We start from the raw sequence: 72,089 nt of genomic DNA on the forward strand, positions 1-72,089 counted from the left end.
AAAGAATATCTTTTTGGCGGTATTTTAATTTTAAATACACGTCAAAACTTATATCAAATTTTTAAGACAAAAGTGTTAAGAATGGGGTAGAAGGGATACTTTTGTGATTAGTTTATTGACATAATTTTTAAAAGCCCCAAAGTTCTCTTATTGATAAAACAGTCCCCCTCCTCCTCCACCCCCATTCCTCCTCCCACTCCTCACCTCCTCCTCATCCTCCTCCCCCTCCCGCCACTCCTCCTCCTCCCCTTGTTCCTCCATCTCGTAACGCTCCTCTCTTTCATTCCCTTGCTCCTCCATATCGCAATGCTCATCTCTATCCCCACTACTCCTAATCCTCAAACATTTAGGAAGATGTTTCAAATATCTAGAGAAATGTTTCAAACATCTACTAAGATGTTAACATCTGTGGAGATATTTGAAATATCTGTGGAAAAAAGATCAAACATCAAAAAGAAAGAAGCAGAAGAAATATCCCGAGGGATGTTTCAAAATGTCTCAAAATACCTTCGACCTATTTTGAGACATTCTCATAAATGAGTATTATGCAAAACATATCCTAGGATGTTACCAAAAAATGTGTCATAAATTGTTACACAAGACTTCAAAAGTCCTTTTTAGCTGATTCTTCCGGCAAACTTGTCACAAATGTCTGAAGATTGCTTGCACAAATAATATGCCAAACATCATACAAAATTTTATAGTTCCACAAACGAATTTTTGTAACTTCAGTTGACTTAAGGCTGAAGGTGATTTTAAAGCGGCTAAAATTTATAAGTTATGATTATTGAGGGGGCTATCTGCACTTCCCCTCAATACCTTGGGTTTCCTCTAGCATTCTCGGCGATAAGTGGCCCATCATAGCAACACATTATGTACGATCATCCAACTTATGAAATTATTGCAGAAAAATCATTAAACTTAATTGTGTGTTAATAAATACACTCAACTTTATCCACCTTTCACATAATATCATTTTGCCCAGTATTGTTACCATACCGCATCTGTTTTTCTGTTTTGTAAGCCACACTAAAATGCCAAGTGGCTTTTCCATATCAGCGTTAAGAATAAATTTTACCTAAATACTTATAAATTACCTCGGTTGAATTTGTTCCACCCCTTTGCAATGTATTAATAGTATACTCCGGTAATGTTGCCATAAAGCTATGCACATTGATCCTTCTGTATTGGTTCCTCCAACATTCTAAAAGAAATTCACATACAAGTATACAACAATTCCCAAAATAATTTTTGCACGTATAAATGTATAATAGATCATGTCTTCGGAATTCCGAAAAATCACCACCTTGATTGAATATCGCCTATGGTAAATTTGCTTCAGCTTCTCCACATAAGTGGGTACTACTATCATTTTTACCATAAACACACAATCAAATTAAGACAATGCTTGAAATTATATGTCATTAAAAGGAAAACTAAATAGGCCTAGAGGAAAATTTATTCCTCTTTAAACATTCAATCCACTTTTTTTCTTAAACCAAACAAAAGAAGGGTGATTAAAAAACAAACAAATGAAAGGAACATTCAGTAGTTTCTTATATGCCCTTTGTTTAGTTATGAAAGAACATTCAATAGTTTCTTAATATTTTGTGTTATTAAGTAATATTTTTACTCTGCAATTCGCATAGAAAATAAAACATTCTGCGTTTTTGTCAAAACTTTATTGTTATTTCTTTTGGTCTCTTCATGTTGATGCCAAACTTATTGACTTTCTGGAAATATGGTTCACAATCAGATGAAATATTCGAGGTGCCTCCGTTATTTTCTTTTGATCTTAAAATGTCTAACACATTAAAAAAGAATTCTCTAGTGAAAAATGATATTTAAACAGGACCATTTATATACTCATGAAACTTATAAATAGATAAAGAATCAACCCTTGAAAAGATCATGGAAGAAGGATCAATCCTAATTGTGACCTGTGAGGCATTATTGTTTGGAAACTTATCCATGAGTTAGTGGGGAGAAACTCTTAAGAAAAGACTTTGCAAGTAAAGATGATTTTTGATAAATTCTTTTAGTTTATAGTTTATACAATTGTTGTAGCTCGTCAATAATAAATTTGAGACTATTAAGCTTGAGTTAAGCAGGGTTAGTCAAACTCTTTTGTTCAAAGATAAAATTAAATATCATCTTTAAGATAAAATATCACAAAAAAAATTATCAATAGAAAGTTAAACTTTTATTTATGTACGAGTCGTATCATAGTTGGTAAAGGTGGACTTTGCGATGTTTTTCCATGTAAAATATCCGATGCTCATATAAGGGTACGATCAAAATACCCCCAATACATTATTATTCCTCCCACTTCACACCGTTACCACACACGAAAGTACATTTATCATTATTAATTTTAGCATACTCTTTAACTCTATCTTTGTTTTGATTCTTTCGTTTGATTTATTAAAATTACAACGGCTGGTGTTACGCTTAAACTGGAAATTTAATATGAAAAATAGTGTAATATGGGAAAACGATGTTGTCTTTCGTTTAAATTTCAAGTCAAACCATGACTATATGCGAAACCATAAATTAATGTAACATTTGGATTGGATTAGTTTAGTTCTAACGCATCAAATCATAATTTCACTTATCAATTAATCCTGTAAACCATTATTTGTTCTGCCCCTAAATTGTCAATGGAAATGAAAAGGTTTTACAACGTACCATAAGCATAAACAACAACAACAAACCCCGTGGAATCTGAGAGGATAGTGTGTATATAGACATTACCCCTATATTGTAAAGATAAAGATGTTTTGTTTTTGATAGAATATCGGCTCAAAGAAAGAAGCAATATCAACATAAAGATAATAAGAAAACTAAAGCAAAAAAAATAACATGTAGTGTATGCGGTAAAATTAGTTAGTGACGATTGGATGAATGAGAAGGCGACACGTGAATATGAAGACAAGTAAAATGTGAATCAGCAAGTAGTCGATACCGGTTGTAAGGATGTGATCGGTGCTGGGTGAATTCCGAAGGCAGGTTAACCGATAACAAAGATTTGAGAAGAAGAGATTTTTACATTGTTGGTCATTAATTAAGAATTATTTAAATAAATAACATTAATTTTAGTTTATTCCAGAAACAACAAATTAATTAACAATAATAGCATACTTCATATTTGTTTACGTACAAGCAAGTTTTAAAAAATAATTAATGACCCTTAAATTGAGGAACCAGTTTCGACCCTTATTTATCTATTCCCATTCTCTCTCAAAAGGTCATCCCTAATTCTACGGGTGTCAATGAATATTTAAAAACCGACTAAATCGATCGAACCAACTCGAACCGAACCAATTTTTAGGTTTCTTTTAATAAAACCTTGGGTTTTTATATAAATCTATAACAATGTCGATAATTAAGGTAAGTTTTTTATTGTATAAAAATAAATCGAAAAAATACCGAACCGTACCGAATAAATTTGAAAAATATATTTATATATTAAGTTTAAAAATAATAATGCATTAAAGTTTTTCTTGGGTCTTGAAATTATGAAAACAGTTACAAGCCAACAAGTAATTAAACTCAAAATCCTAATTCTCAAACCTATAATGTTAATCCTATTGAAACTAAATTATTTTCAGCATATTCACTAGCATGACATAAGGTATTGTAGCGATTATGAGTAGCAAACTACAATGTATTAAATATGTTTCCATTCGTATGATTTAGATTTATCTTTAGGAATATTTAATCTTTTATAAATTTTATTCTTGAGTCCAAGTACCAGCTTGGTTAATATCTTTTCACTCGTGTGATTTATATATTTTTATATTAATTTGCTTAATTTCTTTTACGTTGTTATAGAATAGTTCATGGATCTATACTTTAGTCTAGACATCTTACATATTTTCTTAATTCATCACCTTTTAAAATGTAAAAACGTCTAGAGAGTTTTGCTAAATCCTATAAAAGTACGTATGTTATTGCATTTTACTTATATTAGTGACTTTTACATGTTATTTAAAATAAAATACCGAAAATTAACCGAACCATACCGATACCGAAGAGAAACCGATATGATTGGAATGGTTTCAAAAAGTCTAATTTTGATTATATAAAATAGAATAACTGAAAAATTGATATGGTACAAATTTTACAAAATAACCCACCAAACCGAACCACACCCCTACCCAATTCCCTACTTCTTACTTATGCGCCAGAAAGTAGAAACGACTTCGATGAGATCGGAAGAAGAGTAATTATAGGAACTTAAATATTATTCTCACAATAATCAGATTTATTACCATGAATGAATCAGTTATATACTCAAAAATGAACATGTAATATATCAAAAAAAATTCCAAATTATACATTTTATATTATATACCTACAATATTTTCTAAAAAATATACACAGATGCATATATATTATACCATTATATTGTCATTTATATAACTAGATATTGCTAATCAAGTATGAAATATACCAGAATTATTTCGTAAATCTATCAACAATATTAAGTGCCGATGCTTATATATTATACCATTATATAGTCATTTATTACTACTATTGTAGAAGCGGTAAGGAGAGGAGCTTGGTGTAGTAAGGGTATTTTGGAAATAATATTTTTTGTCTTTTTCGACGCGTGCTATATCTGATTTTCCGATCTCTGCCACGTTTTAGCATAGGTATAACTGCCGCTATGTGAAGCCCAAAGCCACATAATTCCGAAGAAGGTCCATACTACTACTTTTTCTAGATATTGCTGATCAAGTATGAAATATACCAGAATTATTTCGTAAATATACCAACAATATCAAGTGCCACTTTGATTTTTTATGTATATATTTTGTGTATTTTAATGTCTAGTGCCATCTTAATTTAAAATATATTTTTAATGTATATATTTTATATGCCAAGTGCAATCTTAATTTATGACGTACTTTTATATATACTTTTTATATACATATACGTCATCTCTAATATAAGATGTATTTTAATATATATATATATATATATATATATATATATATATATATATATATATATATATATATATATATATATATATATTGTATATTTTCTATATATTAATTCAAGGTGTATTTTATATGTATACCTTTTGTATATATTGATGTAAATTAATATCAAAAGAAGCAACAACAATAATAACAACAAACCCAGTCTAATAATATCGAAAGCAAGACCTATAATTTTTGAAAAGGAAGAAAGAAGGAAAAGAAAAACTTTAGAAAAGTCAATTAAGAAAATAAACGAACGGGACAAATTTAGAAGATCTTTTGGCTTCAGAAAACAAAATTAAGAAGGGGAAAAAATGTAAAAAAAAGGAAGGTTGAAGAAAGAGAAAAAAAAGAAAGGAAAAACTAATAGATGAAGAGAACAAAAAGGCGTGATTTTTGTACAAAGGATTTATTCACTTTTCATTCAGTTTGCTTATTTTTATAAATTAATAATTAATATCCTATTTGAATGGAAATGTGTGCTATAAATATAAATATCTTCCTGCCACAACTGTAATACCAGAATTCATGCTAAAAATTTAGAATATATATTTTAAAATATAATAGTTATGTAAAGTTCCCGAAGAAGAATTGATATTTGATAACATTCAATGATCAACCGTTACAGGGGATATCTGTATTTATAGTCAACCGTTATACAACCATCAATTACGGTTTTATTCTCATTCAAGAGGATCTTGATTTGGGGATCTTATCTCCCTGATTAGAATTATAAATAGGAGAATTAATATCCATTATCGGGGAGGAACCATTATGTACGCAAAAGCTTAAATCATCTCTCATCTTATAAGACTATTATTTATCTTTATTCCTAAGATTGTTCTTGCTTCTGTTACGAGAGAGACTAAGTTCATAATCGGACTTGTATTTCCTTTAAATTTATTTCATAATCTTATTTATGTTCTTGTTTATTTCATATTTCTGGATCAAATTAATTCACGTATCTATAAATCACGTTACAAATTCAACTATACTGTTTTACGGGTAAACAAGTAATAATATACACCAAAAAATAAGCAAATACAAAAAATATTATTAATACTAGTCTATATTATTATAAAATCATGAATACAATGTTGCTTTACAAAAATAACCTTATAATATTAAACATAATAACTTACAATTAAATGACATAATCGGAATTCTAGACATTAGCCTTGTAATACTATTAGTTTTAGGACTTAATACTACATATTAGGAATCCTACATAATATGTTAGTATGTAAACATAAAACATCTAGGAACACGTTAGGTATTGTATTAATATAATTACTTTCGAGATAGAAACATATTTTTAGTCATGTAATACTAATTGCTTTTAGGATATATTTCTTAAAACTTTTCTATTACTAATTTAATTTGAAAATGTATTATATTGTCCTATTACTAATTTAATTTGGGTATGTATTATAGTATCCAAATTTATTTAGAAAAGGTGAGCCAATATTATTATAGTTGAATATTTATTATTGCATACGACCGTTTAATATCTCTATTGAGGTGTGTTTTGGACGTGATAATTTTTTGGCGCCATTGCCAGTGAGTTAAAAATAGTGCTAGTTATATATTTAGGTGTGTTTTTGGAATATCTTCTTTTTGTTCCGTGTTACTAACTTGTTTGAGAAATCGTAGGTACAACCATGGCGAACAATGAGCTCGAAAATTTGCCTTTGGGGGATGTGAACATCGAGAATGACCAAGTTGATGAGGTTCCTGTTGAAGCTCAAGCCAATAGAAGAGGCCAAGTGCCTCATGAAAATGTCCCCAGTCCACCTCCACCTCCACCACGAGCGGCTTCACACAAGGTGTTACCTAATGAAGGATATGCTAGTGCAATAGTCCCTCCCCGTATTAGGGCGGGCAACTTTTAAATCACCTATGTGATGCTCACTTTGCTAGAGCAACGAGGTTCTTCACCGGTGCTCCAAGTCAAAATGCATACAAACATTTGAAGGGGTTTATGGACACTTGTTGGGGGAGCAAGCAAACAAATGTCTCAGAGGATGTATTGAGGTTATGGCTTTTTTCCTTCTCTCTACGAGGGAAAGCTTTAGATTTATTGGAACATTTGCCGAACCATTCCATTCACACTTGGGATGAGTTGGCGAAAAAGTTTATTTCTAAGTTCTTCTCTCCAGGGCACATGGCTACACTTCGGGATGAGATTTTGGCATTCAAGCAAGAGCCAAATGAACCACTACATGAGATATGAGAACATTGTAGAACAATGGTTAAGGAATGTCCCAACAACGATATGACGGAGAATATGATTCAACGAACTTTCTATCGTGGGATTAATACAACTAACTAATGTGTAGTGAATAAATTTGCCAGTGGGAACTTCATGACTAAGCCTTATGTGGAGGCGTGTTAGATTTTAGAGGAAATGGCGGAAACATCATCAGCGTGGAAATCCCGGGCTAATATTCCAGAAGGTGATTCGAACGGGATCCACCTTCACAATGAGTTGCTTGACCATGGGCAAGCCATTGCCGAATTGAGTACCACCATGAATCAATTAGCAAAGGCTCAACTTCAACAAGTGCAAAATTCTAAGAAAGTCAATACCATGGAGGGAGTGAATATGATGGTGAACAGAAGAAAGACCAAGGGTCCACAAGTGCAACATCGAGTGGAGAATTATGTGCAAGAAGATTGTGGTTTTGATCAAGATGATTCTTAAAATGAACAAGAAGATTAGGTGCAATATGTGAACAACTTCCAAGGGCAACGAAACAACTTCCAAGGCTTAAACCAACAACAATGGCGACCTCAAAACAATCAAGGCAATTGGAATTCTAATAACTAAGGAAATTGGAGTGATGGCAACAATCAAGAAAATTGGAGTGGCCATAATCAAGGAAATTGGAGGGGGTAACAATCAAGGCGGATGGAACAATAATCAAGGAAATCGGGTTCGGGTTTTCAAAGGCCCTCGATATATCAATAACCGAGCAACCCGACTCCTTATCCTTCTCATGGTCCAAGTTCTTCAAATAATGAGATGAGGCGTATTAAAAACATGTTCAAACAAATGATGGAAAAGAATGCCAATTCGGATGCCCAACTTGCCTCACACACCACAACGATCAGCAACTTAGAAGTTCAAATGGGGTAAATCTCTCAAGCTCTAAATTCTCGTCCTAAGGGGACACTGCCAAGTGACACGGTAGTAAACCCAAAGGGTGTAAACAACACGAGACATGCCATGGCCGTTACTACAAGAAGTGGAAGAGGTGGAAATGCACCCACCTCAAGTCAAAAGCAACTTGTGGATGATGAGCAAGTGGTACAAGAAGAAGATGTCCCGAACAATGTGGTGCAACGAAGTTCGGATTGATATTGATGATAGTGTGGAAGAGACTCAAGAGGAGGTGAACCCTTCTAGGGATTACATTATTTACATATTGGAGCCGGTAGTGCAAAAGGCTAAGGCACCATTGCCCAAGACTCCACCTTCATACCCTCAAAGACTGGTCAAGCAAAATGGCGAGAATCAATTCAAGAAGTTCGTTCAAATGATGAAGAGTCTCTCAATCAATGTGCCATTAGTTGAAGCTTTGGAGCAAATGCCTAGTTATGCAAAGTTTATGAAGGACCTCGTGACAAAGAAGCGGTCAATGAATTTTGAAACTATCAAAGTCACTCATCAAGTGAGTGCAATTGTGCATTCAATGGCTCCTAAGTTAGAGGATCCCGGTGCTTTCACGATTCCTTGTACAATTGGAAGTGCCGGGTTTTCTAAAGCTCTTTGTGATATTGGGGCGAGTATCAATTTGATGCCCTATTCGATTTTCAAGACCTTGGGAATTGGGTAACCAAGACCCACCTCTATGAGATTGCAAATGGCCGATCGTACTATGAACAGACTTTTGGGAGTGATTGAAGATGCATTGGTTCGTGTTGATAAATTCATTCTTCCAGCGAATTTTGTCATTCTAGATTGTGAAGTTGATAATGAGCTGCCGATTATTCTTGGAAGACCTTTCCTTGATACGAGGAAGGCTCTTTGTGATGTTGAAGCCGGAGAACTCACTTTCCAGGTTGGTGATGAAAAAGTGGTGTTCCATGTGTGTAAGTCCATGCGGCAACCAAATAGCAATGAGGTGTGCTCTTTTGTGGACTTGGTGAGCGATGTTACTGTTGATGACACAAGTGCTATAATCAATGTTGGTGATATGTTGGAGGTTATCTTGCTCAACTTTGATGATGACGAGATGGATAACTTCAAGGAATGTGTGAACTCTTTGCAAGGAATGGGGTCATACAATTATGCACCCCAGAAATTATCTTTGGACCTTGAAAATAGGACAACTCCTCCAACAAAGCCTTCCATTGAATAACCTCCTACCTTTGAGTTGAAGACATTGCCTCCACATCTTAGGTATGAATTTATTGGCCCTTGCTCTACTTTATCAATTATTCTTTCCTCTTGTTTGACTAACGTGCAGGTAGATTCTACATTGGCGGTGCTACAAAAGAGGAAGAAGGCTATTGGGTGTACATTGGAGGATATTTGAGAAATAAGGCCCGCCTTTTGCATGCATAAGATCAAATTGGAGGAAGGTGCCAAGCCATCTATTGAACATCAAAGGAGACTCAATGAGGCTATGCAAGAAGTTTTCAAAAAGAAGATTATCAAGTGGTTGGATGCTGGGGTTGTCTACCCCTCCTCCGATAGTTCGTGGACTTCTACGGTTCAATGTGTCCCGAAGAAGGGGGCATGACGGTGGTCACCAATGACAACAATGAGCTGATTCCTACAAGAATAGTGACTGGATGGAGGGTGTGTATGGACTATCGCAAGCTCAACAAAGTCACAAGAAAGGATCATTTTTCACTTCCTTTCTTAGATCAAATGCTTGATAGATTGGCCGGATGTGCTTTCTATTGCTTTCTTGATGGATATTCGGGATACAACCAAATTCTTATTGCTCTGGAGGATCAAAAGAAAATAACCTTTACATGTCCTTATGGTACTTTCGCCTTCAAGCGGATGCCATTTGTTTTGTACAATGCACCGGCGACTTTTCAAAGGTGTATGATGGCTATCTTCACGGACATGGTGGCGGACTACCTCGAAGTGTTGGGATTATCTTGAAAACTTGGATAAAGTGTTGGGAAGATGTAAAGAAACAAATTTGGTGCTCAATTAGGAGAAGTGTCATTTCATGGTCGAGGAAGGCATTGTCCTTGGCCATAAAATCTTAAAGAATGGAATTGAAGTTGACAAGGCAAAGATTGGAGTGATTTCTAAACTTCTACCTCCATCTTCAGTGTAGGGTATGCGGAGTTTCTTATGCCACGCGGGGTTTTACTGGCGTTTCATCAAAGATTTCTCTATGGTGGTAAACTCGTTGCATAGGCTTCTTGAGAATGATGCTAAGTTCAACTTCGATGATGATTGCATGAGAGCTTTTGAAATGTTAAAGTTCAAGTTGACAACTACTCCCATCATCACCACTCCAAATTGGAATATCCCTTTTGAACTCATGTGTGATGTAAGTGACGTAGCGGTTGGGGCTGTTTTGGGAAAACGTATCAATAGGACTTTTCACCCGGTCTACTATGCTAGTAAGAATACAAAAAGTGCTCAAGTAAACTACACAGTTACGGAGAAAGAGCTCTTTTCCATTGTGTTTGCAATTGAGAAGTTCTGCCCGTACTTGATGGGTGCAAAGATCATTGTCCACACAGATCATGCAGCACTTCGTTATCTTATGAGCAAGAAAGATTCCAAAGCTCGGTTGTTGAGATGGGTGCTTTTATTGCAAGAGTTTGATATTGATAACCAAGATAGAAAAGGGAGTGAAAACCAAGTGGCGGACCACTTGTCTCGTTTGGAGGAGGAGGGGAGGCCGCATGATGTCCTTGAAATTAATGACTCCTCCCACGATGAGCAAATCTTGGTTATTTCAATGAAAGAGGTGCCATGGTTCGCGGATCTAGCAAAGTTCCTTGTATGTGGAATCGTCCCGGATGAGTTCTCTTCAAACCAAATGAAGAAGTGCAAACGGGATTGTCAAGAATATTATTGGGATAGAATATACCTTTTCTGGATTTGTACGGATGGGATGATTAGAAGATATGTACCGGAAGAAGAGAAAGGTGAAATTCTTGGGGCTTGTCATTCTTCACCATATGGTGGTCATTATAGTGGAGTGTCACGACCCAAAACTCCCTCCGAAAAACGTCGTGACGACACCTAGTCTCTACGACTAGGTAAGCTTATCAAATTGCAGAAATAACAAAAATGGAAGTAAATTTTAACAACAAACTGCAACATATAACCAAATAGATGGTAACAATGCCGCTCGGCATGTACAATAACCAACGCTCTATAAATACACAGTATTCCCAAATCCCGGAACATCATAAGTCACAAGCTACAGAAGGAAACTAGTATCTTTATACACCAGAGCCCAATAAAAGAAGTACATAAGATAATTGACATTGGGGAGAATAGAGGGGGACTTCGAGGTCTGCGGACACGACAGATCTACCTTGAAGTCTCCAACTGTCACTGCTCACTGATGACGTGGCTGATAATGAGCACCTGGATCTGTACACAAAACATGTGCAGGAGAGTAGCATGAGTACACCACAACGGTACCCAGTAATTGCCAAGCCTAACCTCGGTCGAGTAGTGACGAGATCAGGTCAGGCCCACTGGTATATAATAAATAAAGCAGGGGGAATATAATAGTATATAAAGAGACTGGAATTTAACAGAAGGAAAATACAGCAAAAATAGTAGTACAACACACAGGGGTAAACAACAGGGGATCTCCCAAGATAACGTCTTGTAGTCCCAAAGTAATTAAGCAAAGAGATCTCCCGAGGTACCACCTTGTAGTCTCAAAAGTAAATGTGCAGGGAGAACTCCCGAGGTACCACCTCGTAGTCTCAAAAGTAAATATACAGGGAAAACTCCCGAGGAACTGCCTCATAGTCTCAAAAGTAAACACACAACTCAAACCGATAAATACAACAGTTAACAACAAGAATCCTACAGTTAAGGCTGATAAAGAACAAGAAAAAGCAGGAAATCAAATAGGCGTGCTGCACAAAGTTCACATAAGCAGTTAAAGCACGTAGACATGCGATATTAGACTAAACAGGATAACTATACATATTGGTATAACTCAATTAAGAATGGAAACATGTTACTACTCAGTAAAAATTGGGTTTTTCAACAATAGCCCGTGTACGCACTCATCACCCCGCGTACACGCCGCTCACATATCACAACAGTACCAAATCCTAAGGGAATTTCCCCCACACAAGGTTAGGGCAAGCCACTTAACTCGAACCAAGCTCAATCAATCCGTAAGAATGCCTTTTCCTCGATTATCTAACTTCGAATGGCCCAAATCTATCCAAACATAATAACATATCATAAATACAACTATAATATACTAATCTAATTAATGAAATCAAGACTTTAACAAAAAATTTGAAAATTGCCCTAAAAAGCCTCCCCGGGCCCACGACTCGAAATTGGATAAAAGTTATAAAATATGAACACCCATTCACTCACGAGTTCACTCGTACTAAAATTATCCAAATTCGATATCAAAATCCCAATCAAAACTCAAAACCTTAGTTGAAGAACTTATCCCATTTTCCCCCAAATTCCTTAATTAGATGATGAAATCAACTATAGATTAGTGAAATATAACCATAAATGAATTAAGAATCATTATCCCAAAGCTCTCTCTGAAAAATCCTTGAATTATCGCCTTAATCGGAGCTCTCAAAGTCCCAAAATTGAAAATGGGATAAAACCCTCGAACTTGGTCCTTTTCTTCCCAGCGATTTCGCATATGCGGGCTTCCAGTCACACCTGCGACGCCGCACCTGTGACGCCGCACCTGCAGAAATTACATCGCATGTACGAATAGGAATTAAGGTATCTGGGACCGCTTCTACGATCAGGTGGCCGCACCTGCGGACAATGGTCCGCTTTTGCGGTCTTCCACCGTGCATGCGGTTCCTCTAGCGCATCTGCGGACATCGCAGATGTGGCATTTTCCTCGCACCTGCGACCCCTGACCAAACCTCCCAACTCCGCTTCTGTGCTTCTCGATTCGCCCATGCGTGTCCGCATCTGTGACCAACCCCACTGCAGGTGCGATGATACCAGAAGTTGAAAAACTTTAGCAGTTACACAAGTCTAATTTTTAGACCCGTTAAGCATCCATGCGGTTCCTCTAGCGCATCTGCGTGCATCGCAGATGTGGCATTTTCCTCGCACCTGCAACCCCTGACCAAACCTCCCAACTCCGCTTATGTGCTTCTCGATTCGCCCATGCGTGTCTGCAACTGCGACCAACCCCACTATAGGTGCGATGATACCAGAAGTTGAAAAACTTCAGCAGTTACACAAGTCTAATTTTTAGACCCGTTAAGCATCTGAAACATACCCGAGGCCCCCAGGACCTCAATCAAACATACCAACAAGTCCTAAAACATCATACGAACTTAGTGAACTTTGAAACTTCAAACTTCTACAACCGATATCGAAACCTATCAAACCACGTCCGATTGACCTCAAATTTTTCACACAAGTCATAACTGACATTACGTACCTACTCCAACTTTCGAAATCGGAATCCAACCCCGATATCAAAAAGTCCACTCCCGGTCAAACTTCCCAAAAATTTAGCTTTCGCCATTTCAAGCCTAATTTAACTACGGACCTCCAAAACACAATCCGGACACGCTCCTAAGTCCATAATCACCCAACAGAGCTAGCAGAATTGACGAAACTCCATTTCGGAGTCGTCTTCACACAGCTCTAACTACAGTCAAAATCCTAGAACATAAGCTTTTGTTTTAGGGACTAAGTGTCCCAAAACACTCTAAAACCACGAACAAAACCTCTCGACAGGTCACATAAGCAGAAAAAGATACGGGGGAAGCAGTAAAAAGGGGGGTCGGGGCTATTACTCTAAAACGACCGACCGAGTCATTACATCCTCCACATTTTAAAACAACTGTTTGTCCTCGAACGAGTATAGAAACATACTTGGAGTGTTGAAAAGATGAGGATAACGGATATGCTTATCATGCTCGGTCTCCCCAGTCGCCTCCTCAACCGGCTGACCACTCACTCCACTGAACCTTTACGGAAATAATGTTCTATGACCTCAGATTTCGAACCTGCCTATTCAAAATAGCCACCGAATCCTCAATATAAGATAAATCCTTGTCCAACTGGACTGAGCTGAAATCCAACACATAAGACGGATCGTCGTGATACTTCCGGAGCATCAAAATGTGGAATACTAGATGAGCTCCTGGCAGACTGGGAGGCAAGGCAAGCTCATAAGCAACCTCCCAAACTCGCCGTAACACCTCGAACGGGCCAATAAACCTTGGGCTCAGCTTTCCCTTCTTCCCAAACCTTATGACACACTTCATAGGCGAAACCGGGAGCAAGAACCACTCTCCAACCATGAATGCAACCTCGCGAACCTTCGGATCCGCATAACTCTTCTGTCTGGACTGGGCTGTGCGAAGTCGATACTGAATCACCTTAACATTCTCCAAAGCATCCTGAACCAAGTCTGTACCAAATAGCCTAGCCTCACCTGGCTCGAACTAACCCACTGGAGACCGACACCGCCTACCATACAAAGCCTCATATGGTGCCATCTGAATGCTCGACCAATAACTGTTGTTGTAGGCAAACTCCGTAAGTGGAAAGAACTGATCACAAGAACCCACAAACTCAATCATACATGCCCGGAGCATATCCTCTAGTATCTGAATAGTGCGCTTGGACTGCCTGTCCATCTGAGGGTGAAATGTTGTGCTCAACACAACCCGAGTACCCAACTTATGTTGTACGACTCTCCAAAACTGCGATGTGAATTGCGTACCCCGATCAGAGATGATAGATATCGGTACGCCATGAAGTCTGACAATCTCGCGAATATAAATTCGAGCCAACTACTCTGAAGAATAGGTAGTCATCATAGGAATGAAATGAGCTGACTTGGTCAGTCTATCCACAATCATCCAAACTGCATCAAACTTTCGCGGAGTTCGTGGTAGCCCAACAATGAAATCCATAGTGATATGCTCCCATTTCCACTCTATGCTCCCATTTCCACTCTAGAATCTCTAACTTCTAAAGCAATATGCCTGGCCGCTGATGCTCATACTTCACCTGCGGGCAATGTAGACACTGAGCTACATACTTCACTATGTCCTTCTTCATTCTCCTCCACCAGAAATGTTGTCTCAAGTCTTGATACATCTCCGCGGCACCCGGGTGAATGGAGTACCGCGAACTGTGAGCCTCCTGGAGAATCAACTCATGCAGACCATCTACATTGGGCACACATAGCCTGCCATGCATCCTCAGTGCACCATCATCTCCAATAGTGACCTCCGTAGCATCACTGTGCTGAACCGTGTCCTTAAGGACAAGCAGATGGGGGTCATCATACTAACGTTCCCTGATACAGTCATAAATAGAAGACCGAGAGACCACACAAGACGATACTTGACTCGACTCTGAAATATCCAATCTAACAAACTGGTTGGCTAAGGCCTGAACATCCAACGCCAATGGCCTCTCTGTTGCTGGTAGATATGCTAAGCTCCCCAAATTCTCCGCCCGGCGACTCAAGGCATCGGCTACCACATTGGCCTTCCCGGGATGGTACAAAATGGTGATATCATAATCCTTAAGCAGCTCCAACCACCTCCGTTGACGCAAGTTAAGATCCTTCTATTTGAACAGATACTGCAAACTCCGGTGATCGTTGTAGATCTCACAAGGGACACCGTACAAATAGTGCTGCCAAATCTTCAAGGCATGAACAATAGCTGTTAACACAAGGTCGTGGACAGGATAGTTCTTTTCATGCACCTTCAGCTGTCTTGATGTGTAGGCAATCACCCTACCGTCCTGCATCAACACTGTGCCGAGACCAATCCGCGACGCATCACAATATACAGTATAAGACCTCAAACCTGTAGGCAATACTAATACTAGGGATGTAGTCAAAGTTGTCTTGAGCTTCTGAAAGATCTCTTCACACTCCTCTGTCCACCTGAACGGAGCACCCTTCTGAGTCATCATGGTCATAGGTGCTGCAATAGATGAGAAACCCTCTACAAATCGACGGTAATACCCAGCCAAACCAAGAAATCTCCGGATCTCCGTACCTGAGGACGATCTAGGCCAACTCTGCACTGCTTCCACCTTCATCGTATCCACCTTGATCCCATCACTCGATACTACATGACCCAAGAATGCCACTGAGTCTAGCCAAAACTCGCACTTTGAAAATTTTGCATATAACTTCTTTTCTCTTAGGGTCTGAAGCACAATCATCAGGTACTGCTCTTGATCCTCCCGAGTCCGGGAGTACACCAGAATGTAGTCAATAAACACAATGATGAATGAGTCAAGATAGGGCTGGAACACACTGTGCATCAAGTGCATAAAAATTGTTGGGGCATTGGTCAGCCTAAATGGCATCACAAGGAACTCGTAGTGACCATACCGAGTCCTGAAAGCAGTCTTCGGGATATCAGGCTCCTGAATATTCAACTGATGGTAGCCTGAATGTAAGTCAATCTTGGAAAACACTTTGTCATCCTGTAAATGATCAAATAGGTCATCAATACGAGGCAATGGATACATGTTTTTCACTGTGACTTTGTTCAACCGGAGGTAATCAACACACATCCGTATAGAACCATCCTTCTTCTTTACAAATAAGACAGGAGCACACCCAATGTGACACACTGGGCCGAATGAAGCCATTATGAAGCAACTCCTATAACGGCTCCTTCAACTCCTTCAACTCAGGATGAGCCATAAGATATGGAGGAATAGAGATGGGCTGAGTGCCCAGCAACAAATCAATGCCAAAGTCAATATCTCTATCTGGCGGCATGATCGGAAGATCGACTGGAAATACATCTGAAAAATCCCTTACTACTGAGACTGACTCAACTGTAGGGGTATCAATACTGACATCTATCACATAAGCTAGATACGCATCACACCCCTTCTCAACAATTCGTTGAGCTTTAAGAAATAAAATAACTTTGCTGGGAGTACACTCTAAGGTACCTCTCCACTCTAATCGAGGTAATCCTAACATAGCTAGCATCACGGTTTTGGCGTGACAATCAAGAATAGCATAATGGGGCAAAATCCACTCCATGCCCAAAATGATATCAAAGTATACCATGCTGAGCAATAATAAATCGGCTCTGGTCTCAAAACCACTAAGAACAAATAAACACGACTGATACACATGGTCAACAACAATAGAATCTCCCACGGGTGTAGATACATAAACAGGAGAACTCAAAGAATCACGGGATACTCCCAAATACAGAGCAAAATTATAGGACACATAGGAATAAGTGGAGCCTGGATCAAATAAAACTGACACATCTCAATTATAATAGACTAATCTAATTAATTAAATCAAGACTTTAACAAAAAAATCGAAAATCACCCTAAAAGGCCTCCCTGGGCCCACGACTCAGAATCGAGTAAAAGTCACAAAATATGAACCCCCATTCACTCACGAGTTCACTTGTACCAAAATTATCCAAATTCGATATCAAAATCCCAATCAAAACTCTAAAACTTAGTTGAAGAACTTCTCCCATTTTTTCCCGACAGAATTTTCACGAAATACGAATACCCAATTAGATACGAGTTCAACCATACCAATTTTATCAAATTCCTATAACGAATCGATCTCCAAATCTAAAAAATTTGTTTTTGAAAGATTTTGCAAAAATCTCAATTTCTTCCATCAAAACTCGAATTAAACAATGAATATAACCATAGATTCATGAAATATAATCACAAGGGAGTCATGAACACTTACCCCAAGTTGTGTGGTGAAATTTACCTCTGCAAATCGCCCAAACCGAGCTCCCCAAGTCTATTTTTGTCAAAAAAAAAAAAGGTAGAAAACCCCTGTTTATAGAGCCTCTGATGTTTGTAGCGATACATGTGGTGTGGGGCGCTACTTGTGGCACCGTTTCCAGAACTCCATGTGGGCTCTAAAGAAATTGAATCTCGATTGGGATGTAGCCGCTAACTTGAGGGTTGCACATTTAAATGAATTGGATGAGTCCCGGTACCATGCTTATGCAAGTTCATCCCTGTATAAAGAAAAGATAAAATATCTTCATGACAAATACATTTGGAACAAAGAGTTCAATGTGGGTGATCTTGTATTGTTACTTAACTCCAGGTTGAGGATGTTTCCCAGGAAGCTAAAGTCTAAATAGAGCGGTCCTTTTGAAATTGTGGGTGTGACACCTTTTGGTGCATTGGACTTGAAGAACAAAAACAATGAAGTATTCTGAGTCAATGGTCACCGGGTGAAATACTATTTGAAAAAAGTTGGAGATAGCCACGTCGTGGCGGTCATTCATTTCAATTGATGGTATTCTGCATCGTGTCGCGGCGACGCTTCTTAGGAGGCAACCCATGTTTCCTTTCCTCTTTTGTAGCTAGATGCTATTTTTGTGCTAACTTGATTTGAAGTGTGCTACAGGGCTGAGTGTGACTTATAAGAACTGTGGACAAAAATATGAATAAGTGTTGAAAGAATTGCGGCCCGCAGTTGATTTGTGTGGACCGCACATTTATGGTTGTTGCAGCAAAAAATGTACTGCGGTCGCACAATTAGCTTGCGGACCGCAAAAATTAAAGATGAAAAATGTCAACTCTCTGAAGTATAGTGTGTTAGAGAAAAGGCCGATGTGCGACCACAAAAGGAAATCTGTGGCCGAGTTCAGGCCACCGGGTAACAGAGTGCGGACCGCAAATGAATTGTGCGACCGCACTCGACCTTCCTTACCTTAGAAATACCAAGTAGTATAATGTCACGAACCAAAATCCCACCACAGGCATCATGATGGCACTTAGTTGTTAAAACTAGGTAAGCCGATTATAATAACAATTCAAGCCATTTGTTTTTCATAACATATAAATAATCGAAAACAAACAACAGAAACAAATATTCAAACAACCTCCCAAGACTGTTAATACTGAGTCACGAACTCTAACTGAATACATGAAATTATCTCGAGGGTCGAATATACAATAATGTTCAAATAAGAAATTAACAGTACAATAAAATGAAATGGCTCCAAGGGACTGCGACGACCAAGAAGTCCTACCTTGAATCCTTTCGATGATACTCTAATCTCTGTCCGAATCCGAATTCTCCAATACCTGGCTCTGCACAAAAATATGCAGAAGTGTAGTATGAGTACACCACTGTCGGTACCCAGTAAGCATCAAGACTAACCTCGATGGAGTAGTAACGAGGTACAGTCAAGACACTCACTAGTCTAATAACCTGTGCAATATAGTATACAAAAATAATAGGAAATAAATAGCAGTGATAGCAGCCATAATCAACTAGTGATGTAAACAGCAAGGCAACAAGAACACCATAAATATTGCTCAAACGAATAATAAACACAAGTACATCCAATTAATCAAATCCTTCAAAATATACATCTTTTATCTATAAGTTTTTCAAATAAAAATCTTTAAAATGTAATTTGTACAATTAAATGTACCCCCAATATACTTCCTTCAAATAAATATCATACGAATATAATTCTTTCAAATAAATATCTTTCAAATATAATTCTTTCAAGTAAATATCTTTCGAATATAATTCTTTCAAGTAAATACCATTCAAATATAATTCTTTCAAGTAAATATATTTCGAATATAATTCTTTCAAGTAAATACCTTTCGAATATAATTCTTTCAAGTAAAAGTCACCATGTGAGACCTCATTTAACTTTCCTGGTGTGAGAAATATATTCAACATATCACATCAAATGGCACGGCAATACCTTCATGCACTTGTCTCATTCTCATATATGTGTGTATATTCAACATATCACATCAAATGGCACGGTAATACCTTCGTGAACTTGTCTCATTCTCACCCGATATATATATATATATATATGTAGATCAAATCAATTAGCACGATAACACCCTTCATGTATTTATCTCTTTCTCACCGAGCATACATATAACAGTACCAACTAGGTGGGAAAAATGCAAACAACAATAAAAGAAATAAAGTGGGAGGCACATAGGAAGCAACAACGACTACAAGTCACATAGAAAACATAGGTGCACAATAACATCTCAAGATAAAGGCATGAATGCATACAGAACGAAAAGATATCATAATATAATTATGTCTCTTATCCTTGCCTGCACGGAAACACACTTCGTGCCATGAACATATGATAATATAAAAATAATGGCACGACATCACCCTTCGTGCTTTACGCTCTTCCTTACCAAGCACATGCATATCATTAACAAGCAAGGTAGGAAGCATAAATAGACAACACAATACAATAATTCATATCACAATTTGCACACTGACCACAACCATATTCCAAAGATGTAGCAAAATCAATAAATTTCTCAACAAATAGCCCAAGGCTCCACACAACGTATATAAAACCTCAAAAACAACAATAGAGATGGAAAAGAAACTCAGCGTAGGACAACACCTTCTTTAATCCAAATTTTTGATAAATATATTAACGCCTCAATTTAAACTTGTTTAATTAATTATTTGCAGATGGAAAATCCATAATGAAATTATTTGGAAACACTATTTGAAAAAAGTTGGAGATAGCCACGACGTGGCGGTCATTCATTTCAATTGATGGTATTCTGTGTCGTATCGCGGCGGCGCTTCTTAAGAGGCAACCAATGTTTCCTTTCCTCTTTTGTAGCTAGATGTTATTTTTGTGCTAACTTGATTTGAAGTGTGCTACAGGGCTGAGTGTGACTTACAAGAACTGTGGACAAAAATGTGGTTAAGTGTTGAAAGAATTGCAGCCCGCAGTTGATTTGTGCGGACCGCATATTTATGGTTGTTACAACAAAAGTGTACTGTAGCCGCACAATTAGCTTGCGGACGGCAAAAATTAAAGATGGAAAATGTCAACTCTCTGAAATTTAGTCTGTTAGAGAAAAGGCTGATGTGCGACCACAAAAGGAAATTTGTGGACGCAACATGAAATTTGCGGCTGCAAACACAATTGTGCGGACCGCAGATGAGGTGCCGAGTTCAGGCCACCGGGTAACAGAATGCGGATCACACATGGATTGTGCGGTCTCACTCGACCTTCCTTACCTTAGCAATACCAAGTAGAATAATGTCACAAAACAAATTCCCACCACATGCGTCGTGATGTCACTTAGTCTCTAAGACTAGGTAAGCCGATTATAACTCGAATTAAACGATAAATATAATCATAGATTCATGAAATATAATAACAAGGGAGTCAAGAAACTTACCCCAAGTTGTGTGGTGAAATTTGTCTATGAAAAATAGCCCAAACTGGGCTCCCCAAGTCTATTTTTGTCAAAAAGAAAAGGCAGAAAACCCCTGTTTATAGAGTCTCTGATGTTTGTAGCGCCACATGTGGCGTGGGGCGCTGCCTGTGGCACCGTTTTCAGTACTCCAGAAGTCCCAGCGGCAGGGATAGTGCCCCACGCTACCCTGGACGCTGACGACGACAGGAAATATTTCCCGACACTGAAATAGGCATAACTCTCTCATACGATGTCCGAATTCGATGATTATTTTTGCTATGGCTCTGAAATTTCAATACGGATCTAATTCTTCAATAAAAACCAAATTTGGAGCCCATTTTCTTAATGATATACCACTTATTCTTGAAGAAACGACGTCGAAACATCCTAGAAATATCCAAATTAAATTCTGTTAACCATCCGAAATCCACCCGAGGCCCTCGGGACCTCAACCAAATATACCAACAAGTCCTAAAACATCATACGAACTTAGTCGATGCCTCAAATCACATCAAACAACGCTAAAAACACGTATCATACCCAAATTCAATCTTAAATAAAACTATCAAATTCCAACTTCTACATCTGATGCCAAAACCTATCAAATCAAGTCTGATTGACTTCAAAATTTTGCACACAAGTCATAAATGACATAGTAGACATGTTCAAATTTCCGGAATCAAATTTCGGCCTCGATATCAATAAAATCAATTCCCTATCAAACTTTCTAAAAATCTTCCATTTTCCAACTTTCGCCAAAATGCGTCAAATTGCCCTACGGACTTACAAATCCAAATCCGGACATACTCCTAAGTCCGAAATCACCATACGAAGCTATTGACATCATCAAAATCCCATTCCGGAGTCGTTTGCTCAAAAGTCAAATTTTGGTCAACTCTTTTCATTTAAGCTTGTTAAATAAGAATTTTCCTTCCAATTTAATCTCGTATCATCCGAAAATCAAACTCGACCATACACGCAAGTCATAATGCACATTACAAAGCTTCTCGAGACCTTAACGTGCTGAAAGGGACGTCAATTCTCAAAATGACTAGTCTGGTCGTTACATTCTCCCCCTCTTAAACAAACGTTCGTCCTCGAACGTGCCAAGAATCTTTCCGAGGACATTAAATTACTAAGTGTATTATTACACACACACTCATAGTTGATTCTACGTCATCGTAAATTTAACATGGATCCGACAACGCCATCTCAATAGAAGATTATTTCTTCCATCCATACTTATAAACTTTAAAACCAAATTTCTTACACTCCAACCATTTTAAAAAGGCCTGATTTTCACATCAATACATCGTATTAGTCTCAACCGGATGTAGCAACTCGTGCCTACGCACATATCATATGTATGCCCATAACCACATCTCTGGTCATAATTGTTCTTCATAATCAATTTCAGCATCGTCAATTAACCTCATATTAACCAAAACCTCGTTTCGAATTTTCACAACACTGACAGCAAAACGTGAGGCATGAAGACCTCATAATTATTTACCTGACTTAATGAGTCACATTTAACACCCCCTTGGCACTCACCTCGTGGCTTAAAACTCAATAATTACAACACGAAATGGCTAAATATGCACAGAAAAATACATACAAGAATGATCAAATAAGCCTAACAGTCATGACTCCTTATTAGTATTATAGTACAAATTAAATTTCACAAAAGGGGAATTTAAAACACATGAGTTTAACCACAAGGATCTCATCCTGATATAACTTCCACCGCGGTATGTAGCCCGGGTTAAACATATCAAATCACAATAAACCGCGAGGATCCCATCCTCAATTCTGAATCACGAGTACTTTGCACATTGTGCCAACTGAAATTTTCTATTTCTTTTCTTTCTTTCTTCTTTTTTTTAATAAATTTCGTGAAACAATTTCACAACACCCCCATACCGGTAGGGCATATAATTCATAAAATTTTAATCATTTATCCCTAAATTACATCAAAACCCACTGTAGTGAGTAGCAAAATGTCACTTTTGGACTCATATCCCCAATAGTGATCAAAACAGAATGACAGACACTGATATCGCCATAGAATCTCCCAACAGGGGTAAACACAAAAGTAGATTACAGAATTACGAAGCTCGCCTATAAGTGGAGCATGATAGGAGGACTCATCTCGATACATAGAATCGAATCAAATTAAGGAAAATATTCCTTTATAACAAATCAAGATCGTACAAGTAACGACAACATCTGGTGTATCGGCCTCAACCAATTCATAGAAATTATATCAACGGATTGGACCTCCCCCTCTAGGCGTCCTCTACCCGCCTGTCCTCCACCCCTAACTGGTTGTGCACGTGGAATATTAACTGGAATAAAAGCCTGTAGCCTGAGTGTTCTGACGAAATCCACCTCTCCCAAGTCTGGGACAATCTCTTATGATGTAACTAGTATCACCACACTCATAACAACCCCTATGAGGGCACGACTGCTTATACTGAGTTTGTGCCAGATAACTGGAATAACCACTATAAGAACCCTGTGCCAGTGGTGCACTAAAAGTATAAACTGGAGCACTACGAGTACTCTGAATTGCGTACTGGGCTAACGGACTGCCCGAGCTTCCGCCATGATGAGTCATAGTTGCAGAGTAGAATCCACTGAATCCACCAGAGTTCCGAGACCTTTTGGTCTCCTTAGACTCCTTTAACTCACTTCGAACACGTTCTAACATTCTGGAAATTTCTACTACTTGCTGAAATGGAATGCCAGCCTACAACTCTCAAGCCATACATATTTTAAAATCATAATCGAGCCCTTCAATAAATCTGCGGACTCGCTCTCTAACTGTAGGAACCAAGATAGGTGCATGACGGACTAACTCACTGAACCTGATAGCATATTCTGACACCGTCATGGTGCCCTGACGCAACCATTCAAACTCTGTGTGCCACGCATCCTGGAGAGTCTGGGGAACAAACTCTTTCAAAAACATCTCTGCAAATTGAGCCCAAGTTGGTAGTACTGCAGCGGCTAATCTACTCTCTTCATAAACTTCCCACCATTGATACGTTGCTCCTGCCAACTGAAATGTAGTAAAGGAAACTACACTCACTTTCATAATACCTATGGTGCGAAGAATATGGTGACACTTTTCTAGAAATCCATGTGCATCCTCGGTAGCTGTGCCACTGAAGGTAGGTGGACTATACCTCTTAAATCTCTCAAGTCTCTTTTGTTCTTCTTTTGGTGCCTCTCGCCTGACCTCAGGTTGAACCGGAATAACAGGTTGTACCTGTACTATACCTGGAACCTGACCAATGTAAACCTATTGCTTTGGAGTACAGGAGGTAGGAGTCTGAGCTCCTCTCCCTATCTGTGAAATGTTTGGTGAAACGGAGATCAATCCTGACTGAGTTAATGTACCAAACATGTTTAGGAACTGTGGTAAAGTCTCCTGAAGTCCAGGGGTAATAATAGGTGCTTCCGGTACCTGTCCCCCAACCGGAGCTACTAGCGGCTCCTCAATTGTTACTCTGACATGTGCTCTAGCTGCGGCACGTGCCCTTCCTCGGCCTGTACCTCAGCCTCTACTTTGGCCCCGGCCTCTTGCGGCCCTAGCAGAATACGCAGGTGTTTGCTCAGCTAACCCGGTAGCGCGTCTCCTCACCATCCGTGAGAGAATAAAGATACAAAGGCTCAAACTCTAAAATTAACAAATACCGCACGAAAGGAATAAAAGAAGTGGAAATTTCCTAACTGTTTTGAAGCCTCTCCAAGATAAGTACAGACGTCTCCGTACTGATCAGCAAGACACTACTAGACTCGTTCGTGACTCGTAGAACCTATGAACCTAGAGCTCTGATACCAACTTATCACGACCCAAAATTCCACCACAGGCGTCGTGATGGCACTTAGTCTTTAAGACTAGGTAAGCCGATTATAATAATAATTCAAGCCATTTTTTTTTCATAACATATAAATAATCAAAACCAACAGCAGAAACAAATATTCAAACAACCTCCCAAAACTGATAATACTGAGTTACGAACTCTAACTGAATACATAAAATTATCACAAGAGTCGAATATACAATACTGTTCGAATAAGAAATTGACAGTACAATAAAATGGAAAGACTCTAAGGGATTGCGACGATCAAGCAGTCCTATATTGAATCCTTGCGATCATACTCTAATCTCTGTGCAAATCTGATATCTCCAATACGTGGCTCTGCATAAAAATATGCATAAGTGTAGTATGAGTACACCACGGTCGGTACCCAGTAAGTATCAAGACTAACCTTGGTGGAGTAGTGACGAGGTACAGTCAAGACACTCACTAGTCTAATAACCTGTGCAATATAGTATACAAAAATAATAAAAAACAAATAGCAGTGATAGCAACCATAATCAACTAGTGATGTAAACAACAAGGCAACAAGAACATCATAAATATTGCTCAAACGAATAATAAATACAAGTACATCTAATTAATCAAGTCCTTCAAAATATACATCTTTTATCTATAAGTTTTTCAAATAAAAATCTTTTGAATGTAATGCGTACAATTAAATGTACCCCGGATATACTTTCTTCAAATAAATATCTTACGAATATAATTCTTTCAAATAAATATCTTTCAAATATAATTCTTTCAAGTAAATATCTTTCGAATATAGTTCTTTCAAGTAAATACCTTTCGAATATAATTCTTTCAAGTAAATATATTTCGAATATAATTCTTTCAAGTAAATACCTTTCGAATATAATCCTTTCAAGGAAAAGTCACCATGTGACATCTCATTTAACTTTCCTGGTGTGAGAAATATATTCAACATATCACATCAAATGGCAAGGTAATACCTTCATGTACTTGTCTCATTCTCACCTGATACATATATATATATATATATATATATATATATATATATATATATATATAGTATGTATGTATATATATATATATATATATATATATATATGTATGTATGTATGTATGTATATTTATGATATCACATCAAATGGCACGGTAATACCTTCATGCACTTGTCTCATTCTCACCCGATATATATATATATATATATATATATATATATATATATATATGTAGATCAAATCAATTGGCACGACAACACCCTTCGTGCATTTATTTCTTTCTCAACGAGAATACATATAACAGTACCAACTAGGTGGGAGAAATACAAATAACAATAAAAGAATTAAAGTGGGAGGCACATAGGAAGCAACAACGACTACAAGTCACATAGAAAACATAGGTGCACAATAACATCTCAAGATAAAGGCATGGATGCATACACAACGAAAAGATATCACAATATAATGTATGTCTCTTATCCTTGCCTGCACGGAAACACCCTTCGTGCCATGAACATATGAAAATATAAAAGTAATGGCAGGACATCACCCTTCGTACTTTTACTATCATCCTCATAGGATAATATAATTGAAATGGCACGGCATCACCCTTCGTGCTTTACACTCTCAAATGGCACGGCATCACCCTTCGTGCTTTACAAAGCTGCTCGGGACCTTAAGGTGCTGAAGGGGACGTCAATTTTCAAAACGACTAGTCGGGTCGTTACATATAAATAGAGGAATAGAGGCTACTCTACAATATTTTACTTTCCCTCTTCAAGCACAAAAACAATACTCTCGGGCAATTTCATGGTGAATCTATCTGTCCACACACACACAACATTTTTGATCAGTCACTCATCAAACTTATTCATCTGGTATGCTTCAATTTCTTGTTAATCCTTTTCTTTTAATTTGTAAACCTTTAGTCATTTTTAGTCCATTTGTCAATAGAATTCAATTGTGCATTTATGTAGGGGTAAATATGTAGTGGGTTAACTAATACATGTTCTATGGGGACCGGGTCAACATATTTTCATGCCTCTATATTGTTGCCATGTCAAAATTTGCACAAAATTACAAAACCTAGATAAAAACTAATTGTTTGCAGTTTTTGACTTCTGCGGACGCACCTGAAATTGTGCAGTCCTACAGATAGTGTTTTTAGAACAACATAGTGAAAGAAGGGATCTGCGGCCACTATATAAAACGTGCAAACAACAGATTTCCATCGCGGCCGCAAGACAGCCCTTTTACTGTCATCAGAGAGTCAACACTTTTTGACGCAATTGTGCGGCCGCATGTTTAATTGTGCGAATCACAGAAAATAGGTTGCGGTCGCACATCAGCCAATTCTCTGTCATCAGAGAGTTGGCACCTTTTGGGATTCAAATGTGCGGCCGCAAAACAAATTTTTGCAGTCCGCAAGGCCTCATTTATGGTCGCAAAAAAATTTTGCGGACCACATATCCTTCTGCTTCAAGCATGCTTTAACTATTAACCTCACTATATTTCTTGGTGTATACTTGCATATCTACTTGTACGTGTGAACATTGAATTGTAACTAACAATCGCCTTTGCTTGATACAGATAATGGTTCGATCTATTCTAAAAGGAGGGGTGAACCTTCTAGGGGTCGAGGCAAGAGTACCTTACCCCTCAGTCAACAAATAATAATAACAAAGAAAGCGACAACCAGCAGAGGGAGAGGTGCAGATCTCTCCGAGACGAGCTCTTATGTCCCGTCTAGGGAAGCATCAGAGGGCAACTCAACCTCTATTCAAGAGCAGATGACCGTACACTCAAGGCCATAAGGAAGATACCAACTCAGGGACAAGTCATCCTCATCACACAGCACTTCTGAGGTATAGGAAAGTGCTATTCAGGCTTCTAAGCCATCGGCTACACCTGTTCCTGAGGCACAAGATACACCAGTTCAACATATCCCCGATGATGGTAGAGGGGGTGATGCTACATTTGTTGGCCTTGAAAGGTCAAAGAAGAAAGAAGTCTGGGAGGACCGTTTTGTCAGCTTGGCCACCTTCACCAACTTTCGTACATGGTGGCCAGTGAGGTCGCTTACTCTTGACCAACAGTTTTAGCTGAAAGATTTGGAGAGGTACAACCCGGTAGTGTTGAGACAGTTCAAGGAACACAAGGGGTGGATGTGGTTCACTCAGAATGTCGTGGATGCCAAATAGTACCTTGTCCATAAATTCTACGCCAATATGGCGCATATCAAGAAGGGGACAAAGGTCACCAAAGTGTGTAACCTCAAAGTGAGATTTGATCAGCATATACTCAACACATACTTGGGTTTTGAAGATGTTGATCCAAAGGAATATTTGGAGAAGCTTGAGATAGGAGATGAAGTATAGCCTTGGTTAGTAGAGATTCTAGCAGCATCAGGGCCACCACCACCATGGATTACCGGTCGGGTTCCTATCCACAGGAGCACGTTGAGTTTTGAGGCGAAAGGGTGGCAAACCTTTGTCTGCAGCAGACTGGACCCATCTCAGAATAAGACTTACCTTCTGATTCCTCGGGCAGTCTTAGTTGCTTCTATTATGGCTAGGTACCCTATCAATGTGAGGGCCGTGATGTCGTCCAGCATCTCAGTGATTGCTCGACAAGATGACTCGTCCTATCCATATCCCAACAATATCACAGAATACCTCACAAATGCAAGGGTAGAGCCAAAGGATTATGACACAAAGGTGAGGCCGAAGAAGCCTTTTACTTGGTATTCACTGATGGATGCGAATAACCCGACGAAGAAAGTTTAGCCTCCTACCACTGCAGGACAATATGATTTGCCAGCCATGGTAGATGTTGATGCAGTTGTTGTTCCATCCACTTCGGTCGAGCCTAACTCCAGTGCCGCAGTTATGCCTTCGCAATCATCCACAGCCCCTTCAGCAGCTCCTGCTACAACTTCCATTTCGGCTTTAAAGTCGGTGCCCATGCCTATTGCCCCACTTTCTGTGCTGTGAGTCTCCCATACATTGGTAAGCCTCAACAACTAGATACAGACAACAACTGCAAAACTGTCTGACTTATCCAGTATTATTGCAGCACAGTCTACCACTCAGGCACCTCAGTTTCCCCTGACAGTTAAGGAGACATTGAAGAAGATTCAGTTGGATGAGATCGGGGGCGACCTTGGTGCAACACGGGTCAGTGATTGAAGAGCTGGGGATAAAAGTAAAGAAGATGAGAAAGTCCCAGGCTAGCAAGAAATCAGTGGACAAGCTTCGAAGACGGGTGATCAGGCTTGCTACATCTGGAGATCTACCATTTTACATACTGATTGACCCACACCATTCAGGCACAGATCCTACAACACCAACAGCACCGGTGGCGCCAACTGTCCAGTTTGAGGAGCCAGACCTTGCTGTCGACACTGCCGAGGCAGTGCACCGGATATTCACCAACCCAGACACACCCGGAGTTGAGGATGATGAGATTCAGTTGGATGAGACTGAGGGTGGTGACATTGCTGGGGACACAGAGATGTCCAAGGAGACATAGGGAGTTTTCTTCACTCTTTCCCCCTCTTTTAATCTTATTTTGTTAAGTATTGGGGACAATGCTTATCTTTATTCGGGTGGGGTGGAGTTTATTGATCATATTTGATGCATTGTGAGACAATTGGCCTATTGGAAACAATCTCTCTATCCTCATAAGGTAGGGGTAAGGTCTGCGTACACACTACCCTCCCCAGACCCTACGATATGGGATAATACTGGGTATGTTGTTGTTGTTGTCTGAGACAATTGGCCTATAATAACTTGATATTATTCTCTTTTTCTTATTATGTATATATTCTCTCTCTTTCTCTCATTATGTATATTCATTCTATCTTCAGTAGTTTTTGCTTAGTAGCTTCTTTATTTTTTGTTTCTTTATTTGTTCTTTATTTGATTTAGTAGCTTCTTTGTTTGATTTAGTAAGCTTCATGTTTTAGTAGATAATAAGCCTTTGGTTTTCTTAATACCACGGTTCTTTCCAAAGGTAGTTGTTGTGTGAACCGGGTGACCCGTCCCAATGACGGATGGCGTAACAACCTTCTTAAGGGAATGAGTCTGTTTTTGGTGTTTAGGTAATAATAATAGTAGTAATAAATAAAAAGACCTAATTAAGTCATGCTTGAAGAGTCAAACATGCTTCAATTGGTACCAACACACTTAACTATGTGCTTATGGTTAGAAACAAAGTTTCTAAAAGAAATAGCTCTAGTTAGTGACTTTGTGACTCTTGTGTTGACTTTGGCAATCATCGAATGGTTTAATTAGACCATAATGATTTTTCAAACTTGAATGTGGTCGTTGTGGGCCCTTGACTCTGTCCTCTTTAACAATTCGGTTGCGTGAGGGGTGAGATGAATTGTTGCTAGTCCAAGTATCCGTGCGAAGGGTCTAGAACTTGCCCCGAATATGTTTCAAGGCGAAATCCTAAGTTTGCTTGGTTTGAAAAATGATTGTATGCCCTCCTTGGCCCGTTTGAGTTTTTTATTGCTAACCAATGTCATTATCCCTAGTCAACCCCTTTGAGCCTCTAGCCTTTCTTGTTTGATAACCATGTTACAAGCCTTTACATATTTTGTCGTGACCCTCTCTTGGCACCCGAGCTTTCCTTAGCACTCTTTTATAACAAATGGCTAAAAACATAAGTTTGGGGGAGAGACGAAGAACTTGAAAGAGAAATCAAGGCACAAAAATAGAAAAGAAATTATGAAAAGGAAAGGCAAGAAAAGAACAAAAAGAAAAATACAAAAACAAAAGTGAATAGGGGGAAGAGTTGAAAGGATTCAAAGACAGGTAATGATCCCAAACATGAAAAAAATCAAAGATGGAGAAAACGAATGTAAGGATTAAGAAAGAGTGAAGTTAAGTCTCTCTAATCCCCCAAGGAAAAGAAAGTGCCTCAAAGAATTGTCAAAGTGTGAGCCGAGAAGTAGAAAATGGAGTGCTTAAGGAAAGGTGTAATCACTCACCCATATTGTATCCAATCCTAATCCAAAAGCCTTCATTACATCCCGAAAGAAGTCCTACTTGATTTTAAGGCGGGTGAGCTTATATTAGTGATGATCTACATGTGGGGCAAGCCTATGGTACTTGAAGTCGTACTTGTGACATTCTTTTGAGAGAGATGAGTGAACCTTTCATAAATCTTCGAATTGAATACTAAATTTCTTAAGTGAGCTAGGCAATTGGAAAGTAAAGGAGGAAGAGTTTGAGTCCACCATGACCTACATGATAGAGCAAGAGTCATTGATGAGTACAGTCAATTCTTGAAGCTCAAATATCACATTAGAACTATACGTGCATGAATGTTTAACTTGTCTCCTTGTTGATAATAGATGAGTAGAGAAGGTAATTGTTGGTCCTAATTGATGTGTGGATGGCTCACATTTAACTCGCTGAAATGACCCTTAACTTTTGAATGTGGGAATTAATTTATTTGCTTGAGGACAAGCAAAGACTTAAGTTAGGGGGAGTTGATAAGTGTGGATTTTGATTGCTTATTAGCGCCTTTTAGCTTCTGTTTTAGTCCAAAAGCGTTGAACTATGTTCCCGAAACTAATGAAATTGTACAAAATTACAGAAAAGCTGGAAGTTTAGTCCCCCGAGATGAAATCTGACTCAAAAAGGTGTATTTTGAGGTACAGGGCAATAAAGGGCGCAGAAGTACAAATATACGGTCCGCATAAGGAATTCTACGGCCGCAAAAAAAATTGCGGACCGCAGAATTTCACCTGCGGTCGCAAACCAAGGAGAGAAGTTTAGTAGAACTTTGCGCAAAGTGCGGACCGCACATGAGTTATGCGGCTGAAAAACTGGTCTAAGAGTCAAAGATCATAGAGTATCCAAAAAGACAAAGTGTATAAGCCTCTGTGAATTGCGGATCGCACAAGAATTGTACGGCCGCAGAAGAGTTGCCTTACGGCCGCAGCCCAGAAATGTGTGTTCGCGGAAGATTGCTTCGCGACCGCAGTTCAAAAAATGCAGCCGCATAACTCCATTTCCTACCAGATGAAGAAATCTTTGGACCGCACATGGAATTGTGCGGCCGCAGAACCTCCCGATGGATATTTTTGTTTGAGATTTTCAGCCTTGTATAAATAGATGAGTTTCACAAAATTAGGTCAAGTTTGAACATATGAAGCTGTTGTAGCCGTTTTTCTTTACTACTTTAGGAAGTTTTACATTACTTTGGTGTATTTACATTAGATTTAATCATTTCAAGCTTTCATTATGAGTTTAATTAGTTTTTCTTCCTTATTTTCTTCAAAACTCATTATGAGTAGCTAGACCTTTACTAGGGTTGTGACCTAACTCTAGTGTGTAAACTTTATGGGTATCCCATTTAAATCTTGTTTACGATTGAGTGTTGATTATTTAGCTTGGTTCATGCTTTAATTATAGAATTAATGATTGCAAACATTAGTTCTTGCCTATTTGACTTAGTCTCTACTTGAGAAAGAGGGACCTAATCTAGTATAACTTAGCTAACAAGGAATTGGGTCAATTGAGAGATTGATTAACTAAATTAAAGGGTTCAACCTAGAGATAGTAATAACCTGACTTGAGCTATTATCAATTGTTTTGGGATGATACCCATTTGGTCTTGAGAAAGCCAAATTGCACAAAACCACTCTCTGATCGAGAGATATTAAGTGGGTAATGTCGAGTTGAGAGTTATAATACACCCCAATCAACAAAACAAACATTAACATTTTTATCCCATTAGGCAAATACATGGGTTATGGTCACAGCCCTAGGCCTTTTACCCATTTGGAAAAACCTTAAAAATAATTATCTCTAGTCTATTTTATTTATTTTGCTATTATTAGATTAACCGTATAATTATAAAATAAATCCTTGTTGTGAAAGTGCAATCTAGATACTCCAATTGCTCATTTGAAATATATACCCCTAACTCTCATCTTAGCTCCCAGAGGATTCGACCCCGACTCCTAGTTGGGTATTTAGTATTGCATACGACTGTTTCATATCTCTATTGAGGTGTGCTTTGGACATGATCAATATAGCGAGATTATCCTTTGTAGATGCATCTGGCGGAATCAAAATAATATTTCCTATGTCATACATTATTTGCAAATGTTAGATCAAAAGGTATGATACTGTTTTCAAGAATAACAAGTGGTGTACCAGCAACAATTTTATTACGAGGTCATACAACTCATTTTAGATTTGATATACCTTTTCAAACAACTAAAATAACCATTACAAATATATCAAACCAGAGCAATTGTGCTAAATTTATAAAAAAAAACATCAAAATTGATAATATGTGATGAAGCGCTTATGGCTAAGCGTCAAATGCTTGAAACAATTGACCGGAGTTTTAGAGATACGTTGGATATCAATGAACCATTTGATGAAAAAGTAATGATTTGGGAGGTGATTTCTATCAAGTACAACCAGTAGTTCCAAAATCGACGAAAGCCGAGACCGTAAAAGCTAGCTTGACAAAAATATACTTATGGTCTCAAATGGAAAAGATTCAACTAACAAGAAATATAAAAATAAGAAAAGATCCAGCATTAAGTGACTTCCTACTTCGTGTCGGAAATGAAAAAGAACATCCTATAAAAATGATTTGGTTCTTCCAAAATATTTGGTTATCAACCTCAACACTAATAGTAATGCATTTAATAAAGAAAATATTTCCAACATTAGATTAAAATGTAATTTGTGCAAACTGTATTAGAGAAATTAAAGGGTTATATTAGCTAGCAGAAATGAATATGTCAATCAACTACATAAAAGATTAATTGCTAAGTTTTATGGTAAAAATAAAATATTTTTTAATTTTTGACTCAACAAAAGATGATACCAATAATTACTACCAAGAAAAATACTTAAATATTTTAATACCAAATGGTAGATGTTGTCAAGTTCATTATTTTTTACAAATGTTAGTGTCACCGTATATATACTAGACTAAGTTAAAAATTGATCTTTCATTGCATATAGGTTGATTTTGAAGAAAAATATGCATGCCATGCTACTGAAAAACTTAAAGTTGCCGAATAGCTTATGTAATAGTACACAGATGGTATATAGAAGTTTTGACAATAACGTTATATATACATGCAAGGATTATAATACTGGTCAATATACTTTTAAGTATGTGTTTATCCCCGAATTTAACTTTCGTCTTCTGGAGCTAAAGAATGTCCTTTTAAATTTGTGTGAAAATAATTTCAGTACATTTTCATTTATAATAAATAAAGCACACGGATAAATATCCTAAATATTGGAATATATTTATCACAGTATATTTTCTTACACGAACAACTATATGTTACACTTTCAAGAAAGATATCAATATCGACAACAATAGTTCTCATTATGGCAAAGCAACCAAAACATTAGAAGAAAACATACATGAAAAAATATTGTCTACAAAAAAATATCCGATAAGATATCATCACATTAAATTCTTTTAAACTACAATACATAATTATCTAACTAATATGACTAATTGATCATTTGTGTAAGTTCTGATAATGTTCTTTTATTTTGAATTCATTTATTATGCTAATATAATAATATTTTTCGATATTTAGATGATTGTTGTTTTATTATACACAAAAAAATTTCATTAATTAAATTTTATTATTCATTCATATAAATAAATATTTAAACCATCACGTGTCATTAAGTGGTACGCACTATTCATATATACTAGTCTAGTATAAAACAAAACATTCGATTACCAACTATCTTTATCTCTGGACCTTCACCCCTTATGTCAACTAACCATATTGACCCTTACAGACTAATTTCTTTCATACAAATTTAAAATTCTGAGAATCTGGACGTATGAAAAGTCGACAACAAATCGACACGTGGCAAAACATTTACCTTGTAAACGATTTCATTTACCTTAGCACATAATTAATCCAAAGCTACGCTGTCCAAGATGTGATTTGAGGTGGGGCCCACATAGCACCCAACCAATTCAAATTTCTCTCCAGTACTTCGTTTCAGGCGCATTTCACGTGGCCCCACGACTCCACGTCAACAAATCAGAATCTTCCTCCAACTCTAAATCTCCACGTCAACAAAAAATATCCTGTACAAACCAAAGGAAACATCTCTTCCCGAGCCACAAGAAAAAAGCTTTTGTTCCCTTACGTACCTACCACCTGTCACTCCTTCTCACCATTCACCTCTCCCCCTTACGCTGTCGTTTTATATACATACATACACATCCCGCATCCCTAGGTCTTCCTCGTATCACATATTCTTTACATTTATACCCCTCGCCGTAGTTTCTAAGAAAAAATTTGGTGTTTCTGTGGTTTTTGTTTAAAGTAAAGGTGGTTTCAGTTTCCATCTGCAATTGGCTTCCTCTTTTTCTCTCCCCTAAATTCTCTGTCTGATTTCTTTGTCTAAGAGAATATAGAAAAGGATGAAAAACTGTGAGCTTTGTAAGGGATTGGCTAGGATGTACTGTGAATCGGACAACGCGAGTTTGTGTTGGGACTGTGATGCGAAGGTTCACTCGGCTAATTTTCTGGCGGCGAGGCATTCTAGGTCTTTGCTCTGCCACGTGTGTCAATCGCCGACGGCTTGGTCGGCGGACGGGCCGAAACTTGGACCGACGGTTTCCGTATGTGAGAGGTGCGTAGATGGATACTACCACAGGGACGAGGTAGAGGAGAGTGAAAGCGTGAACGATGAAGGAAGTACCACGGAGGATGAAGAAAATGATGATGAAGAGGATGAAGATGAGGAAATTGACGATGAAGAGGATATTGATCAAGTTGTGCCGTGGTCATCTACGCCGCCTCCACCGCCGGCTAGTTCATCCAGCAGCGAAGATTCATCTAAAGGCCGTCGGAATGTTTCGTTGAAGCGAATGCGTGAATATGATGCGGATCTTCATTCAGATGTATGAGATTTTTCTAGCTTTTGTTATTTCAGTTTTTTATATTCATTTTTCGTGAGGTTGAATACTTAAAAACTTAGTGTTTATGGTTATAGGACGATAACGGAAGCTCATTATGTAGCCAGAAAATCCACACAACGCCGTCGGTGGCGGTACACAGCGGGGACGAGGTAGCTGCCGTTGTTGTATCAACGAAAATGAGAACGCCGGCTAAGATACAGAGAACGGAAGCGAACCGAACGGATCGGCTGACGGCGCCTGGATGCACGGCGATAATGGAGTATATCAGGAGAAATAATCGGCAGAGGATAAGCTCCAGTACGGCGATCGTCGAGCTCTGTAGACTCAGTGATGACTCAAGGACCGTTGATCTGGAAAGCTCGGAGACGTCGTAACCGTCGGATTGACCATTCGTTTCAGTTACATTACGTCATTTCTACTTTTGTTACTTACCCTTTACCCAAATCTTGTAGTCGGTGGATTTCAGATGATAGTTATAGGATAAGAGTGGATTTGTTCTATGTACTAATCTTTTCAGAGTTAGGACCATTTGCTAGTATATGCTATTTTTATTTACTGTATGTAATTTATTTAGGATAATAACTACTAATATTAAGAAGAGGAATGCTTTTAAACACATTTCTAACATATCTTGCCACAATGCATTACTTCTTTTTCTTCCTTTCTCTTTGAGTTATTGTTTAGTTTACTAACGAAATAACCCTGCACATATACTGCCATTTGGTCCCAGCGTTCTCTCAATACTACAACGAATTCAAGATTTTAAATCAATTAGTACAAGTTAGCGAACATCTTTACTCTTTTGCAATTTATGCAAGGGTTTCATTTATATTCTTTAATAGTAAGTAATTTTTACACTATCTGATTAATATAACTTGTTTGAACAAATTATGTGTCCTTTTTTTAGATTTTTGTTATCTTTTATTATTGTTTGCTGCTACTAATTTTTTTTTTTTTTTTGTTTTCTTTAATCGATAGTTTATCTAAAATAATTTTTCTATCTTTTTAAGGTGGGATGAGGTAGGCATATAACTATCCTCCTCAGATTTCGCTCTTTGTTTTTTTTTTTCCTCCTCAATTTCACTCGTGAAATTATAATTAATTTGCTGTTATTTTCGTGAAATAACCAGCCGAATGTAATGATTTCTAAGGAACCTTTAGCCTCTCACAAGAAACCCATGGTGAGTGGTTTGTTAGAGATGTTAGTTGCACCGCTCGTTTTTAGCACCTCTAATTTTAGAAATGGTAGAAAGCTGCAGACTACAACAATTTGAGGTCATTTTAAGTGTGGAAAATTGTATGGAGTGGTTCAAATTCGACAAGATAGACGAACGGCCGAAAACTTTAGCTATTAAACAGAATATATATGTATATATTCAAATTTGTCTGCGTTTGCCAAACACCACTCATTCTTTACTTTTCTTTTGCTTTTATTATAAATCACAATTCACACACAATGATGACTCGTTTTCACGAGATTAGTGAACCTAATTTGTTCTCCCTTTATTTTGTCTATTATTTTTATTCGAGGCATCTGTTCAGCAGATATTTTCAGGTTAATTTAATATATTTTGTAAATATCTTGAGGTTGATAAGACTTTGATAGTGGCCATAAATTGAGGATTAGTGTCCCACCTCTCATCCTTTTGAATTATTAAGCAAACTATATTTGAGGCCGGCAATCACATCAACTTTGACAAAGCTTTTTCTGTAGGCATCACCCCATCAAATTTGAAGAAAACTGCTAAGAAAGATTATAGAACAAAGCCCACGGTTTTCATATATCGACTAATTTATGCAATTTTTTCCTAATTTACACTACTACTATTACTTTCATATTTCTATCTTGCCACCTCCTCACGTCTCTGTCTGTAAATCATTTTTCTTTTGAGTTTAACTTCTATATCATAATAATGAAAATGTTAATACATTTATATTATCATATCATTCACGGATAACTATTTTTAAAGGTGAGATTAGTAAGTTAAAACCAAAGCACATTATCTTTTACGATAAGTTAAGATACACACTGATAATGAAAATTATATTTTACAGTAACAATATCAATTTTTTTGTATAGTTTTCTCATGAACTACCGGTCATCTCGTACTATTGGGTCAAAGCAATAGAAATAAGAGATGAAACCTCTGTGGGAGAGAGGGATTAGATCGCAAAATATAAATATAGTACTTGGCTTAGAGAAATTCTACTTCAATTTATACTTGTCCATTAACTTGTGGTCTAGCGATGTCTTGCTTATACATTGAGTGTCCAGTAGGTTAGAAGTCACAAATTGGAATCTTGAGAGAGAAGTGTCCGTTTATATCCAAAATTAAGAATTTTTGGAATCATCATGTTTTAAATTGGTGTTAACTGTTATTTTTATTACTATTTCAACTTGGACTTAGTTTTTTTTTTTTCTTCCGAAAAACCACCTAGTTCCGATTGGATTATAGGTGAGCTTTATTATTAAAACTTCAAAAGCTATCAACAAAAAGACATGGCATCTACCTCATCTTTCAACCATGTCGTGTTAGAAATAAAAACTAGCTTAATTGTTTCCTGCAGATATAAAATTCTCTGTTTCTTTTTCTTTTTTAAGATCTTTCTTTTTGCATAAACATTTCCTTTTTCAGACGCTTGACACGCCGATTGAATCTGCATAACTTACTAGATAAATTGACAATAAATTTGGGGTTGGGGGGGGAAGGGGGAAGCTACTTTGAATACTAAAATAAACTATTGATCACACGACAATATAATAATGTTATGTATTCATTGGCAAAAACAAGTTAATTTTAAACCTTTTATTTTATCCTTAATAAAATAATTTTATAGTCACACAAATATTATGACCTATTTAAGACTATAAATTTCAAAATTTTATTTATTTCATAAACTTTGTATTCACGTCAAACATATTGACATACAATGTAACAAAGATAGTACGAAATTTGTCAATTATATGGGGGAACATTGTTTGAATTTGTAAATCATTTAATTGTGACTAGTTTAGTACTAAACCAAGAATAAATATAACGGTTTCGAGTTTTTAAACCTAGACGCAATTGTGAAATATGAAAATAAAGCCATTCCAACAAGAAGAATAAATAAAGACCACTTGTAGGATATAGTAAAATAGTTTGATTAATTCAGAAGAAAAGAAAAAGGAGAATCAGGTAGACTTCTTCTATCTTGTGGTATAGAGTTCAATAGACACATAAAAAAAAATATTTGAAATGGCTTTTACAATATGTGGCTATGGTTTTAATTACTGTACAAGATATTATGAGGGGTTGCCTTGTAAATCTATCTTTAAATTGTGACCATCATTTATATTTTATGTTGGAGTCTTTGGACCTACTCCTCTTTAATTATTACTATTTGTTTTTCATTTTGTCGTTCACAATAACACCACTTGGTTCAAGTCCAGTCCCTGTATATACGATTCACTTGTTTTAATAATGCCTTCAATTTCTACAACATGTCCATTTAATACTCTTAAATCTCCTGCCTCCCTTTTTTTTTTTTTTTTTTTTTTTTTTAATGTCCAAAGTTTGATCCAACACCATAACTTTTAAGTTCTCTTTGTATCTTCTTCAATTGGGCACAGTTTCACCTAATTCAATTGAGCTAATACAAGATAATACTCCCCTTCCCAGTCATTTTTCCACGTAGTTGATAAGCAGAGTTAAAAAAAATGACCTAGCTTAACCCCAAAAGCTAATTAATAAAGAAAGAGATAAGGATTGTCCTATATCTTATAAGGATACAATAACTCTGAAACCTTAAAAGTTAGCTCATAAACTGCTCAATATCATATATAGATACAATTTCTTCTTGGAAAAAAAATCAAACATAGCATGATTTACAACTACTAATTGAAAAATAGTCATAGGTTCAAAAGTAATCGAAATTTAACCATTTTTCACGTAAAAATAAAATATGAACAAAATCCTCCTTAAAATTCAGGAAAACTTTCGGCATAATATGCTTGTGAATACCTAGTTTTTGCACGCTTTTTTCAAAAAATAATAATAATAATAATAATAATAATAATAATAATAATAATAATAATAACTTTTGGATTATTTTAGCTATTTTTAGTTGTTTTCCTTTGAATTTATTTGCGCATTTTTATGTGAGTTTAAATAAAAAGTACTAAAATATTTTTACTTTTTATTTGTATATTTTAGTTTGCATCTTTAAAGGATTTTCTTTTTACTAGTATATGTTTTTTAGATTAAATAAGCTATAATTTCATTATAAAGACAAGAGATTGGGCTAGTGTATTTTAATTGAAATTGAACCGAAATTGGCCCAAATTTTGAGCCCAATTCGGTCATACCTAGTCCAAAATGACTGGCCAAGACTTGGTCCAAAACGGCGTCGTTTCATTAAGTGAATCAAGATTAAATCTCATCCATTCATCTCTCGCTCATCCAATGGTCCACAATCAATCTCCCAACTAGGTATTTAAGACTTAGAAATGCTGAAATTTTGCCCCCATTTCCCCCATAATTCTTTTCTTCTTCCTCTCTAGCCGTCGCCGCCGGTAATCGCCCACCGGCGACGGACCACCTCCAAATACCCCCAAATTCGCACCATATATTCTCCACAACCTCCTCTTTCCATATCTCCAAACCAAATCTTTCAATTCCACCAAATCTTTCTAAACCTTCTCAAACTCCTTGAATCTTAGATCTAGGAAACTTTAACTGCCACTTTTTTGCCCAAATTCTTGAAACTCCGGCCACTATCACCCCACAATACCTACATCAACGGATAGAGCTACATCAACGGATAGAACTCCTCAATACCTATCTATTGATGTCAATTCCACCCCGAAAATCCGGCGACCAAAAATGCGGCCAAATTCCTGCGACCACCTCGAACGCCCTCCCCTATTCTCGTTTTCTTTTTCTATTTTTTCTAATTGTATTGTAGTTAGTTTATGTCTAGCATAATTTTTGATTTTTTTATTATTTGTATTATTATTATTTAGTATTTATATTTTATTATTAGTTGTGTTTAATGTGTGTTAGCTTAGTCGTTCATAGTTACTAATCACTGATAATTAGTTATTCATTAGCTTTGAAATAACTATTCGCTTAGTCATGATAGTTAATAATAAAAGCTTCAAGTGCTTAGTGAAATTGTTTATATTGGATTTGAGTATTTGAGTTTTGTGTTGTTAAAAGCTGAAATTAAAGAAGGAATAATACAAGCTTGGTTGTTTTTACTGTTCAAAGACCTTTGCTCCGTAGGAGACGCACTTCATAGTTTGAGTCTTTCAACCTCATTCGTAGGAGACGCACTTCCTAGTTTGAGTCATTCTAATAGGAGACACACTTCTTAATCCAAACCACCAATCCTAGGAGACGCACTTCCTAGTCCAAGTCCTTCAACCTCATTCGTAGGAGACACACTTCCTATTTTAAGTCATTCCAATAGGAGACACACTTCCTAATCCAAACCACCAATCCTAGGAGACGCACTTCCTAGTTCGAGTCCTTCAACCTCACTCGTAGGAGACACACTTCCTAGTTTGAGTCATTCCAATAGGAGACGCACTTCATAGTCTGAGTCTTTCAAGCTCATTCGTAGGAGACACACTTCCTAGTTTGAGTCATTCCAATAGGAGACACACTTCTTAATCTAAACCACCAACCCTAGGAGACGCACTTCTTAGTCCAAGTCCTTCAACCTCATTCGTAGGAGACACACTTCCTATTTTAAGTCATTCCAATAGGAGACGCACTTCCTAATCCAAACCACCAATCCTAGGAGACGCACTTTGGGGTCATCATTAAATTTAATAATTATTTTTGTATTTTAAGACCTCAAAAAGTACTATTTATCATTTTTCGACTTGCGTGCGTAATCCGTATAATTTTCCGAAAAGCGTTTATATGAAAAATTGATTAAAATGTGAAATAGAGCTTTAAAACTCAATTAAGTTAACTTTGGTCAATATTTTTAGCAAACGGACCCGGATCAATATTTTTAAAATTTTGGTAGGTCCGTCTCGTGATTTGGGACTTGGGCGTATGGCCAAAATTTTATTTGGAGGTCCCTAACTCAAGTTATGGTCATTTAACGAAAACTAGAAATTTAAAAGCTAAAGATTTCCAAAGTTTGACCACGGATTTGACTTTTTGATATCGGGGTCGGAATCCGATTTTGGAAAATGGAATAGCTCCGTTATGTTATTTATGACTTGTGTTCCAAATGTGATGTCATTCCGGATTCATTTAACATGTTTCGGCACAAGTTTTGTAAATTGAAAAGTTTGAAACTCTTAAGTCCGAATCAAGGTGTGAATTGTAATTTCGATGTTATTTGATGTGATTTGAGAACCCCGAGTAAATTCGTATTATGTTACGGGACTGGTTGGTATAATTGGACGAGGTCCCGAGGGGCTCGGGTGAGTTTCGAACGAGCCTCAGACCATTTTTGTTTAAGAAAACATAGCTAGAATTCTGGTGCTTCATAGTAGTAGTTACCGTCGATGCGATCGCGCGACTATGTCCGCGATCGCGAAGGCTTAATATCACGGATGAAAAATTTAAACTATGCGATCACATAGTAACGTCCGCGGTCGCACAGTGGCAGCAGTCAAGGCACCGCGAACGCGAGGGCCAAGCCGCGTTCGCGAAAAAGGAATGAGACAGAAGTTAAAGCATAAAATTTGTGCTACGCGATCGTACAAGGTAGTCCGCGATCGCGGAAGGCTAAGAAACTGTGCTTCGCATTCGCGAGAGATATCGTGTTCCCGTAGAGCAAACGATGGATAGCCTAAAAATGTGCTTCGCGACCGCGAAGCATTGTCCACGATCGCATAGGGTAATAACCTGCGCAAACAGAACTTAAGTTCTAGAAATGGGATTTCGTCCCATTTTCTACCATTTTCGATTTTGAGCTCGGGTAAGACGACTTTTGGGCGATTTTTACGATAAAACATTGGGGTAAATGTTCCTTATCCTATATTGATTATATTTCATGATTCCATACTCATTTACATCATGAATCCGTGAATTTATTGGAGAAAAATCAGATTTTTATAAAATCTTCCAAAAATATAAAATTTAGATTTGAAGGTCAATTCGATGTCGGAATTCGATAATTTTTGTATGGTTAAACTCGTATCGGAACGAGTATTCAAATTTCGTAAGTTTTTTTGAGATTCGAGATGTGGGGCCCACTCTTGAATTTTGAGATGAATTTCGGATTTTAATCCGGAAAATTAGTAAATTCATATGGAATTAATTTCTACGATTTGTATTGAGTATATTGAATTGTTTATGACTATATTTGAAGATTTTAGACACGAATTCCCGAGGCAAAGGTTTATTGGAATCTTGAATTTGGTTACAAGGCGAGGTAAGTGTCGTGATTAACCTTGACTTGACGAAATAGAACCCTTAAATTATTTGTTATATGAAATTTATGTGAACGACGTATAGGCGAGGTGAAGAGTGTCTATACGTCCTCAAATTAATTATTTGCATAATTATTTAAAAATCATAAATTATTTTAAATCATGAATTAATTATTATATTAATTATTTTTCTCATACTTCTTGCTCAATATTATGCCTTGAATCCATGATATATATGCTACATGCTTGTTTGATTTATGTGACTTAATTGCTACTTGAAATTTAGCATTATAATTATTAAATTGCCTATTTCGTCCTTAATTTCCATAATTAATTGCTACTTGTCATCACTTATTTCTAAATAGATCATAATTATCGTATGCTTATTGTCTAATAATTTTTTATTGAATGTGGTATTTATTGGAGTATTTTTATTACCTTTAAGAGTTGTTAATTTATATTGTTGGAGCGGGTTGCACGCCGTTGTGATGACCTAAAATGTCATCTTTAAATTTAATAATTAATTTTGTATTATAAGACCTCAAAAAGTACTATTTATCATTCCTCGACTTGTGTGCGCAGTCCATAAAATTTTCCAAAAAGTTTTTATGTGAAAAATGGATTAAAATATGAATTAGAGCTTAAAAACTCAACTGAGTTGACTTTGGTCAACATTTTGAGCAAACGGACTCAGATCAATGTTTTGACAGTTCCGGTAGGTTCGTATCGTGATTTGGGACTAGAGCGTATGCTCGGAATCAAATTCCGAGGCCCCTAGCCCGAGATATGGAATTTTGATAAAAATTAAAAGTTTAAGTTCAAATAGTGACCGAATGTCGAATTATGTGCAAACGATCCAGAATAGAATTTTAATAATTCCAATAGCTCCGTGTGGTGATTTTGGACTTAGGAGCATGATTAGAATTTTATTTAAAAGTCCGTAGTGGAATTAGGCTTGAAATGCCAAAAGTTGAATTTTTGGAAAGTTTGACCAGGGGTTGACTTTTTGATATCGAGATCGGAATTTGATTCTGAAAATTGGAATAGGTCTGTTATGTCATTTATGACTTGTGTGTAAAATTTGAAGTCATTCTGAATTGATTTGATGTGTTTCGACACAAGAGATAGAATTTGAAAGTTCAAAGTTCATAAATTTTGATTTGAGGTGCGATTCATCGTTTTGATGTTGTTTGATGTGGTTTGAAGCCTCAACTAAGTTCGTATTATATTTTAGGACATGTTGTTATAATTGGTTAAGGTCCTGAGGGTCTCGGGTGGATTTCGAAAGGTAAACGAAATGGATTTCGAACAAAGAGGGTTGGTGGAAATTTCTGTTGCAGAGCTGTTCGCCAGAAATTTCTGGTGTGTGGAGCCAACTTTGGAATCTTATATCTCGCAATCTATAAGGAATCGATTCTATAATGGAAAAATGTAGCCCTTTGATTTAAAAGCACTCAAATTATTACTACTGTTCGAGTGCGGGTTCGCAGATTTATTGAGGGTCTCCACCCTAGTATCAGATACAGTATGGCCCGAGAGCTAGTCCATAAAATTCGAGGTAAGTGACTTGTCTAACCTTGTGTAGGGTAAATTCCCCCTAGGATTGATAATTGTAATGTGTGGAAAGTTGTTTATACGAGGTGACGAGTGTGTACACGGGCTAAATGTGAAAGATTATGTTTTAAATTGTGTAGATCATAGTTGCGCATTAATTAAATTATTTCATTTTGTTATATTCTTTATTATTGATTTAATGTTTATACTTCAAATTTGTTTGACCTTTTCCTGCTAATTATTTTACCTGTTTAGTTGAAACTTGGTTTCTTTTATTTTGTGCATTATTTGAAGGTTGATTTTCTTTAAATTAAATATTATTAATATGAAGTATTTGATATTTTTAAACTTGATATTGAAGCAACGTATTAAAGATTTTAAAATATTATTTTTCTGAATTATTTACTCCTGAATATTTTTGTAAGATTTCCGTACTCATTGTGATGGAGTCGTGAGCTCTTTATTATGGAAAAATATTATTGATGATTTATTTTGGCATGAGCCCTAAGCTCTTTATTGTGGAAAAATATTGTTGTTGAATTATTTTGGCAAGTTAAATTATTTGAGCACTTGAGGTACAAATTGTAATATATTATGATATTGATAAGCATGTAGTGGTATAAGGTCTGGGTATTGAAACGCATGTGGTAAGATAAGGGTGTCTTAATACGCGTGGCTAGTAGGGGGGCTACTAGAAGTCATTCGGTGTGATAAGGATGGCTAAAACGCGGGATGCTATTTCGGAAAAAATATTTTCTTTAAAATAAATTGTGAAGGCTCCCGCGGTGAGATAAGGAAATGAGATATTGTGAATATATTTATGACTTGGGACTACGAGGCGGTACCTCGAGAGTGCCCTTGTTGATAATAATTTATGGCCGTAGTTGCCTTTGAGTTTTGTTGTGATCTTTCTTAAAGTTAAAAAGAAATTCTGTTTTGTTTTCACGAGGTATTTATTTGCCATTATTTGGTGTAATTAAATGTGACATACTACTTGATTCATTTCCATTGTCATTTTATCTTATTATATTATTTAAATATTTTTACCATGTCATTATTTATTCTCCAGTAGGGCCTGACTTAACCCCGTCACTACTCTACCGAGGTTAGGCTTGGCACTTACTGGGTACCGCTGTGGTGTACTTATACTACGCTTCTGCACATCTTTTTGTGTAGATCCAGGTACATCTTATCAGATCAGGCATCAATAAATTAGCTGTACGAGGAGACTTCGAGGTATATCTGCCAGCGCCCGCAGACTCCGGAGTCCCCTTCTATTCTGGTTATGTTGCTTCCTTATTTTCTTTAGACTCTATTATATAGAGACATTGAGGATAAATTATTAGAAGCTTGTGATTTATTTCTACCGGGTTTTGGGAGTTGAAATTGTTTGAATTGTAGTTTATTTATTTCAGATATTTATTATTATTCCACATTGATAGGCTTACCTAGTCTTAGAGACTAGGTGCCATCACGATATCCTACGGAGGGAATTTGGGGTCGTGACAAGTTGGTATCAGAGCTTTAGGTTCATAGGTGTTATGAGTCACAAGCAGGTTTAGTAGACTCTTGCAGATAAGTACAGAGACGTCTGTACTTATCTTCGGGAGGCTATGGAACTGTTAGAAAAATATTCACTTCTTTGATTCCTTATCGTGCGGCATTGATTTAGCTTGAAACATATATCTCATATTCCTTTGTATCCACTCGTGTATGACATTGCGCACTTGGTATCAGTTGTGCTTCGACGGTTCGTGATGCCGCAGATGGACTACGATGGAGCCAGAGATGCTCAAACATTGCCTTAACGTGTGATTCCGACTGAAGATGCGGGCGTATTGAGAGATCACCTAGTGAATCATGTGCGGGGTGAAACGGACATTGGCGTCTGGTTGATCTATACCAGCTGTGAAGGTTATTATTCTGGATCATCGGACATTGTGACCTATGACTTCACGCTATCCACTATTAATGGGTGGATTGCGGGATCATGTATTATATCAGTATTGTGCCTGAAATGTATATATGTGGTACTGAAAGGTTCCCTAAAATTTACACATGTTTAAGGCCTGAGATTTTGTAGAGGATAAGGTTGGGACTTGCGGTATGTCCTCCTCCTTAGTAATCCTATACTTCAATACCAAATGAGTTATAGAAACAACTCTAAATTTGCAGAAGGTCTACGCAGCGTGGACATCACTGTTGTGGATTTTGGGGTGCTTCGGAGGAAGTACACTTGTTGACGAGAGTCTGGACTATGTGGTTCGTGACAAGATTTGTTTGTATGGAGCTCTACTTTTGTGATCGTTGTGTATAAATATGGGTAAGGGTTACCCCAAAGAAGAATTGAAGAGTATGTTAAGAAATGGGTCAGCTCAACAATGATGAGTCAGCATAACAAAATAAGAAATTTGCCTTGGGAGAGATAATTCTCCACCGGTGTTCATGGCAAGCCTATGAAGAGAGCATACCAGCCAATGCACACCGCCCACTTGCTCAATTCTCAGAAACGCTTTTGAAAGAGTTTGTTTCTAGGACTCTCCGTAATGCGTGGCGTATAGGGTTTGAATGGTTGCGTCAGGTCACCATTGACGGTGTCAGAATATTCCATCAAGTTCAATAAGTTAGCCCATCATATTCCTACTTTGCTTCCTATAGCCAGAGGGCGAGTCCACAGACTCATTAAAGGACTCAATTATGATCGTAAAATTTTGTCGACTTGGGAGCTACAAGCTAATACTTCATTTCTGCTAGTTGTACAAATTACCAAGATATTAGAATGTGTTCGGGGTGAGGAAAAATGGAAACTAAGGAGACCAATACGTCTCGAGGTTCTGGGGGATTCAGTGGATTCTACTTTGCAAGTATAAATCATTATAGAGGGGGCTCGGGCAGTCGGCCAGCCCAGTCCGCACATTGGATTACTCGGGGTGCTCCAGTAAGATCTTTTAATGCACCACCGACATGAGTTCTTACAATGGTTATTCTAGTTATCTGGCACAGACTCAATATGAGCAGCCTAACCCGCAAAGGGGTTGTTATGAATACGGTGATACTAGGCACATCATGAAAAAATTGTCCCAAATTTGGGAGAGACTTATTTCATCAAAGCACTCAGGCTACGTGCCCCATTGCAGTAACTACACCACCCACACGACCAATTAGGGGTGGAGGACAGACGAGTATAAGGTGTCCTAGAGGTGGAGACCCAACCGTTGATATATTTGTTTTGTGGTATGGCGGAGGTCGATACATCAGTTGGTTTCGTTACAGGTACGGCCTTGATATAATATAAATAAATAATTTCCTTAACTTGATTCGGTTATGAGTATCGAGATGAGTCCTCCTATTATGCTCCACTTATGAGTGAATTTCATAATTATATAATCTACTTATGTGTTTACTCCTGTTGGGAGATTCCATGGAGATAACTACACCTATCATTCTATGTTGGTCACTAATAAGACCTGTGAGGCTAAATATGGCTTTCTGTTACTCATTTCGGTAAGTTTTGATGTAATTTACGGATAATTAATTATAAATTGTGAATTATATGCCCTACCGGTGTGGGGTTCATTATGTGTTGTGATTTGTTTAACGGAAATTATTTAGAAGGAGCAAATGAAAAGTTTCGATTGGCACGATGTGCATATTACTTGTGATTCAGAACCGAGGACGAGATCCTCGCATTTTAATATAAATTGATATGTTTAAACCGGGCTACGAGCTGCGGTGGAAGTTATATAAGGACGAGATCTTTGTGAGAAAAATTCTTGTGTTTAAGTTCTCCCTTGTGAATTTTAATTTGTACTATAGTACTAATAGGGAGTCATGCATGTTAGGCTTATTTAAAAATTCTATATGAAATTCTCAGTGCATACTTGCCAATTTTTTGTTGTAATTATTGAGTTTTAACCTACGAGGTAGGTTCCGCCCAGGTAACGTTAAATGTGACTCATTAATTCAGGTAAAGAATTATGAGGTCTTCATGCCTCGTATCTCGTTATCAGTATTGTGGAGGTTTGAAACGAGATTTTTGTTAACATGAAGTTAATTGACGATTTTGTAATTGATTATGAACAACTATTAAGACCATATTGACCCAGAAGGGTGCTCCGTGCATATGGACCGAGGAATGTGAAGAGAGCTTCCAAAAGCTCAAAACAGCTTTGACTACAACCCCAATGTTGGTATTACCTACAGGTTCAGGGTCTTATATTGTGTATTGTGATGCGTTGCGTATTGACCTCGGCGCAATGTTGATGCAAGACGGTAGGGTGATTGCCTACGCGTCCAAACAGTTAAAGGTGTATGAGAAGAATTATCCTGTACACAACCTTGAGTTATCAGTTATTGTTCATGCCTTAAAGATTTGGCGGCATTATCTGTACGGTGTCCATTGCGAGGTCTACACCGATCACCGAAGTCTACAACATCTGTTTAAACAGAAGGATATAAATTTGCGGCAACGGAGATGGTTGGAGTTGCTTAAGGATTATGATATCACCATTCTCTATCATCCTGGGAAGGCCAATGTAGTGGCCAATGCCTTGAGTCGTAAGGCGGAGAGTTTGGGCAGCTTAGCATATTTACCGGTAGCAGAGAGGCTTTTAGCCTTGGATGTTCAGGCCTTGGCCAACCAGTTTGTTAGACTGGATGTTTCCAAGCCAAGCCGAGTTTTGGCTTGTGTAGTTTCTCAGTCTTCTCTTTATGACCATATTAGGGAACGTCAGTATGATGACCCCATCTGCTTGTCCTTAAGGATACAGTTCAGCACGTCGATGCCAAGGAAGTCACTATTAGAGATGAAGATGTATTACGGGTGCAAGGCATGCTATGTGTGCCAAATGTAGATGGTTTGCGCGACTTGATTTTCCAGGAGGCTCGTGGTAATCCATTCATCCAGGTGCTGCAAAGATGTATCAAGACTTGAGACAACACTATTGATGGAGGTGGATGAAGAAAGACATAATGGAATATGTAGCTCGGTGCCTAAATTGTCGGCAGGTGAAATATGAGCATCAACGACCGGGTGGATTGCTTCAGAAGTTGGAAATTCCAGAATGGAAATGGGAGTAGATCACTATGGATTTCGTTGTTGGGCTCCCACGGACTCAGAGGAAGTTTAATGCAGCTTGGGTGATTGTGGATAGATTGACCAGGTCAGCTCCTTTCATTCCTGTGGTTACTACTTACTCTTCGGAGCAGCTGTTTCAGGTCTATATTCGCGAGATTGTCAGACTCCATGGCGTACCAGTATCTATCATCTCTGACCGAGGTCCAATATTTACATCACAGTTTTGGAGGTTAGTACAACATGAGTTGGGTACTCGGATAGAGTTGACTACAATATTTCACCCTCAGACGGACGGGCAGTCCGAAAGCACTATTCAGATACTGGAGGATATGCTTCGTGCGTGTGTGATAGATTTTGGGGGTGCTTGAGATCAGTTATTACCACTTGCAGAGTTTGCTTACAACAACAGTTACCAGTCAAGCATTCAGATGGCTCCATATGAGGCCTTGTATGGTAGACGGTGTCGGTCTCCAGTGGGTTGGTTCGAACCGGGCGAGGCTAGACTATTGGGTACAGACTTGGTTCAGGATGCCTTGGAAAAGGTTAAGTTGATTCAGGATCGACTTCGTACAGCCCAATCTAGACAGAAGAGTTATGCGGATCGGAAGGTTCGTGATGTTGCATTCATGGTTGGTGAGCGGGTATTGCTCCGGGTTTCGCCTATGAAGGGTGTGATGAGGTTCGGGAAGAAGGGCAAGTTGAGCCCTAGGTATATTGGGCCTTTTGAGATTCTTGAGAGAGTTGGAGAGGTGGCTTACAGACTTGCACTACCACCTAGTCTTTCTGCAGTTCATCCGGTATTCCATGTTTTTATGCTTCGAAAATATCACAGTGATCCGTCTCATGTGTTAGACTTCAGTTCGGTTCAGTTGGACAAGGATCTATCTTATGTTGAGGAACCAATGGCTATTTTAGATAGGCAGGTTAGAAAGCTGAGGTCAAAGAACATTGCTTCCGTAAAGGTTCAGTGGAGGAGTCATCCGGTCGAGGAGGCGACTTGGGAGACCGAGCATGATATGCGCATCCGTTATCCACACTTATTCACCAGCTCAGGTACTTTTTCTAACTTCGTTCGAGGACGAACGTTTGTTTTAGAGGTGGAGAATGTTATGACCCAAAATGTCATCTTTAAATTTAATAATTAATTTTGTGTTCTAAGACCATGAAAAGCACTATTTATCATTCCTCGACTTGCGTTCCCAAACCACAAAATATTTCGAAAAGTTTTTATGTGAAAAATGGATTAAAATATGAATTAGAGCTTTAAAACTCAACTAAGTTGACTTTGGTCAACATTTTGAGAAAACAGACTCGGATCAGTATTTTGACAGTTCTGGTAGGTCTGTATCGTGATTTGGGACTTGGAAGTATACCCAGAATCAAATTCCTAGGCCCTTAGCCCGAGATATGGAATTTTGATGAAGCAATCAAAAGTTTAAGTTCAAATAGTGACCAGATGTTGAATTATGTGTAAACGACCCCAGAATAGAATTTTGATGATTCCAACAGCTCCGTATGGTTATTTTGGACTTAGGAGCATAATCGGAATTTTATTTGGAAGTTCGTAGTGGAATTAGGCCTGAAATGCCAAAAGTTAAATTTTTGGGAAGTTTGACGGGGGGGTTGACTTTTCGATATCGAGATCGGAATCTAATTCTGGAAATTGGAATAGGTCTTTTATGTCATTTATGACTTGTGTGCAAAATTTGAAATCATTCCGAATTGATTTGATGTGTTTCGGCACAAGATATAGACTTTGAAAGTTCAAAGTTCATAGATTTTGATTTGAGGTGTGATTCATCGTTTTGATGTTGTTTGATGTGGTTTGAAGTCTCGACTAAGTTCGTATTATATTTTGGGACATATTGGTATAATTGGTTAAGGTCCCCGGGGTCTCGGGTGGATTTCGGAAGGTAAACAAAATGGATTTCGGACAAAGAGGGTTGTTGGAAATTTCTAATGCAGAGCTGTTCGCCTGACATTTCTGGTGCGTGGAGCCAACTTTGGAAGCTTATATCTTGCAATCTATAAGGAATCGGTTCTATAATTGAAAAATGTAGCCCTTTGATTGAAAAGCACTCAAATTATTACTACTGTTCGAGAGCGGGTTCACAGATTTATTGAGGGTCTCCACCCTAGTATCAGATACAGTATGGCCCGAGAGCTAGTCCTTAAAATTTGAGGTAAGTGACTTGTCTAACCTTGGAAAATTTTCCCTAAGATAGATAATTATAATGTGTGGAAAGTTGTGTACACGAGGTGACGAGCGTGTACACGGGCTAAATGTGAAAGATTATGTTTTAAATTGTGTAGATCATTGTTGCACATTAATTAAATAATTTCATTTTTTTATATTCTTTATTATTGATTTAATGTTTATACTTCAAATTTATTTGACCTTTTCCTGCTAATTATTTTACCTGTTTAGTTGAAACTTGGTTTCTTTTATTCTGTGCATTATTTAAAGATTGATTTTTTTTAAATTAAATATTATTAATATGAAGTATTTGACATTTTTAAACTTGATGGAGCCGCGAAAAAAATATTTTCTTTAAAATAAATTGTGAAGGCTCCCGCGGTGAGATAAGGAAATGAGATATTGTAAATATATTTATGATTTGGGACTACGAGGCGGTACTTCGGGAGTGCCCTTGTTGATATTGATTTATGGCCGTAGTTGCCTTTGAGTTTTGTTGTGATCTTTCTTAAAGTTGAAAAGAAATTATGTTTTGTTTCCACGAGGCATTTATTTACCATTATTTGGTGTAATTAAATGTGACATACTACTTGATTCATTTTCATTGTCATTGTATCTTATTATATTGTTTAAACATTTTTACCATGTCATTATTTATTCTCCAGTAGGGCCTGACCTGAACCCGTCACTATTCTACCGAGGTTAGGCTTGGCACTTACTGGGTACCGCTGTGGTGTACTCATACTACGCTTCTGCACATCTTTTTGTGCAAATCCAGGTACATCTTATCAGACCAGGCATCAGTAAGTTAGCTATACAAGGAGATTTCGAGGTATATCTGCCACTGCCCGCAGACTCCGGAGTCCCCTTCTATTCTTGTTATGTTGCTTCCTTATTTTCTTTAGACTCTGTTATATAGAGACATTGAGGATAAATTCTTAGAAGCTTGTAACTTATTTCTACCGGGTTTTGGGAGTTGAAATTGTTTGAATTGTAGTTTATTTATTTCAGATATTTATTATTATTCTGCATTGATAGGCTTACATAGTCTGAGAGACTAGGTGCCATCACGATATCCTACGGAGGGAATTTGGGGTCGTGACATCCGCAACGGAAATGAAAATGAATAAATTGGGGGATCGGGTTGCACGTCGCAACGGATTATAATCTAAATTTATATTGTTGGAGCGGGCTGCAAGCCGCAACGGAGATGAAAAGGAATATATTGGGGGATCGGGTTGCACGCCGCAACAGATTATATTTTAAGTTTATATTGTTGGAGCGGGTTGCGCGCCGCAACGGGAATTTATTAAAGAATTATATTGATGGAGCGGGTTGCACGCTGCAACGGGAATTGATTGAAATAATTATTGGTTATGACTGTTGAGTTGGCTTCAACTATTGAAATGAGTTACTTGTTTTATTTCTATTATTGTTATTATTCCTATTATTGCATAAAGGTTAATGTAAGTGACCTGCCTTAGTCTCGTCACTACTTCGTCGAGGTTAAGCTCAGCACTTACAAAGTACATGGGGTCGGTTGTACTCATACTACACTCTGCACTTCTTGTGCAGATATTTGAGTTGGTCCCAGCGGTGTACCATAGACTTGCTCGGATTCAGCTACCCAGAGGAGACTTGAGGTATAACTGCTCAGCGTCCGCAGTTCTGAAGTCCCCTTCCTACTTTATTTTAGTTGTGTGCTTTTTTTCAGACAACTTTATTTTGTTCAGACCCTTGTTGTATTATTCTAGAAGCCCGTGCACTTGTGACACCAATTCTGGGATGGTATTCAGACATCGCTAGTATTATGGAGTATTTACGTTATTTCAGACTTTACTTTCGCAATTGTTTCTTTGATATTAATTAATTTAAAAATTATATTAAATTGGCTAATTATATTCTATGGTTGGCTTGCCTAGCAATTAAAATGTTAGGTGCCAGCACGGTCCGGAAGGTGAGAATTTTGGGTCGTGACAAGTTGGTATCAGAGCACTAGGTTACATAGGTCTCACGTGTCCTGAGCAAGCTTAGTAGAGTCTGAAGGATCGGTACGGAGACGTATGTACTTATCTTCCAGAGGCTACAGATTTTAGGAATAATTTCACATCTTTCATTCCTTATCATGCGACATTGATTTAGCTTGAAACATATATCTCATATTCCTTTGTATCCACTCGTGTATGATATTGCACACTCGGTAACAGTTGTGCGTCGACAGTTCGTGATGCCGTAGATGGACTACGAGGGAGCCAGAGATGCTTAAACATTGCCTCAACGTGTTGTTCCAACTGAAGATGCAGACGTATTGAGAGATCACCCAGTGAATCATGTGAGGGGTGCAACGGACCTTGTCATCTGGTTGATTTATACTAGCTGTGAAGGTTAATATTATGGATCATCGGACGTGGTGAACTATGACTTCGTGCTGAGTGGGGGAGTCCACTATCAATGGATGGATTGCGGGGTCATGTATTATATCAGTTTTGGCCTGAAATGTATATATGTGGCACTGAAAGGTTCCCAAAAAAAGGAATTTACACATGTGTCCGCCTACTTATTAGGATAAGGTTGGGACTTGCGGTGTGTTCACCTACTTAATAATCCTATTCTTCAGTACCAAAGGAGTTAGATAAACAACTTTAAATTTATAGAAGGTCTACTCAGCGTGGACGTCATGGTTGCGGATTTTGGGGTGCTTTAGAGGAAGTACAGTGGTTGACGAGATTCTGGACTATGTGGTTCGTGCCAAGATTTGTCTGTATGGAGCTCTACTTTTGTGATCGTTGTGTATAAATAGGGGTAAGGGTTACCAAACAAAGAAGAATCGAAGAGTATGTTAAGAAATGGGTCAGCTCAGCAGTGTTGAGTCAGCATAACAAAAGAAGAAATTGGCCTTGGGAGAGATAATTCTCCACATTTGTTCGTGGCAAGCCTATGAACAGGGCAGACTAACTAATGCAACACCACCCACTTGGCTCAGTTCTCATAAACACTTTTGAAATAGTTTTTTTCCCAGACTCTCCGTAATACGTGGCGCATAGGGTTTTAACGGTTGCGTCAGGTCACCATGACGGTGTCATAATATGCCATCAGTTTCAATAAGTTAGCCCATCATATTCCTACTTTGCTTCCTACAACCAGAGAGCGAGTCCACAGACTCATTAAAGGACTCAATTATAATCGTAAAATTTTGTATGACTCGGGAGCTATAGGCTGATACTTCATTTTCGCTAGTGGTAGAAATTTCCAAGATATTAGAACATGTTCGAGGTGAGGAAAAAGAAAACTAAGGAGACCAAGACGTCTCGAGGTTCTAGGAGATTCAGTGGATTCTACTTTGCAAGTATAAATCATTATGAAGGGGGCTCGGGCAGTCGGGCAGCCCAGTTCGCACATTGGATTACTCGGGGTGCTCCAGTAAGTTCTCTTAATGTACCATTGACATGAGTTTCCTACAATGGTTATTCCAGTTATCTGGCACAGACTTAGTATGAGCAGCCAAACCCGCAAATGGGTTGTTATGAATGCGGTGATACTAGGCATATCATGAGAAAATTATCCCAGACTTGGGAGAGACATATTTCATCAAAGCACTCAGGCTACGTGCCCCATTGCAGTTACTACACCACCCACACGACCAGTTAGGGGTGGAGGATAGGCGAGTAGAAGGCGTCATAGAGGTGGAGGCCCAGCCATTGATATATTTATTTTATGGTATGGCGGAGGTCGCTACATCATATGGTGTCGTTATAGGTACTACCTCTATTTAATATAAAGAAATAATTTCCTTAACTTGATTCGGTTCTAAGTATCGAGAAGAGTCTTCCTATTGTGCTTCACTTATGAGTGAGCTTCGTAATTCTATAATCTACTTATGTGTTTACTCCTGTTGGGAGATTTTATAGAGATAACTACGCCTATCATTCCATGTTGGTCACTAATAAGAGATATGAGGCTAAAGGTTGCTTTCTGTTACCCATTTCGGTAAGTTTTGATGTAATTTCCGGATATTTAATTACAAATTATGAATTATATGCCCTACCGGTGTGGAGTTCATTATGTGTTGTGATTTTGGTTAACACAAATTATTTTAAAGGAGAAAATGGAATGTTTCGATTGGAACGATGTGCATATTACTTGTGATTCATAACTAAGGACGAGATCCTCCTATTTTAATATAAATTGATATGTTTAAACCGGGCTACGAGCTACGATGGAAGTTATATAAGGACGAGATCCTTGTGATAAAAATTTTTGTGTTTAAGTTCTCTCTTGTGAAATTAAATTTGTACTATAGTACTAATAGGGAGTCATGCCTGTTAGGCTTATTTGAAAATTCTTGTTTGAAATTCTATATGCATATTTGCCAAATTCGTGTTTGTAATTATTGAGTTTTAACCTACGAGGTAGGTGCTCGCCCATGTGACGTTAAATGTGACTCGCTAATTCGGGTAAATAATTATGAGGTCTTCATGCCTCGCATCTCGTTATCAGTATTGTGAAGGTGTGATACGAGATTTTTGTTAATATGAAGTTAATTGGCGATTCTGTAATTGATTATGAACAACTCTTAAGACCAGATTAACCCTGAAGGGTGCCCCATTTAGATGGTCAGACGAGTGTGAGTTGAGCTTTCAGAAGCTCAATACCGTTTTGACTATATCGCCAGTGTTGGTATTACCCACATGTTCAGGATCTTATACGGTGTATTGTGATGCATCTCGCATTGGGCTTGGTGCAGTATTGATTCAAGATGGCAGGGTGATTGCATATGCGTCACGACAGTTGAAAATTCACGAGAAGAATTATCCCGTTCATGACTTAGAAATGGGCAGCCATTGTTCATACGATGAAGATTTGGAGAAACTACCTCTACAGCGTGTCATGTGAAGTATTCACAGATCAACGTAGTCTACAATATCTATTCAGAGAAAAATATCTTAATTTGAGGCAGAGAAGATGGTTGGAGCTGTTGAAAGACTATGATATCACCATTTTGTATCAACCCGAAAAGGCTAATGTGGTGGTCGATGCTTTGACTAGAAAGGCTGTGAGTATGGACAGCCTTGCGTATATTCCAGTTGGTGAGAGGCCGCTAGCTGCAAGTGTTCAGACTTTGGCTAATCAGTTTGTGAGGTTGGATGTGTCACGATCCCAAATTCCCTCCATTATCGTGATGGCACCTAGTCTCTAAGACTAGGTAAGCCTGTCAATGCGGAATAAAAATAAAATTCTGAAACTTTACATAACTTACAACTCCTAAAATCTGGTAGAAATAAGTCACAAGCTTCTAAATATTTATCCTCAATGTCTCTATATATATCAAGGTCTAAAGAAAATAAGGAAGCTACACAATAATGATAGAAGGGGACTCCGGAGTCTGCCGACGCTGACAGATATACCTCGAAGTCTCTGTTTACAAGTAACTCACTGATGTCGGGGCTGGTAAGGAGTACCTGGATCTGCACAAAAAAATGTGCAGAAGCATAGTATGAGTATACCACAGCGGTACCCAGTAAGTGCCAAGCCTAACCTCGGTAGAGTAGTGACGAGGTCAGGTCAGGCCCTACTGAAAAATAATAATTTCATAGTAAAATGTTTAAAAATATAATAAAATAAAATGACAATGAAAATGAATCAAGTAGCATGTCACCATTTAATTATACAAAATAATGGCAAATAATATCCCGTGGAATCAAAACAGAATTCCTTTCAACTTTATGAAAATCACAACAAATAATCAAAGGCAACTATGGTCATAAATCAATATCAACAAGGGCACTCCCGAAATAGCATCCTGCGTTTTAGCCATCCTTATCACACCGCATGACTTCTAGTAGTCCTCCTACTAGCCACGCGTATCAAGCCACCCTTATCTCACCGCATGTGTTTTAATACCCAGACCTTATACTACCGCATGCGTATCCATATCACAATATATCATAATTTGCACCTCAAGTACTCAAATAATTTAACTTGCAAAAATAATTCAACAATAATATTTTTCCACAATAAAGAGCCCACGGCTCATGCCAGAATAAATTATCAATAATATTTTTCCACAATAAAGAGCTCACGGCTCCATCACAATGAGTACAAAAATCTTACGAAAATATTCAGGAATAAATAATTCAGGAAAATAATATTTTAAACTCTTTAATACGTTGCTTCAATATCAAATTTAAAAATGTGAAATACTTCATATTAATAATATTTAATTTTAAAAAAATCAACCTTCAAATAATGCACAGTATAAAAGAAACCAAGTTTCAACTAAAGAGGTAAAACAATTAGCAAGAAAAGATCAAACAAATTTAAAGTATATATCTTAGATCAATGATGAAGAATATAACAAGATAAAATAATTTAATAAATGCGCAACAGTGATTTATGATAGGCTATAATTACGTATTTTAGTCGCTTATTACACTCTAATGTACTGTACTTTAATTGAGTTTGAGTTTTAATCGCTAGTGTTTTGCACTAATTGTGTGTTTTATGCCCTGTAGGAGTGATTCCGAGCTATGTAGATGTTAGGTAATGAATTCAAGTGATTTTGAGCTTTAAAATCTGAGTAAAAACCCAAGAAATTAAGCCGGTATCATGTTCGGGGATCAAATTTGATAGTTAAGAACGAACGAAGAATCGAGTTGGCATATTACGCACTGTCTAGTAAATTGCACATAATATTTCGTTCAGAACTCCAATTGAGATCCACAATATATGGTTGGAAATCTAATTCAAATAGTTACAACTTTCATGATTTATGGTTTTCCAAATTCCAAACAGAACAGGGTGCAACATGCACGACAAGTGCGCGGCCGTGCACTGGCCGCGGATGTGAGGCAGAAACTGGCCAAAATCCGCAACTTGGAGGCAGAAACAAATGCATATAGAAAGGCAAGAGGAAACTATTCGCAACTCGGAAGCTCAAGTGAGTCAAGTGGTTGAAGCTTTTAATGCTCAGCAAGGCAATTTTATGGATAGTAGCCAAAAGGAGCATGTATTAGATGCAGAAATCGAGGTGCTAATGGAGGAGGTCAGAGTAGAACACCAACAATCATTCAAACTAAATTTTGAGGATGTCGATGTTGTAGAAGAGATACTAGAGTCAACCAAGGACATTGATGATACATATTTAGCTGACTCTAGTGTCATTGGTATTGAGGATGTAGACAATCCAAATGTTCATGTAGTGAGCGCATTGGTCCACACTCCAAGCATTTTTCCACATTGTGTTTGGATGATGATATAGAAATAGAGTCATCTGGGCCACTTGAGGAGTCAAGGAATGAGGAACAAGGTGCCTACATTCTGAAATTCTTCTTGCCAGAAAGTCGGAATTACATACCTCATCTAAAGGCTAGGAAGTGCAAAACACTACATTGTTTCCTTGGGCCAGTTAGATTCGTTCCACCACCCCGGGAGCATAATCATAAGCTCGAAGAAAAACTTGGGGCTCAATTCATAAGTTCAAGATGGAGACAAAAAGTAGTTTACGTCGTGCCGCGACATTAAATCAAGCGCTTGTCGGGAGGCAACCCATCTTTACTGCTTTCTTTTATTTATTTATTTATTTATTTTATTGTATTATTTTTATAGTGTCGATTTTTGATTTTTTAGGAGCATGGAATGCAAAGCCATTGGAAGGATGCAACAACAAACCAGATGGTTGGAACTAAGTGTGAGGTACCCGCACGAAGGACCAAGCCTGAGAGAAGTTTGAGTACCCCATGAGCTGCTAGTGCTTCGGCCTTTGGCCTACCAGGGAGTTTCTTTTACCCTCTTATAGTTATGATGTGCATTGGAGACAATGTATAATTTTAAGTGTAGGGTGAGGAGATTGTCTGGGTGACTTTCCATGCTATTTTAGTTGTGTTAGTTTAATTGAATAATTTTTTTTATTTTTACAAAAATAGAAAAGATTGGACTTTTCCCGATGATGGATCTATTAGATATTTTTCTTGAGGGATTTAAGTCGAAAGGAAAAGGACAAAAAGTTTTTTTTGTAGGTAGTGTAGTAATTCCCCTTTGGTTTTTCTTTGTGCCGCAGTTCTTTTTCAAGGGTTTTGTTTGAACCGGGTGTAGCTAGTTTTATTTTTTTAGGAATAGGAGCTATTGTGTTGTGTTTTGAATTGAATCAATATCCCTTGCCTTTGTTATGCCTTGAGAATAGTGAGTACTTTGGTTGTGACGCTTAGGCTCAATTCTTGACTCTTGTATAATTACCTTAAATTGTATGATTTTAAATTTGCTTAACTACTTTGACTAGAGTGTCTTGATGAATACAATCCTGAGTGAGTTATGTGCCATGTGTGTATGAGGTTTGGGTGTTATTATGTGCACTACTTGATGCCTAGAACTTGCCCCATGTGTTTGCAAAGCGAAATAGTAGTTTTGTTCAGTCTTGAAAGTGATATAGACGTTTCTTTGTTGAGCCCCATATATATATATATATATATATATATATATATATATATATATATATATATATATATATATATATATATCTTACCCACCTAATTGTTATGTATCGTAGTTAACCCATTTGAGCATGTAATCTTGTTTCTTTGGAAACCGCATTACAAGCCTTACCCATTTGTTTGAATTAACCATCTATTTGAACCTTCTAACCTCTCATGAGCACTTGAATTATTATGAACTGTGTAAAAGTTAAAGTGTGGGGTGGATGGTTTGGCTTTTGAGTGGAACTAATAAAATAAGGAGAAAGGTGCACTCGTTTGAAAAAGTAAGAGCCACTTGAATTGAAAAAGAAAGAAAAGGAAAAAAAAATAGTTGTATTGCTATGGAAAAAAATAATATTCCTTGATAAGTGGTGACTCTTGATGTAGTTGTGCTTAAAGAAGTATGGGGTAATATACATTGATGTGAAGGTGGAGTTTGGTTTGACATAAGTATGGAGTTTAAATGTTAAAGTATATGTATTAAAGTGCTTAGGGAGGTGTAGTCACTCTTATATCTAAATATATTCTACCCGTCTCCCAGCCTACATTACAACCAAATAAATTTCTACTTAATCCTAGACTGAATGAGCTCGATTAGTAGAGTAGTACACTACGGAAAAGCCTATGGTGCATCTTTTGTGGCATATGAATGTTATTTCTGAGAGTGAGCGAATTCTTTCTATCTTGAGTTCCTAAGTGTTCTTAAATTTTATTGTGTGGAACTACTCTCTTTTGTTGTGTGAGGGCACTTGATTCATGAAGGAAAGGTAATGTCAATGACCTCTATGTTAGAGCAAGTGGGTGAGTTGTGAATAATGCGTGGTACATGTAAGTCAAATCTTGAGGTAAAGATGTTACATTTTTGTGCTTTGTCTATTTTAAATATTCTTGGTGTGATAAGTTAGGAGAATTGTTTCAAAAGGTCGTGTCTATATAAAGTGTAGTTTGATTGCACGAGGACGAGCAATATTTTAAATGTGTGGTATTGACGGTAGGCTAAAATTACGTATTTTAGTCGCTTATTACACTCTAATTTACTGCACTTTAATTGAGTTTGAGCTTTAATCGCTAATGTTTTGCACTAATTGTGTGTTTTATGCCTTGTAGGAGTGATTCCGAGCTATGTAGATGTTAGGGAATGAATTCAAGTGATTTGGAGCTTTGACGTCTGATTAAAAACCCAAGGAATTAAGTCGGGATCGTGTTCGGGGATCAAATTTGATAGTTAAGAACGAACGAAGAATCGAGTAGGCATATTACGCACTGTCTAGTACATTGCACATATCATTTCACTCACAACTCTACTTGAGCTCCACAATATATGGTTGGAAAGCTAATTCAAAGGGATACAACTTTCATGTTTTACTTATTTCCAAATTCCAAACAGAACAGGGTGAAACATGCACGACAGTTGCGCGGCCGCGCACTGGCCGCGGATGTGAGGCAGAAACTGGCAAAAATCCGCGGCCAAATCCGCGGTTGAATCCGCGGTCGCGGACGTCCTGACCTGGAAAAGTTTCCTTTTTTGCATAGGAGAAGGTATAATTATTTGGGCCCGACCCTACTTAGTATATATATATATATGGAAAATGGTATTTTGAGTACTTTTGACATACTTTTGACATAATTTAGACCTAAGGAGGCTAAGTAAACTGGGGATTCGACCTAAGAAGGCAAGAACACACTAGGAGCAAGGCGGAGAATTCTTCTACAAGTTTCTCACTTCCTTCTTCCTATTTCTATTATTAGTTATGAATTCTAGTATTGTAGTTATGCATACTATTATGAATAGCTAATTTGTTATCTAGGGTTTTTGATGGAACCTTTTGTAGGATAAATTCATGTTATGTTTTAATATAATTTAGCCTTTGAATTTTTCTATTTGTCCAACTACGTGTTTATTTCAGTTGATTGAATGACCATCGATTGACTGTGCCTATTTATTATGTGTTGCTTGAGAAAGGATACATATTTAGGTTGTTGTTGAACAACGTCACTCCAAACGTATGTGAGAAATCAATACAGTGTGTTTAAAGGTAGGTTTAGAAATAACAAAGCCTTGACGTGGTCATAGTGAGCGGTTTGATGAAGTCAACTAGCGTAGTTCGAGAGAATATGTCGAGTAAATTATTGTAGTTGCTCGAGAGAGAATTACGGCACCTAAAGTGCTCACGATCAGTAGAGAATACATCGGCGAAATTGTTGGGAACATAGCTCGAAGGATTCCGACAATTAGGGAAATCATAACTCTAGACCTCCTTAATTTAGTCTCCAACCCTTTGTCTCGTTAGTGGATAATTTTACCATTTTCTAGTATTTGCTAGTTAATTAGTTAGAAATATAAATCTCAATCTTTATAATTTAGAAAATTGTTCAAACTTGTCTTCTTAGTGATATTAAACAGCTATAGCTAAGCCTTAGTTCTCTGTGGGATTCGACTCCGGATTTTTAGACCGGATTATATTTGCAGCGACCGCTTATCCTTTTTAGGATTAGAGTTGGGCGTGATCAGTGATCTACACAATTTAAAAACATAATCTTTCACATTTAGCCCGTGTACACACTCGTCACCTCGTGTACACGACTTTCAATACATTATCATTTATCACTTCAATACCAATCTTAAGGGAAATTCCCCCACACACAAGGTTAGACAAGTCACTTACCTCGACTTGCTCCAATTTAACCAAGTAGTACGCCTTTTCCTCAATTTTTCGATTCAGATCAACTCTATCTAGTCATAATTAATTCGATACAATCAATAAAAATTATAGGAATCAATTTCATAAGAAAATACTATATTTTTCAATAAAATCCTAAATTAACTCAAAAATGGTCTCGAAATCCGGCGAAAGATACGAAATAAGAACGCACATTCAACCACGAGTCTCACCATACCAAAATGACCAAATTCCGATAACAATTCGACCCTGAAATCCTCAAATCTATTCATGAGGATTTTCAAAATTTTCCAACTTAAATCACCAATTAACTGATAAAAACAGTGATGTATTTGGGTAATCTAACCAAAATTGAGTTAAGAACACTTACCCCGATGTTTTCCTTGAAATTCTACCAAAACTCGCCTCAATCCGAGCTCCAAATCGTTAAAAATGGAAAATGGGTTCAGAACTTAAACATTATGCCCAGGATTTTACTCATCGCGATCGCGAACATCCATACGCGATCGCGAATCACAAATTACCACTGCCCAAATTAACTCTACGCCATCGCGTATATCCTCACGTGATCGCAAAGCACAGAGTTCCCAGCTCTACGCGATCGCAGTCCTCTTCATGCGATCGCATAGAGCAAACGCGTGACCTCCACTCCTGCTCCGTTACTCTACGCGAACGCGACCGTCTCCACGCGTTCGCGAGTCACGAGGTCTCAAAGCTACGCGATCGCATCCGGCTTCACGCGATCGCGAAGCACAAAACTTTAGCAACCCTCAATTAACCTTACGTGATCGCAAACAATGTCACGCGATCGCGATGCACAGACTAGCCCAACCTACGCGATCGCGTCCCAATCTTCGCGATCGCGAAGAAGGTTTAAAATACTAGAAATTAGCAGTTACCAACAGTGTCAAAATGAAGGAAAATACTCTCAATACCATCTGAAACACGCCCGAGCCCCTCGGGACCTCAACCAATTATACGAACAAGTCCTAAAATATCATACGAACTTAATCGAATCTTCAAATCACATCCAACAACACTAAAAATACGAATCACACATAGATTCAAGCCTAATAAACTTTGAAACTTTCAATTTCTACAAACGACGCCGGAACCTATCAAATCAAGTCCGATTGACCTCAAATTTTGTAAGCAAGTCATAAATAACATAACGGAGCTATAAATATTTTCAGAACTAGATTCCGACTCTGATATCAAAAAGTCAACTCCCCGGTCAAACTTTCAAACTTAAATTCTTATTTTAGCCATTTCAAGCCTAATTTCACTACGGACTTCCAAAAAAAAAATCGATCACGCTCTTAAGTCCAAAATAACCATACGGAGCTGTTGGAATCATCAAATTCTATTCCGGGGTCGTTTGCACATAATATCCGATCACTATTTGAACTTAAACTTTTAATTTTTTATCAAAATTTAATATCTCGGGATAGGGGCCTCGGAATTTGATTCCGGGCATACGCCCAAGTCCCAAATCACGATACGGAGCTACCGAAACTGTCAAAACACTGATCCGAGTTCGTTTGTTCAAAATGTTGACCAAAGTCAATTCAGTTGAGTTTTAAAGCTCTAATTCATATTTTAGTAGTAACATGAAAGGACCAAAGTATGGTATTCTTTAGCTGGTATAAATATGGGATGATGGAAGATCAAGTTTTAGCTCAACTCAGATTACAGTTTTAACTAATTTTCCACTCTTAGATATATTATCCTCTCTATCGGCTAGCTACACCAGTAGCATAGCTAAAAGATATACAATCTTATATCGTATTATACTATATATAATATGGCTAATGGGGTCACAAGCTGCCAAATGCTCTGCTGTGATTTTAAGCGACATTATATTTAGCTATGTTACTGGTGTAGCTAGCCGATAGAGAGGATAATATATCTAAGAGTGGAAAGTTAGTTAAAATTGTAATCTGAGTTGAGCTAAAACTTGATCTTCCATCATCGCATATTTATACTAGCTAAAAAGTACCATACTTTGGTCCTTTCATGTTACAATAAAGTAAGCAGTAGTAACAATTATAGAAGAAAATTAGAGAGAGATTGTGATAGATTGATGATTTTGTAAGAAAAATAAAAGAATGAGGGGGTATTTATAGTTGAAAATAGAGAAAAAGTATAATTATAAAATATTTGGGGTTAAAACAAAGTTGGGGGGTTAAATGGCTATTTTATAAATAGCCAACGGCTATTTTTAACAGCCCAACGACTATATATGTTTTTTTTTAAATATAGCCGTTGGGACCGTTTGGCCCACTAAGGGACCGATCCCAGTCCTTGGCGGGCTAAATGGTCCCGGGTCTGACGGGCCCAAAGCATATGACCGGCCCACAAGATCGGCCCAGGCCCACAAAAATTGGGCCAAACGGTCCTGGTCCGTTTAGCTCGTTTGGCCCGTTTGGCCCGCGGTCTCGGGCCGGTCCCGGACCTGGACCGGCTCACTTGCCACCTTTAAAGTTTAAACTATGTAATGCAGATTTTTTTAATAGTAATTGATGATGATTTGAGCATGTTTAGATTACTTGAAGCATCTGTAAGGAAATTTGTTATATGGATGAATGTTGAGGTTTCAATCTTGAAATCAAGCTTTGGATCATAATGTTAAATCCGTGACTTTTTTTGCTTTATTTATTTATTTATTGCCTTGTAGCATTTCTTTGTTAACCTTTAAGTAGTATTTTATGAGAATCTTGGTCATGTTGTAGAAAAAGAAAAATTGTTAGAGACTTGATGAAGATTTTGAAAGTGAGCAGAATATATGAATTTTGTATTTAATAATATTGGGCTAACAAGAATAAATGGCCAAATGAGTTGACCTACTGGCCCATTTTCACTAGGGTGAATGACATAGTTATCCACAAAAATAAAACTATTTACCCTTACCTATCCATTTATTTTTCTACCCATCAAACTAATTACATTTCCTACCCATAGTAGTTTTTGTGGGGAATTTTCTCTTTTTTCTCCAATTCTTTTTTATTTCTATGCTTCTTTTCTTTTTTCCTTTTTTCTTTCTTTTCTCCTTTTCTTTTTTCTCGTTTTCTTCTTATTTTTTTCTTTTTTCTCTTTTATTCATTTATTTTTGCCCAAATCGTATTATTGTTATTCTTACCATAAATTATTTCACACTCAAATTTGACTCCTTCTTTATTTTTTTCTTTTTATTTTTTTTCTTTATTTCTTGTTCCTTTTCTAATTTCATGTGATTGTCATGCAAACCTTGATCTCCTTCCCTACAAAGATCAGTACACACTCTATCATTAGCAGTAACACAACCAGTTATGAAGCAAGAAAACATAATCTACGGCCACCAAATCTCCATATATATTAGTTAGAATAGAAATGATAATAAAATATTGAAAATGCAATAAAAATATAAGTAGCAAAAAAGACTTCCGGTACCATATGATACCAATATGGTATACATGTATACTAACAGAGTATATGATTGCTCTAGAATATTGTTATAACTATCTGCGACTATACTACTGTACCAAAACATTAAAGGATGCAATAAAAGTATGAGAAAATTGCATATTCACATTGCAAGCTAAATATTCGCAAAGCAACTTGCTCATTCTGTATACTAACAGGGTATATAGTTGTATGGGGTCATTCCAATAATTGCCTATAACTATAAAAACTATTACACAATACACATAATCTATGTCCATCGGCACAAAAATAAATCCCAACACTGCAAATCATGTTCATATAAATAATTCAAGAATAGAATTCACTTAAAAATGTAGCTAAAACAACTAAAAAAATATTCAAACTACCATATGATACCAAAATGACATATAATTATACCAACATGGTATACAATTTTACTGGTTAATTTCTGACAACTATATGACTATACTACTATTACATAACACACATGCATAAAGAGAAAAATAAAAAAAATAGTGTACCACATATTAATATAATAAAGTATTTCAAGATATTGTATAATATTACTATTATTAAAAGAAAATCAAATAGTGTACCAATTAAATATAGCTAATACAACCAAAAAAGGTTTCAACTAACATATGATACCAGTATAGTATATAGATATACCAACAGGGTATACAGTTGTACGCAAAGAGTTTAAAAAAAGTTTTTTAATTCAATTATTAAATTGAATTAATATGAGTTATCACATAATCTGATTAACTCAATTTGTGCGTCATCCATTATACTAAAATTTAGATATGTTATAATAATATACTATATACCATTTTGAAATGGAGAATAAATTAATAAAAAATATTCAATGGACATCTATATCCTATTATGAAATGAGAAAGATAGAAGAAAAACGTTTATTTATATTTGAGAAGACAATAAAAGAAAAAATAGGTTGGAAAAATTATTGGGGTTTCACGTGATCCGGGATTAGAAAAGAAAGGATTTTGAAAATAGGTGGTTGGGTAATTATTTTAGATTGCATAGGTACACATTGTAAGACAAATTAGAATGTGTGATAACGGGTAATTAAAATTAGATTTCTTACTTGTTCACAAAGAGAAAGCTATAGGTTTAGTTAAAAGGAAATATGCACGATTTGGTATGCTGAGGAAAATAAATTCAAGCAAAAAAGAGGAATGGGTAGCCGGCAAAATAGATTTTGATGAATAGGTAGAAATTATAATTAATTCCTAGATGGACAAAAATGGGTAATTAGTTTGTGCCTCATAGGCAGATTGTGTAATTCCCTCTTTTCACTAATAACAAAGCTAGCCCAATTCTTTTTAATAAGCAAGGGCTGGCCCAACGCCAAAGCATGTTAAAAAAGGGCCAGCAGTTTTAACACTCAAATAGTTGGCTCATTCCCTTTTAAATCAATGGTTGTCCACTTTCTAAAATAACAAGTTAACCTAACTTTTCATATTTTTATTTTTAGTCAAATTATCTCAATAAAAATCAGATTTTCTTTTATTAAAATAACTTTACAATTAGTAGGCGCGCTTTAACTTCACGGACTCGCTTGCATAGCGTGATATTTTTTTCATTAAATTAATTCAATAATCTCATCCCATATCCAATTTTAGTTATTTTTTAATTTAATTAATTCCCATAATCACGGATTCGCTTGCGTAGCGCGATAGTAACTTTCAATAAAAAAAAATAAAAAAAAAATTTCTTTGAATGTAGTAATTTTTTCAAAAGTAATAGCGTACTATTAACCCTTGTCATGACTGTGGATTCGCTTGCATAGCACGGTTATGACAAAATTAATAAAATTCGTCTCGGTCGCACATTCGTCTCCGTGGTGCAGTTAGGACAATTTAATATTATTCAAATCATTCTTTAATAATTTTAATAATTAAAAGCGGATAGGTGAAACATGGAAATCCAATAAAACACAGTTTATCCAAAATCAATTCAAGCCAAGTTTAAGTCAATAGAGCTACCGTGGTAGAACCACGGGACTCGGGGAATGTGTTATACCTTCTCCCCGATCAACAGAATTTCTTACTCGGACTTTATTTTCGCAGACCAAATAATAAAAGAGTCAAACCTTCCTTTGAATAGGAATTCGAATAAAAGGTGACTTGGAACACCCAAAAATCAATTCCAAGTGACGATTCTGAACAATAAAATAATCTCTATTTCAAAATTGTCACTTCAATCGGAAAAACTCTTTAACCCACAATCCATATCTACATTATCTTTTGGGGGTCAAAAAGGGGTGTGACAATGCTGAAGTTCGAATTTATTTCATATGAGATTCCAGCATAATGTGCTGGAAAATTATACGCAGTAGTTCCATAATCCAACATATTATGCTGGAACTTTCTGCGTTTCAGCTAAGGGTACTTTTGTCCAGGTTTTATCTCCGCCTTAAATAGTGATTATTTTTCAATAACTTTGCAAATCTTGGCTATTTTTTAATAACCACACGTCAAAATGGCTATTCCCTCAATCGATTTGAAATACTCGAGAACATTGAACGTTCAATTGACAGCAATTGTCAAGAGAGAGACAACTGAAATTGTAATTCATGTCATTACAACTTAAATTTGAACTTACTTTACCATTTTAATCCAAAAAAATGTGGAAAAGGTGGGAAAGCAAAAGAGTTCTCTCTATGCAAATGCCAATAACCTGTACGTAGGAATTGATTCTAAAGCTTAAAGCATAACCACAAGATACTTCTCTTACAGAGTCGGCTCTGAAAGGGGTTTTCTTTTTGGTGAAGTTGACGCGATTGATATGAACATTTAATTTGTTTCAAATATATTTTATCTCCACATATATGGTGAAAAAATGTTTCAAATATATTTTATCTCTACATAAATGGCGAATAAAGTTGGCACATGTTATGCCAAATAACAACTTATTAAAGATGCAGCTTTCTGTGAAATATCATTGAATGAGTAAAGTGATTCAGAACATTTCAAACTTCTTTGGAAAAACTACACACAACCGATGAACGCTAAGTGTATTTCTCTAACAATCTCCCCAACTTATAACCAGGTTCTTACAAGTGGATTTTTTTTTCCCTTTATTTGTTTTTCTAAAGTAGAGAAAGATGAGGTTCAACAAAATTGGGCATAGAGTGGAGAGACAAATTAAGCTCAATAAGCTAATGAGCCAATAGTGGTTGGATGGCAGGAAGCCCAAAACTGTTTCATGGACATGGACTGAATTGAGAAAAAAACAGAGAGTAACAGAAGATAAATCAATTATGAAAGTAGGCTCACCAAATTTTGACTCTAATATCATATTAAAGAATCTGAATATCTAACCCAAAATCTTAAGGCAATAGGTGAATTGATCCATATCATTTTGCGAGCTTACTTTATAAGATACATAGCTTTTCACGAGTGTACCTATTTTACAATCTAGCTCCATAATATCACTTTTACCATTCTCCAAAAATCATACCATATAGTTAAAGATTTACAACTTACAATAGAATGATTGTAGGAGCTATCGATATGGGAAAATGACCTTATTGTTCAAGACATGTAAATCCTACTAGAACTAGAAATAGTACATTAAACATAAAAAATCTGCAATGATTCAAGAAAGATTAATGGCACTTCCGCATAGTTTTTCTAATTCGTCTTCCAATACAGTTCGCAGGTTAGCCTTGGTTCGCCTATAGATCCAACCTTGAGAGTTCTGGTCCCAGTCAAACCTTGACGGGCCGCTGCAAGAAATATGTTTCGTGAAGAACACAATGGAGAATGGATGGGTGCATATCTGAACACCCAAACTTTAACACAAACCAGAAAGAGCAAATGATTATAGTATGGTATGCCAACTTCATCAGTAAAAGCTCAAAGACAAATAAAAAATCACAATGCATAGAAGTGATACTGCTACAAATATGCAGAACCCACTGCCAAGTAGACTAGTACTATTTTTGGTTAATAAAACTCGGAAAATTTAGACAGTATGTAAAACCTTTTTTGTTTTGGAGTCCCTTTAGCTTCACTTTCTACACCTGAATCAGAATTATTAAAAGAAAATGAAAAATATAGAAATAGCAAAAACTTATCCAGTCAACCCTTTACGAAAACAAGTATCAAACAGTTCCTTCACTTTTCTTCCATCAGCTAGAACCCACTGCCAGGGTGAGTCGTACTAGGGAAATGTGGTAATGAACAAACGCTTCATCAAAAGAAAAGCACTTCGATCTTACTTCAAATATCAATCAGTTAAAGAATGTGGAAGAGGTCAAGCTCTACATGAAAGAGACAACTGCTTGTAATCAGTTGATGCTTTTAGCACAAGTAGAGAACTGGAAAATTACATGAAGAATAATACTAAGATCAATAATTAGGGAATGTTATGAAGCCTAGATGCTGATGGAAATGCTAAATCGTGAAATCAGATTGAAATGAGCACACTGGGTTTAGTTAGATATCACAAGTTTAAAAGTACCTGAAGAATAATACCAAGATCAATAAATTAGGGAATGTTAAGAAGCCTAGATGCTGTTGGAAATGCTAAATCGTGAAATCAGATTGAAATGAGCACAGTGGGTTTAGTTAGATATCACAAGTTTAAAGTACCTGTGGAGGAACTCACAATGGACAACCAGCCGCATTGGTTAAACCAGCAAATTCAGTCAAGATGTTAGTGCAGCGTCTCAAACAAAATAAAGGTTTTGAATTTCTCCTCAAGAATCCAGCTCTAGAACTATTTCAAAGAGTATAATATTTAGATGCAATCAACATGCTGTTTGACAATCACGACCTAGTGGTAGTTTTCACGAAAAGTTAAGACAATCTTCAAATTTTGGTAAGAAGTCATGGTTTAGGTAATTCTAACGTTCTTCCTAAGCAACCAACCATTAGTTTCACAACCGCAACATCCTACGGCCATATGCAGTCTTTAATGAAGAATGTGGAACACTGGGAATCCGATTTCACTTCGACCACATCCAGAGAGAGTACAGGGAAAGCCGCTCCATGATCCACACGCTCTTTCGACATGAGCCTATACATACTGCTAAGACCCATACACTGGTACCATAATGATCGCTTGCTGCTCCAAAATAATCTGTGCGTAAATATT

General features: G+C 37.1%; 3 protein-coding genes across 5 annotated transcripts in view; 2 read left to right on the forward strand and 1 right to left on the reverse strand.

The window, feature by feature from the left end:
- The first annotated feature begins 9,735 nt into the window (after nt 1–9,735).
- LOC138895318 (uncharacterized) lies at nt 9,736–28,338 on the forward strand. The gene is made up of 3 exons (XM_070179996.1): nt 9,736–10,049; nt 10,378–10,513; nt 28,108–28,338. The coding sequence occupies exons 1-3, from the start codon at nt 9,736–9,738 to the stop codon at nt 28,336–28,338; spliced, it is 681 nt and encodes a 226-aa protein (XP_070036097.1).
- A 7,173-nt stretch (nt 28,339–35,511) lies between these two features.
- LOC104100115 (zinc finger protein CONSTANS-LIKE 4-like) lies at nt 35,512–36,811 on the forward strand. The gene is made up of 2 exons (XM_009607283.4): nt 35,512–36,166; nt 36,259–36,811. Exons 1-2 carry the CDS (start codon nt 35,684–35,686, stop codon nt 36,556–36,558), a joined length of 783 nt encoding a protein of 260 aa, XP_009605578.1. The 5' UTR covers nt 35,512–35,683; the 3' UTR covers nt 36,559–36,811.
- Nucleotides 36,812–70,410: 33,599 nt separating this feature from the next.
- Nucleotides 70,411–72,089, reverse strand: part of LOC104102180 (frataxin, mitochondrial) — a 5,432-nt gene continuing 3,753 nt past the window's right edge. For 2 of the 3 annotated variants that reach the window (XR_011409569.1, XM_009609828.4), the window contains one exon: nt 70,411–70,716. Coding sequence is in view for 1 of the 3 variants with exons in the window: in XM_009609828.4 (XP_009608123.1) it covers nt 70,587–70,716 (130 nt within the window). In the remaining 2 variants the exon portion in view is untranslated. Of the gene's footprint in view, nt 70,717–71,959 lie in introns of those variants that run through there. The other variant, XM_070181369.1, reaches the window with a different exon arrangement.

The sequence above is a fragment of the Nicotiana tomentosiformis genome, chromosome 7, assembly GCF_000390325.3.
Source record: "Nicotiana tomentosiformis chromosome 7, ASM39032v3, whole genome shotgun sequence".
Taxonomy (NCBI): domain Eukaryota; kingdom Viridiplantae; phylum Streptophyta; class Magnoliopsida; order Solanales; family Solanaceae; genus Nicotiana; species Nicotiana tomentosiformis.

Coding starts and splice junctions, on each gene's coding strand:
- LOC138895318 (XM_070179996.1), top strand. CDS start 9,736: ATGACGGTGGTCACCAATGACAACAATGAGCTGATTCCTACAAGAATA. Junction 10,050..10,377: donor GCACCGGCGACTTTTCAAAG/GTGTATGATGGC, acceptor CTCGTTGCATAG/GCTTCTTGAGAATGATGCTA. Junction 10,514..28,107: donor CTTTTGAACTCATGTGTGAT/GTAAGTGACGTA, acceptor TCTGAGGTATAG/GAAAGTGCTATTCAGGCTTC.
- LOC104100115 (XM_009607283.4), top strand. CDS start 35,684: ATGAAAAACTGTGAGCTTTGTAAGGGATTGGCTAGGATGTACTGTGAA. Junction 36,167..36,258: donor ATGCGGATCTTCATTCAGAT/GTATGAGATTTT, acceptor TTATGGTTATAG/GACGATAACGGAAGCTCATT.